Source organism: Rutilus rutilus (assembly GCF_951802725.1).
Source record: "Rutilus rutilus genome assembly, chromosome: 14".
Taxonomy (NCBI): Eukaryota; Metazoa; Chordata; class Actinopteri; order Cypriniformes; family Leuciscidae; genus Rutilus; species Rutilus rutilus.
Genome location: NC_140219.1, coordinates 23,880,859 through 23,952,947, shown reverse-complemented (window position 1 = coordinate 23,952,947; position 72,089 = coordinate 23,880,859). Strand labels below are relative to the sequence as shown.

At 38.9% G+C, this 72,089-nt stretch overlaps 4 protein-coding genes across 5 annotated transcripts in view; 3 read left to right on the top strand and 1 right to left on the bottom strand.

Moving 5' to 3' along the window:
• The first annotated feature begins 25,414 nt into the window (after nt 1–25,414).
• On the top strand, nt 25,415–33,355 carry stc2a (stanniocalcin 2a). Its single transcript, XM_084431169.1, has 4 exons — nt 25,415–26,042; nt 28,241–28,383; nt 29,683–29,894; nt 31,564–33,355. The coding sequence occupies exons 1-4, from the start codon at nt 25,904–25,906 to the stop codon at nt 31,919–31,921; spliced, it is 852 nt and encodes a 283-aa protein (XP_084287295.1). The 5' UTR covers nt 25,415–25,903; the 3' UTR covers nt 31,922–33,355.
• An 8,740-nt stretch (nt 33,356–42,095) lies between these two features.
• Nucleotides 42,096–44,560, top strand: nkx2.5 (NK2 homeobox 5). The gene is made up of 2 exons (XM_084431294.1): nt 42,096–42,577; nt 43,395–44,560. Exons 1-2 carry the CDS (start codon nt 42,244–42,246, stop codon nt 43,994–43,996), a joined length of 936 nt encoding a protein of 311 aa, XP_084287420.1. The 5' UTR covers nt 42,096–42,243; the 3' UTR covers nt 43,997–44,560.
• Nucleotides 44,561–66,338: 21,778 nt separating this feature from the next.
• Nucleotides 66,339–70,644, top strand: chrm1a (cholinergic receptor, muscarinic 1a). Its single transcript, XM_084429740.1, has 2 exons — nt 66,339–66,980; nt 69,881–70,644. The coding sequence occupies exons 1-2, from the start codon at nt 66,345–66,347 to the stop codon at nt 70,577–70,579; spliced, it is 1,335 nt and encodes a 444-aa protein (XP_084285866.1). The 5' UTR covers nt 66,339–66,344; the 3' UTR covers nt 70,580–70,644.
• Nucleotides 70,645–71,135: 491 nt separating this feature from the next.
• The window catches only part of dpf2l (D4, zinc and double PHD fingers family 2, like), a 7,822-nt gene continuing 6,868 nt past the window's right edge, over nt 71,136–72,089 (bottom strand). For both annotated transcript variants that reach the window (XM_084431276.1, XM_084431277.1), the window contains one exon: nt 71,136–72,089. This exon is cut by the window's right edge and continues 42 nt beyond it. In XM_084431276.1, coding sequence (XP_084287402.1) covers nt 72,049–72,089 — 41 coding nt within the window. In that variant the 3' untranslated portion in view covers nt 71,136–72,048.

The window sequence follows — 72,089 nt, the reverse complement described above, 5'->3', positions numbered from 1 at the left end:
TTCTTGCCTGTTCCTTGGATTACTCTTTTGCCTCTGACCCCTGCCTGTTTTGTTTGTTTGTTTGTTTGTTTGTTTGTTTGTTTGTTTGTTTGTTTGGACGGCCTACCTGCAGTTTTGACCTATTGCCTGTATATTGGATTACGTGTCTGGATTGCCCCTTAATTAAAGCTGCATTTGGATCTCAACCTTCGTGTCTCGGAGCAGTTTGTAACAGAAATCTTTGCCACACCAAGATCCAGCAGCGATGACCACCATGAATCCAGCAGCACAGATCATGCGTCTCCGTCAGGGAGACCAATCAATTGAGGAATACATCATGGATTTTATTGAGCTGGCACATTTGGCATCTTTCGACGAAGTATGCCTAATGATATTTTTCCGTGGAGGACTATCCGAGCCGTTCTGCTCCCTTATGCCACTTCGTCACCCTGGCTGGACCCTGGCCCAATATATAAATCTGGCTCTTCGGTTGTGTGGATCTCCCTTCACAGTGGGTGAAGTGGAGGAGGATTCACCCTTAACTTTTTTTTGGGTGGGGGGCTATACAGCCGAAGTGGTCCAAGCTGGCCGATCCGCCACTGACATCTGCCCGAGCAGCCGATATCCCGAGATTTTCACTGGTCTCAGCGCTCTCAATTCCCCATGCCATAATCTCGTTCCGCCAAGACCACCGAGCCAGAGACTGTTCACATCACGTCCGCCGATCCAGAGACTGTTCACGTCACGTTCGCCGATCCAGAGACTGTTCACATCACGTCCGCCGATCCAGAGACTGTTCACGTCACGTCCGCCGATCCAGAGACTGTTCACGTCACGTCACGTCACGTCCGCTGATCCAGAGACTGGTCACGTCACGTCACGTCCGCCGAGCCGGAGACTGGTCACGTCACGTCCGCCGAGCCAGAGACTGGTCACGTCACGTCCGCCGAGCCAGTGTCTCCGGACAGGATGGCCGCCGCCGAGCCAGTGTCTCCGGACAGGATGGCCGCCGCCAAGCCAGTGTCTCCGGACAAGATGATCACTGCTGAGCCAGTGTCTCCGGACAAGATGGCCGCCGCCACGTCGCCTAAGCCCTCAGCAGAGATGGCCGCCGCCACGCCTGAACCTGAGCCCTCAGCAGAGATGGCCGCCGACACGCCTGAACCTGAGCCTTCAGCAGAGATGGCTGCTGCCACGCTGTCTGTTCCTGTCCCTGAGCCGGATCCTGAGCCGGTGTCTGTTCCTGCCCATAACCCCATAGCCGCCCCCAAGGATATTTTTTTGGGGGGGGCAGGAGGTCCCTTGATAGGACCATGGAGGCCACGCCGCCATGGTCTCCTGAACTGTCTGGTCCGCCCTGTAGCCCTGAACCGTCAGGTCCGCCTGGTCCCCCTGAACCGCCTGCTCCGCCCTGGTCGCCTGCACTGCCTGCTCCGCCCTGGTCTCCCGTCTTGCTGCAATCTCCAGGTCCTCTTCCGCTCCACGGGCCTGGCCCTCCATCCCGCCCCCAGGTCCGCCTCCACTCCACCTCCCTCCTGGACAATTTTAGAGCGTCTGGAAGCCGCTCCTTTGAGGGGGGGCTATGTAACGGTCACCAGCTGGAGTGCCCTTGAGAGCCACCAGAGGGCACTCCACACCAGACTATTATCACTCCCTCACAAACTACACTTCCCATAACTCACTGCCCGGACTCATCATCACTGATTGCATTCACCTGTGTATCATCACCCTGTTAGTCTCAGCCTATTTATACCATGTTCACTCATTCACTCACTGCGAAGTTTTGTATGTTGTTGCACTGCATTTCCGAGTGTTTTCCCTGGTTTCATGTCTCTTGGTTTTTGGATTTCTTGCCTGTTTCTTGGATTACTCTTTTGCCTCTGACCCCTGCCTGTTTTGTTTGTTTGTTTGGACGGCCTACCTGTGTTTTGACCTATTGCCTGTATATTGGATTACGTGTCTGGATTGCCCCTTTATTAAAGCTGCATTTGGATCTCAACCTTCGTGTCTTGGAGCAGTTCGTAACAGTATGCACATTTCAATGCCTTTTTTGAGTGTACGCAATGTTTATACATCAGGCTCCTGGTCCTCTCTCGTCGTCACTCCCCTTTTCATCATTCCGGAGCTCCTCCGTGGGACTCGAGACTGGTGTGGCGCACACTAACACTCGTGCTACTGGCTTTGCTCCATTTCCACAGCTCTAGGCCCCTTGCCTCGTCACCCGAGAGTCAATTCGCCAGATTCTTGCATGGTCAGAATAAAATTCCAATGGATGGTAGTGGCTTGTCATTCTCAATTTGCTTCTGATTTAAAAAATGCAATACCTTCACTTAAACATCTAAACAGAACTCTGCATTGTCAAAACATTGTAATTTCAATTTGCTGGTCTAAATCATTACACAAAATGCAGGTATTTTAGGTAAACTGTTTTATTATTTTTAACATACTAATTGCAAGGCAAATTCCCTTAATTGTAACCCCAGACTCTGAAATAAACAATGCCGAAAAATGTAACCCACAATTATGGTTTTCAAAGTCCTGATGTGGTATTTGTGAAGCTTCTGCCAAGTCTGTTTTCATGTTCTTCTCAAGTTACTGCCTAACATAGCTTCCCTGAATCACTCATCAGCACACAGCCCTTAATGAATATAAGTTTAAAACACTCAGCCAGTTCAGAGATATATGCATTGAATTTGGACTCCACAATTCATTCCTGCTTTAATAAAATGTTCCAAATTTAACAATGTCCTTAATAAATCAACCACTGATGAATTATCCCTAAAATGAACTGGCCCATGCTATCAGAATTCATTCACTTCCAAGCAATACGATGCAAGTGCTTTATTTTCTTCATCAAGTTATCTCAGGACACATGCTGAAATCCCAATATACATTTCCCTGGAATATCCCAAACAACACAGAGCTATCAGAGCCAGCAATGCTGACACACAACACCAATGGCAGTCACCCTGGCAGAGCTGCTGGTCAACGTACTGTATGCGGTGCGCAATGGGACCAGTAGTTACTTCTCTCAAGAAAGTTTCCTTAGTCCAAGTGTGGCAAAGGACACTGGGAGAAAGGTGTGCTTTGAATATGCATACAGTATAAATGCACACACACTAAGTAAAACATTGTGTTGGCACTTTGCATTAAATATAATACTAGCTGGCTGATAAAAATATCAACCACAAGAGACTGAAGAAAACAGGCCCCAGCCTAATTGCATGCAAAATAAACATGAAATTAGAGGCATTTTTCCAAGGCTGTCACGACATTGGCGCTAGTTCAGTGGCATACTTGTAGTCTGCTTCATTTAGTGTCAACACTGACATTAGCTTCTAAAACCAATATCATACACATACATCATAAGTCACAAGTCACAGATTGCAAAGTTTTGATGATAAGGTTTCAATTTATTACATGCAGCTCAAATAGCATCAACTACACTTAGTAAATAACCTAAAAAAAAAAAAAAAAACCAACAAAGCAGGTCAGGTCTGACCTTGTATTATAGGAATAGTTCACACAAATTTCTTGCAGGTCATGTGGCTTAATGTTATGATGTTTTTTCATGTCGCCATATTGGATTTGGGCTCTTTATACACTGAATGATGAATTCAAGGGTGATTATTCAACCCAAGTATTGCTTAAGAAGACTTGATTTCTTTTATGTGACTTTTTATGCTCCTTTATGGAGCTTGAAACATTTGGACTGCATTGACTTTCAATGTAAGGACAAAAACAGCTGCAAACATATTTTGTGTTCTGCAGAAGAAAATATATTCGGAACAACATCATAAGGGTGAGTAAATGATGACAGATTATTCATTTTTGGGACAACTATCCCTTTAAGTCAGACATGTATTGTCAAAAGGTCACAAACACAAACTATTTCTGTGCTTTTTTCAATCTTGATAAATCGATTTTACAAATACGTCACAAGATGTCTTACTCTCTTGGTTCCTGCTAAAATTTCAGCAAACGGTTGCGTATAATACTGTCTGTGTGATTGGTTTACAGCGCCCGTGGGTTTGAAGTACCTGCAACCTTTCCCAGTGTACCCACAGGGCCAGGTTCCTTCACGATCGCCAAGGCTGCTCTGGATGTGTGTCAGCACAGCAAACGGGGTGGGCACGCCGCCAGTGTTGTGTTTGGCCAGATGCATTGAATGCTCTTGGGTTAGCAGAACACCCACTTTTTTGAAGAGTGCTGGCAAGCATCTGCCAGGGTTGTCACACAGAGGGGTAATGATTTAGAGGCCCAAATTAACTTTACACTGTACTTCATTTGTTCCTCCATGTTTATAGATCATTTGCAACCACCATTCCCACTTCTGCAGGGTCTCCGCACCCCCCTAACCAGCCAACGACCAACGACCTTCCCAGTCCAAACCATCACGTTCTCTCCGGACCAGCGCAGAAACAGAACAGCGCTGTAGATTACCATACACAGGCCATTTGTGGGAGGTACATGATAAAATGAACAGCATTTAGGGACCCAAAAGTTTCAATTCTGTCATCATTTACTCACCCTCATGTCGTTCCAAACCTGTATGGCTGTTGTACAGTTATAAGATATTTTGAAGAATGGTTTAGTATTGGAAATCAAGACTGAATAAGAATACTGAATAAGAAAATATTTTTTTTGCAGTGCAGTGGTTTTGTGTTCATGCAGTGAGGATACAGTGTTGACTGAGTGTAAATGTAAAAAGGAAATGTAAAAAGGCTGATTTTAATTCTGGATCAAATGAAAGAAAGCATACCAAACACATCCTCTCTCCGTAATTATTAATCCAACGCTTATTATACCTAACATAAAATACATTTGGGAGTAATATTCAGTAGTAGTACAATATGTGCTTTTAAATGAACAAATATTTAATTCCAGACTTTTGTGCAATTTTCACCAACGTGAAAGTGAGGGATCCATTTCCTAATCTCTGGCGCTACCTCAGGTAACCCCTTTCCTCTCACCCTCCCCTATTCAAATGCTATACTGGAGACTGACATAAAAGTCAGACTCAGATTTCCTAGAGTTCATTTTAGGAGAGATATTTTAATGAGTTCGCACTGATCTGCATAAGCCAGCGGGATCGGGCTCTCTGCAGGGTTCCTGAGTTCAAGCGACTGTTTCTCAATCTCCACTTGAGGCGAATCATTAGATATTAAACGAATCCTCTGTGCTCCCAGCTCTTTTAAATTTCTAATGAAAATGAAACTTTGTAGCGCAGTGCACTTGCTGTGTTGGTTGCGTAATATGAGATAAGGAGATTGTTGTGGCATGGGAATGCACAGTGAGAACACTATTAGACCCAATGCGCATAACACTTGACATTGAAAAGTTAGTAATAATAACTTCAGTAATAGATTAAGTGTTAGATGTTGTTGGCAGCAGGTGTGTTATATCTCTCAGTGCTATTTTCATACATTATCATCTCTACACTCTAGTTTGTACAGTATATTTAAAAGGATAGTTCACCCAAAAATGTTTTTCCAAACCTGTGTGAGTTTCTTTCCTCTGCTGAACACAAAAGAAGATATTTTGAATAATGCTGGTAATCAAACAGTTGACGTTAACCATTGACTTCAAAATACTATGGAATTCAATGAGGTACCGCCAAGGTTACCAATATTTTTTCAAAATATCTCCTTTAGTGTTCAACAGAAGAAAGAAACTCATAGAGGAACAACATGTAAGTATGTAAGTACATGATGACAGAATTATCATTTTTGGGTGAACTATCCCTTTAACACAGTTTCACGGAATGTAATCAAAGGCATTGAAGGCAGTAGTATTAAAGGTTGCAATGGTTGGAGAGTAATTCTAGAAGTTGTTATAGTTCTAACACAGGACAAGAAAAACTAGCACTATTGAAAATAAACATAGAGGCTTTAGTAATAGTATTAGTAATGGTAGTAGAAGTAGAAGGAGTAGTATCAAAAGTAGTAGTTGTAGCAGTATAAATAGCAGCAGTGGTTGTTGTGGTTGTGCTGTTGTTAGTGGTCACAGGGCTATGGCCACTGGTACCAGACCAATGTGGTGAGCTGAAACACAGTACAAGAATTTGAGGCTTAAATGTGGGCGAGACGCTGCAAAAACGAAAACTTTTAAGTATTTTGAAGCTGTTCTTGGCAACCATATGCCGACGAGCACCTTTATGGCCACTGACGAATTATTGTTTCTTCTGTGACAGCCAGGTTTACCAGACATTAGCAACCCAGGAGCTTTGAGTTACATCACATAAAACTGAGTCACTGGATAAGTTTAGTGCTGGAACGACGTTTCTGCTCTCTGGTTACAAACATCTTTATTTTAACTGCGAATTCTCCATAATCTCAGTAATTCCTTCATTTTAGTTTCACGCTCTCCTTACCTCTGATCCTTTGATTTGGGGTATTTCGTATAATGAATGCTACCCAGAAAATGCCTGCTTTGTCCTCCACTTATCCACTCATTCAAACGCTTACATCTTGGCCTGGATTTGCAGACAGTATGCGGAGTTGAGCTCCTCTTTGCCACTATCTTCTGGCACTTATTCCCTCGTGAATGAACGTGAGCCATCGAAGCCTCTATATTTGCTGCACATAAGCTGATTTCTGGAGCCTTGGGCCAGTCCTGCGGTTGGCAAAAGTAAGCCATTAATATCAACTTTGGTCTCAACGTAAAGTGAAAAATGTAGCCTGTCTATGTATGCAAAAACATGATGGAATGAAAAGACTCACCACGAAAGGATTACACTTGGCCTAACATCCTTAAATGCCATTCATGCAAAAACATTTTGACAGCAAAAACCAAATTCCACAAGGATTTGGTTTCTACTCCTCTCCATTGTCACTCCCAGGTTTTTAAACACTCTTTCACTGCCCTGTAGTCGAGCCTCTGGAGAGCGGTAGAAGTGGCGGTTGACAGCAAAACTAGAGCAAAGAAGTGTTTCAACGAATTAACTTAATCATATTCTGATATATTATGTGCAGCCTGGACGGGAAGTATCTTGTCCTTTTTACTTTTCTAAACCAATTGGTTCCACCACAATATCATATTTTTTACAGTTATTGTTATTAATGTAAACTAGGCCTACAATAATATGAAATCTTTCATTTTAAAGAGCAGCTCCTTTTCTAAACAATGGAGATAATACAATTAGTGCAGTTCCAAACCATATAGCGTCGGCTTGCTGTCTTACTGCCTACAGCGACTATAGAGCTGCATGGTTAATCATTAAAAGATCGCAATCTCGATTCAAACAACCACGCGATCTCATTTCTAAATAACAACGATTAAATCTTTGACAAAATCACAGTGAAACATTCAAATCTGCATTTGCAGATATAGCAGTTATCATCATGTAGGCTATAGGTCAATGAAACAGCTTCTCTTTTCAACCACACAGTAGGCTTATCACTATTATTTTGTTACAAATATTCATATAATCACAGAAGTACTGGAATAAAAGTTCAAAGAAATCAAATAATAGAGTAAATCATCTTTTGAAAGTGCTTCAAATAACGATTGTGTCAATTACATCGTTTACACCAGGTGGCGACAAGTGACTGTTAAAAAAATTGATTTGTCATTGATTCATTTATTTAAGAGACTCGTTAAAAAAACGCTGATTAATGAAACAAGTGAAGTGCTAAATTCCCAATTCTAGCACACTATCACTGTTTTTTTCCCATAGAAATATATGAGTATGCGAAAAAGAGTATGCTAGAATGTGGTTCCGAATTCCGAGTCAGTCATTGAATCATTCATTCAGAAGGTTTTTTTTTTTTTTTTTTTTTTAATTCAGATTAATTAAACATTTTAAATAGACTGCAGAAATTAACATTTTGTCAGAACCTGTTGTTTTTGTTTAGTTGTCTGTTGAGAACTGTGGGAGAATCTCTTGTTGAAACTCTAACAGCTCCCTTCTAAGGAAGCATTTTAACCATCATTTAACCTCATAAGTTAGTGATTTGGACACTCTACAAGCAGCAACTCATGCAAATTGATTACAATAGACCAGTTTATATTTCGATCACATCATTCAGCATCTTGGATTTCTCTTCACTGAGCACATCACATTGCATTATGGGATTGCTTTTATCATGAAGGATACGTGTGATGCAACATTGTTTAGATGGAAAAATAGTTTTTGTCACGGAAATGAGAAAGTTTTGGAGAAGAGCTACTGTGTTTATGGAAATAAATGTGATTTATCACTGGTTTGACAGGTTATGGTAGAACACCCAGAATTTATGTGATCAGCCATGTGTCTCCTCAGTCACCTGGACTAACATCAAAGCTATAAATACTTGATCCAATGTGCAGAAATACACGTATTTGGTAAAGAGACAGAGAGATGAGACCGTTAAAGGGTTAGTTCACCCAAAAATGAAAATTCTGTCAGTGATTACTCACCCTCATGTTGTTCCAACCCTGTAAGACTTTCGTTCATCTTCGGAACACAAATTATTAAGATATTTTTAATTAAATCTGAGAGCTGTCTCACTCCTCCATAGTGCTCCATTTTTTTTTTTAGCACAAAAAGTATTCTCGTCGCTTGATAAACTTATGGTTGAGCCACTGTAGTCACTTGGACTATTTAAACATTGTCTTTCCTAACTTTCTGGGCCGGCAAGTTTCCATCCCATAGAAGCCTATGAAGGAGTGAGGCAGCTCTCAGATTTCATCAAAAATATCTTAATTTGTGTTCCGAAGATGAACGAAAGTCTTACTGGGTTGGAACAACATGAGGGTGAGTAATTACTGACAGAATTATCATTTTTGGGTGAACTAACCCTTTAAATCAAGATTTATTGACCATTTGGCTGTTTTGTAGAGTTTATTTTTATTTGTGTTTTCATTTTGCCAATTTCAATAAAATCCAGACTTTTCTTCTCAATAATAAGTTAAATCCTAACTCAACACTCAAAAGGTGATTATGTGATTATATTATGTGTGGTTATATTATATGTGATTATGGCTTAGTGGTGAAGAGCAGGAGTGCCTCAAACTATGGTTGGAGCAGGACATGGCATCGGCAAGAAGATGCAGGGTGTCACAAGAGACTGGAGACCAACAATCAGCAGCTGTGACACGCACAAAACTTCAATGACCCGGAGATGTAAGCGTGACTAAAAATACCGAGAGGAAAATGGAACTATTTATAACTTAGCCGTGAGAGAAAGGAGTGAATTACTGCAACAATGAGCCACTAGACACAGACACATGCACTTGGACCTTGAAGCGACTAGGGTACAAAAATTGGTACCAGCTGTCTAGCCTGCAAATATGTTGCTGTGGAAAGGCAAAAGTGTCCAAATGTGAGGAATTAATCATTTACTCATAAAATCTGGCCACTTAAGAAACCTCAGGCACTCCATGTATTTGCTTCCATTTATGTGTGGTGGTTCTGGCTCTTCTCTTTCTGCATCCACTTTGCAGTCCAGTTTTGCATGGGAATGCTGAGCAGAGGTGGAGACGTGAGAGCTGTACCACTTACATTCCAGGTGGTTTAGCAGCAAGTGACACGAGCTGCAACCAGAGGATGGCGTCTTTTGTACAATTGAGTTCACTTAACAAAATCTTGTATTGTAGGATGTTCTGGTCAGTTATTAAAAGTTAGTTCACCCAAAAATGTAAATTCTGTCTTTAATTAATTACTCACCCTCACGACACACAAAAACTGCCCGACGGCCGACCGTCGGCTTGGTGTGTCCCGGGCTTAAGACTTTCGTTCATCTTTCGAGCACAAATGAAGATCTTTTTAATGACATCTGAGAGTTTTCTGTCCCTCAATTGACAGTTACGCAACTACCACTTTCAAGCCCCAGAAAGGTAGTAAAGACATCATTAAAATAATCCATGTGACTCCAGTGGTTTAACCTCAATTTTATGAAGCAACGAGAGTGCTTTGTTTGGGCAAAAAACATTTACTCAAACATTTACAAACTTTTAATTTCTGATGTGCACTCAAGCAACAAGGTCTGCTCCCGCGTTAACACAACACGCATGCTTCGTGGTGAACATGCATTCGAGATCGTAATTAAAATGGAAAATTGTGTGTTTTAGTTTTTTTTGGCCAAACAAAGCACTCGTGCAGCTTCATAAAACTGAAGTTAAACCACTGGAGTCACATGGATTATTTTAATAATGTCTTTACTACCATCCTGGGGCTTGAAAGTGGCAGTTGCGTAGCTGTCAATGAAGGGACAGAAATCTCTATTAGATTTCATTAAAAAGATCTTCATTTGTGTTCCGAAGATGAACGAAAGTTTTACAGGTTTGGAACGAGTAATTAATGACAGAATTTCCATTTATGGGTGAACTATCCCTTTAAATTGCATGCTAATGAGCTTTTAATCCCACTAAATAATGGTGATGATTAATAATCATGGAAAAATTAGCAAGAAAGTATGGTTTATACTACATGTACTAAAACTATATTTCAGAAAAAGTATGGTTAACATTGTTCATTTCTGTTAAGGCCCAGGCATATGGATGAGAGGTCTGTAAAAACATACGGATGACCTAAAAAATACAATGTGCACATTTTCCAGTGTCATTCTGTTCAATTACAGTAAAACTAATTAAAACCTAAGTTTGAATTCAAAGAAAACGTTTAAAGTGTCACGAAGTTCAGTATTCGACTGAATGCCTTTCTTTATAGTCTGAATAAAGACTCACAGTGACTCAATGGATTCCTGTCCCAAGAGTCAAACTCTACAAAACAGTCAGAAATGATAAAATGAGAGATTTTCTCCTGTGTCATATGCAAGGTTGACCAGTGCCTTTCATTTCACAGCCTCTGGCTTGGCTGACTTTTCATATCAAAATACTTCACTCATTGAGATGGCATGAATAAGTGCTAAAGGCTAATTTTACATGAATGACGATACAGTATATCATAAGTCATTCTGAGTTGGCCTATTTGGACCAGAGATGAGAAGCTATGTTTGGTGAACTGATGCCTCGGTATGTAAGAACCTGGCAGCCAGTGCACTTAAATCAAGTGACTTACTCCCAAACATTCCTGGAAAAGCAGGCCTGCCTTCAAAGAAGAACGTGTCACACGTCTCTATTTAACACGGTGAAGGGTGACATGATCTCAACGCTAACTCTGGTGACTCAGTGCTTTCACTCTCTCATATACGCACACATACTAACACAACATAGCATCTGTGCGCCTTTGGTTTATGGGTCTAGAGCCTCTCTGCAGCCTGAGAGGACTCTGTTGACATGACTGTTTCATAAGTCAATAAAATATCATTCAGAATCACTGGGCTCTTGTATAACTTGAAAAGCCACATCTGTGGACCGTTGATCTCTCATATGAGACCGTGGGGAATAGGTTCAAATACTACAGGCTGCACAGACACCCATAACTTACATCTGAGAAATCTGCCCTTTCTAATTAAACCATCTGTTACTCAAACACAGCTGAGGTTTGAAAGCAGCCCTGCAAAAAATTCAACGTCTGGGTCTAGTGTTCGGAGAAGGAAAATGACACACAACACCAGTATGTCGTTGCAGTACTATTGTAAATAGCCACTGATGTTGATCATTTTCAACTGCACTGATTTGAGCCACAAAAACGTCTATTTAGGCAATATCAATAAAATTGCATATATTACCGTTCAAAGGTTTGGTGTAGAAAGAAGTCTCTTGCACTCACTAAAGACTTCATGACTTCTATACTTTTATCAGCATCAGTACTCCAGTCTTCAGATTCACATGATGCTTGTTTGCTGCTCAAGAAACATTTCTTATTATTATTAATGTTGAAAACAGTTGCGCTTAATATTTTGGTGGAAACTGATTCATTTTTTCCAGAATTCTTTGGTGAATAGAAAGTACAAAAGAACAGCATTTATTTGAAATATAAATCAATGTAAAAGTCTTTGCTGTCACTTTGATCAACTTAATGCATCTTCAGCTTTCCAGGAATCACACTTTTTTGGCTACATTAGTTATGTAAATATTATGGTTGAAATCTGGTGTCTTATAAATCTTGTTTTACTGCTTTCCAGCAAAACACAAAAGTAATTAGTTAGTTCCTAGAACCGCCCTGATAAGCATTACTTTACACTCAACAGCACTCAACAACATAGCAGCTAGATAAAAAAAAAAGAAAAAAAAAGAGCTCAATCTGTGCTCAATCTGAACTTTAAAGGCGTTCGTTAAGCTTTCAATTTCTTCCAGAATCAGTCTGCATGGATACTGTGTCACTCACCATAAGCTTTTGATAGTCAAGTCACATTGTTTGGACTAAATGCCACCAAGACTCACTTGAGTGTTGCGTGCTGATTTTGAAGGTATCCTCTCATTCATGTTGTGAGGAGATCATTTGTTGCAGCTCTTGTGTGTGAATGAAACAATGGAAAATCATCCAAGCTACAAAGGGAAGAGAGGAAAAACACTGACAGTAAAATGAGAAGCAAGTCAGAAGACAATCTTGGTCAAAGCTGAGGTCTGTTCACTATCACACTCAACGCCATCACAGCCCCCTCATTTTACACACCACCAGCGTCGGTCAGATGCTTTTGCCCACACCACCGTTCTCCAGCCAACTTGAACCCCAACAACTGTCTTCTCTCAGCCAGTTTACAGCACCAAGAATGTAGGAGCAGCAAATAGCTGGAGGGGAAGAGATGACAGATGGCCATCCTGAAGATAATAATTACCACATATTTCTCACTGCTATGTCTCTGACATGTCCTCTTCCACAGCACAATGGACACCCACAGCGAATGAGAAAATAGAGAGAGATAGATGGATGTACACAGGAAGAGACAACAAAACAAGAAACATAATAAGGTTGTTTTTTTACAAAGGGATTTACTTGAGTTAAGGATGATAACTATAATGATAATGACAAATATTTATTGAAAATAGCAGCATCCACACCACAGCTATAATGACAGAAAAAATATTGTTGGAATCACTTTCAGAACTATTTTTTTCCGGCTGGTGAACAAAAAAACAACAAGCAAGTGAGAGCTCCTGCTTTAAAGAGCTTGAGCATTTATAGTTAATAATATACGTAGCTAATATAGTTATCGTTATAGTTATCTTTATGGTTATTGTTCTTGGTGTGAACGGGCCTTTAGTGTTACCTAGTAGTCTAGTCAGGTTGAATCACTAATAATTTTGACTCAAATAAAACTAGGTAATTTAGATGCTACAACATGAAACCCATTTAAGTTACATGGCAAAACATTTTGAAGCGTAAAATAGGTTTGGGAAACCATTTTTTTTAAATTACAACAGACAACAACAGTGCGAGTAAACAGTAAATTGCGCAAATTGAAATTGCGAATTGAAAATACGCTCAATGGAAACGCGATCAATTTCACAAAAACTCCCATTTATCGCAAAAAAGTTTTTGCGCTCGCATGAGGTGGTTTTTCAGGCAATTCGAAAAAGGAATATTTGGCAAAACTGCAATGGAAACGCATTTACAGGTCAGCTGACGTAGATGACGCGGTGTGTTTGGACAGAATGCGAGACAGAGTTCTTTATTACATTCATATAAGACAAATGAATTACAGGAATAATAGATTCTAAACCTAAAAGAAATGCCACAATCAAGACCTCGAAGCAGATATGAGTGAGAAAAACCCAGAAACACCTCATATAAGGTATAAGCTCACAGGTATAAGGTTCTTTCCTTGCCATTAATGCTTGGATAACACGCCTACGTTTACTTCCATTAATAATAATAACGTCTAGTGCGGTAATGTGTGATATATTATATATATAAACTTACCAACGTCCGTTGCCATGATTTTTGGAATGACTGATCGCGAAAGAAATAAATGACGTTTTTGTCGCATAACATCGGTTAATGGAAACGCCGTCATTTCGCAAGTTTTTTGTCGATATTTAGAAAAAATCGCTAAAGTTTTGCGCAAATCTTTAATGGAAACGCGCCTAGTGTAGCTCGAAAACAGAACAAATTACTCAAATGAGCCGGTTCTTTTTAGTGAATCAAACTCATTCAGCTTACAAAAATCTGTGATTTAAGGATAGGCAATTGCGTAGAAGAGGCTAGCAGCAATAGCCATTTAAGTTTGAAAGAGCGTCTCCAAAGCTCAGGAGGTTCTATAAAAAGTGGCTGCTGTTTGTTTTTGGCACTCTGTGACTGTCTGTAACTCTGCATATCCTCGTGAAACGCATTGAAAAGGTGTGATGTCTGCACAAGCAGGGTAGGCAGAGGTATGAAAATACATGCACTGATAGGCAGGTAGGACATCGTATAGGACCGAATGCAATGATTGGATGAAAATGTTTTTGTCCCGAGATTTCCACAGAAGATATACAGTATGTACATGTTTTAATATTTAGGCTACTTCTATTATTGATTGCTATCAAGATGTGAAGAGAGAATCAACCAGTATAACAAAAAGTGTTTATAAAAGAAATTTCTTACCATACCTTTAAATCAATGTACTGAACTGTTTCAAATAACGTGTTGTAAGTACTGTTGTTTAGTAGTTCTTTATTGATATTATTGAAAATCTCATATTCATTGTATAAAAGTACAAAAAGAATCAATTAATTGTTTACAACCAAAAATATTAAGAGCAATTGGAAGCATTAAATGCTTTGCAATGTCCATTGCTAAATGAATCCTGACATAGCTTGAATAAGCGTTTCACAAGGCCATGTCGTTGTGAGAATGAATGTGTAGTCCAGTGATCCGCTCATGGCAGGTTTAGACCTCCAATGTAAGCTTTCCTCAGGAAGCGATGATAGATGGTGAACTTTCACCTCTAGGTCAGGAAGCTAAGTGACTCTGGCATGTCAGTACTTGCTCTGCTTGGTTCATGTGGCATCTGATATCAGAGTTGTCCTTCATCATGACTTCTCTTTTAGAAAGATGTGTCATGTTCATGGTAGTGGGACAATTGTTAGTAACTACTGTGAAAGAGGAGTCTGTCTTGATTTGTCATTATAACTACTATGAATAAACCACATAGAAGATTCCACACATGGACAACTTTTGCTCCTACTGGCATATTCTGTGATCAGTGAAGACTGGACATGGCTGTACGATGAGGGGGGAAAAGGAAGAAGACAGAAGTGTCAGAAGCATCTTGGATGCCATAATTATGAGGTAGCTTTTGGAATTCCTCTGGAGGTTCGCCTCTCTGGGATCTTTATACCTGTCACAAAGTCCAAGCTTTCTGCCTTCGGAACAATTCAAAATGTGCCAACAGACAATGGGAGAAAAGAAAAGGGAGATCAAGATTATAGAGTCAGTTTCCTCAAGCCACTGTAAACAGTATCACCACCACTGAAGTGAAGATGCCATAGTTTTATAGAGCTGTTATATTATTAGGGTGTCTTGCGATGCATTTCTGAATCAGGTTGGAAATGAATGACCTATCATTATAGAACCAGTCTGAACCCTTATCAGGACATTTAATCCGTCACAAATTGGCACATTTGATACATTCCCATCCATTATGAAATTGCAAGTCTGTGTGGAAAACATTTTTGAAAACCTTCGAGTCTGAAAGCTGATGTGAAATGTAAGGATTGTGCCAGCATACAATAGGAGAGAAGCAGGACAAGTAATATGCACTTTTCACACAGTTTTTTTTTTTTTTTTTACTTTTGTATAATAATATGACTTCATTAAATCTAAAAGTGTTAAATATGTGATCAATTTCATTGGAAACGTCAGTGGGATTGGCTTAAAATAAGTCATGATTTACGATTTCACAGAATTTATTGCTAAACTTCAATAGGCAATGTTTCAGTAGTTTTCTTTGGTCACAGGCCTGCTTTTACACAGTATTCAAATGATAAAGCCAGGCAAATGAAAAACTTTTTTTTTTTTACAAGGAGGCATACAAGGGTATGTTTGTTCTGAAAGTGAAGAAAAAAATCTTGAAGTCAAGTTTTGAATTTATGGGCTGGAATTACGAAATGTTATTTCACAGAGACAAAAATAGACCTAAACAGATACAGATACTGTATATCACTTACCGTGATTAGAATGAAATTATAAGATAAGTATTTTCGGTCCCACTTTATATTAAGTGGCTTTAAGTATTATGCACTTAAGTATTATGTACTATGTACTTATTGTGTTCATGTTGTATTGTAAAACACTTGCTGCTATTGAGGTGGGATGCGGGTAAGGTTAGGGACAGGTTTGGTGGTATGGGTAGGTTTAAAGGTGGGTTAAGGTGTAAGGGAAGGGTCAAAACCGTGTAATTACAAATGTAATTCATACATTAATTACAGCTGTAATTACATGCAGGTATTTTTAAAATATAAGTACAATGTAAAAACATGTATGTACACAATAAGTCCATTGTATCAAATTATTAATTTCAATGTAAGTACATACTTAAATCCACTTAATATAAAGTGGGACTGTATTTTCATCTTTAATTGTCTGTCTGTATGGTCAAAGTATGCAACTGACAATGTACTTTCACACTTCCTATTGTCTTTTGCTACTTACAGTTAAAGGGACAGTTCTTGCAAAAATGAAAATTATGTTATAATTTACTCACCCTCATACTGTTCCAAACTTGTATGACTTTCTTTCTTCTTTGGAAGATAAAAAAAAAAAAAAAGATATTTTGAACAATATTCATATACAATTTTGGTTGCCATTAATCTCTCTTGTATGTACAAAAAACACTCAGATAATATTTCTTAGCTCTTTTCCCACCATTGACAAGTTTTTCCCGCATGTTTTCACTGTTAAATGGTAGGGGGTGCTGTTACTGAAATAGTTCAGAATCTCCGGATCCAAAAACAAGCGAAGAAGAAGATCTGCATAAACCAGAAGGCGTGAATAAAAGTTGCTTATGCACAAGTAAAGCTTACGTGATCACCAAACATTCAACAGCATGTAAATCAAAACTGTATAATGTTACAGAGAAAAATGTTGAACCCACAAAGAGGTATATGAATGTGCAAGCTTTGGCGGTCTTGATGGACTCGATTTACTAAATCTATGTTTTGATCTGCGAAATCTTTGTCAAAAACATTCTTTTCTCAGCTTGAAAATATCTTCTTTTGTGTTCCACAGAAGAAAGAAAGTCATACAGATTTGGAACAACATGAGGGTGAGTAAATGATGACAGAATTTTAATTTCTGGGAGAACTATACCTTTAATTTCGCAAAAAAGAATTATAAAGAGAAAGGACACATTTATCCTTCTATTGTTAACATTTTCCTATCTTCATCTAACAGAAAACTACCTGCTGGTGAGGTACAACTAAGCCATGTTTACTCAAAGTGTGCTATTAGATTGACATAAACCCTCCGAACAGAGATGGCAGATCAATCATTGATGTTTACAGAAGAATTGTGAGCGGGGGAAGGTATGGGTGAGAGCGCTGCTGCTCAACAAAAGGCCTGTAAGCTGATTGAGACCCCCGTTAAGCCTCCACCCCAAGGATCCAGGCGGGAAGTCAAGTAAAGTGGGTGTCCGCTGCTGCCCTTCCTCTGCCTCAGGCAGGGTCAGAAAACCCCCCTCCTTCAGGCTTCATGCGATCGCATGCTCCCTGTCACATAGGCAATGGCTGCAGATGAGGCATTCATGTGTCTGCTTGCTTACACACACTCAAATGAGTAAATGTATGACCTACACCATTGCCACTAGTCAAGGAAATTGTAGGGTGCAATTATATCTTCAAACCACCTCTGGAATGATCTTTTTATAGCTGTTTTGTGAAACTGCAAATCAATCATAACATCTCTCGAAAATTGTTCTAACATGTTAATATGACAATGTTAATGTATTTGGTATTGACAGACTAATCTGTTATACACGCTGCTGCAGAGCAATATGGACTTTCTACCACCAACAGACACGCTTCTGTGAGCATTTATGCTGCTGCATGCATAGGCATACATAAATCCCGTAGCAGATCTAGGCAGGTGGAGGAGGTGGAGGGTTTCAGACGAACTTTGAATGCACTGAACCAGGCTATTTAAATGTTGAGCAAGCAATCTCATTGGCTGTAGGATCTGCAGAGGCCAATCAGCTTGTGCTGTGTAGTAAATGATGTGATGACTGAACTAGATATTTGTATCTTTGTTATCCACCTTATTTTTAACATAAGAGTGGACACAGCCATAACTTGAATGTGCGAGGCTTCCTGTTGCTGCTGCTAGAGAAAGAGAAACAGGTGGTGCTGGGGAGGTGGAGGGATAGAAAGAGAACTTGCATTGTGCACAGAGATAGTGCATTCGTTTGATGTGTGTAGGTTATGTAGAGACATGATAATAAATACTTGAAATCAGTTGGCTGTGAACATTACGTTTGATAAACCAATCCGAACGTGAATAGAGTTTCATGGCTGAACTATTCGTTTATGTACCTATTCATTAAAAAAAATTGGTGTAGAAACAATTTTCACTCAAGTCAAGTCAAGTCAAGTCAAGTCACCTTTATTTATATAGCACTTTTTACAATGCAGATTGTATCAAAGCAGCTTCACAGTGATAACATGAAAATAATACAACAAAATTTGTCTCTAGAAGAACATTGCATCATCGTCCACCCTAAGTAAGGCAGATCAATAATATTGTTGAATATTAAATTAAATGTCCCCAACTAAGCAAGCCAAAAGCCAAGGCAACAGTGGTAAGGAACCAAAACTCATCAGGTGACAGAATGGAGAAAAAAAACCTTGGGAGAAACCAGGCTCAGTCGGGGGCCAGTTCTCCTCTGGCCAACGAGCGAACAGTGTATAATTATGATTCAGGCAGCATTACAGGTCAGAAGTCAGATTGAATCAGAATATTCAGAATATTTATCCAGTTCCATCAGAGTCATCACACCGGTATGGTTTGTTGAGTTTGTTGAGGATTAGTGCCGATGGCTGTCGTGTCGATGAGGCCTTCACAAGGCTGATGAGGCTGGCACTTCAGGGATGCGTTGTGGATGGGTCCAGGCGCAGGTCCACCACCTAATCTGGATACGGCCCAGATCCGGCTGACTTCAGTAAACCTTGGAATAAACAGAAAGACTAACATTAGCATAGATGCCATTGTTCTTATGATGCAATGAGTACATCAGGTGTTATAGGAAGTGTCCCCGGTTCCGGCTGACCTAATCTATGCAGCCTAATAATCATTTAACTGATTTGAATAATAGAAATGTATAATGTTCTATATGAATGCCAGGTAAACGAGATGCGTTTTTAGTCTAGATTTAAACTGACAGAGTATGTCTGCTTCCCGGACAATGTTAGGAAGACTGTTCCAAAGTTTAGGTGCTAAATAGGAGAAGGATCTACCGCCAGCAGTTGATTTTGATATTCTAGTATTATCAACTGGCCAGAATTTTGAGATTGCAATAGATGTGAAGGACTATAATGCGTTAAGAGCTCGCTCAAGTACTGGGGAGCTAAACCATTTAGTGCTTTGTAAGTAGTCAGCAATATTTTAAAATGTATACGATGTTTAATAGGGAGCCAATGCAGTGTTGACAGAACGGGGCTAATATGGTCATACTTTCTGGTTCTAGTGAGAACTCTAGCTGCTGCATTTTGGACCAACTGGACTTTGTTTATTAAGCGTGCAGGGAAACCACCCAGTAGAGCATTACAATAATCTAGCCTTGAGGTCATGAACGCATTAACTAACTGTTCCGCATTTTTCATTGAAAGCATATGTCGTAATTTAGATATATTTTTAAGATGGAAGAATGTGGTTTTACAGATGCTAGAAACGTGGCTTTCAAATGAAAGATTGGAATCAAAGAGCAATGAAAATCGCCCAACTCGAGGGGCGGTACCAAGCATGTATTTGAAAATCTCACTGCACGCAATTGGATAACACTACGACCAATCACAACAAGCTCCATACGCTTAGCTACCAGCGGAGCTAACTGGTAGATTAGACTCTTGGCGTATCCGGTCGGCAAAACAGCAAAAATGCCCATCTTGCAAAGGAACGATTCGAGTGCCGTCTTCTGTTCCTCTTTTAGATAAAAAGCCAAGTCTAACTCGTTCATTGTAGCGGCCAAAGCCATTTCAAACAACTGGTGTTCATCCATAGCCATCTTGCAATGTTTACTAATGACTTCGACTCCACAGCGCTGTCGTCATCTGTTTAGCTCGCCTCTGGCATCTATATCAGATAACCCGATGTGATTGGTGCAGCTCGGATACAAGGGCATATTTAATGAGCATCATTACTCAACGCCAGAGTAAACTCGCTGAGCAAATTCAACTTGTGCTCTCGTGAGAACTCTGGATTTCCAGGGTAGCGTTTTGTCGGGGCGCGAAGAAATATAGAGCTGAGTATCATCAGCATAACAGTGAAAACTAATGCCATGCTTCCTAATGATATCTCCCAAGGGTAGCATGTACAGGGTGAACAGCAACGGCCCTAGTACTGAGCCTTGTGATTTGAAACATGCTAGTGCAATTCCACTAATGCCAACATAATTTTCTATCAATAGAGTCTATTCAAAAGAATGTTGTGGTCGATAGTATCAAATGCAGCACTAAGATCGAGTAACACTAATAGCGAGATACAACCCCGATCGGATGATAAGAGCAAATCCTTTGTAACTCTAATGAGAGCAGTCTCAGTACTATGGTTTGGTTTAAATCCTGACTGGAAATCCTCGCAGATACCATTTCTTTCTAAAAAAGGAACATAGTTGTGAGGATACTGCCTTTTCTATTAATTTTGACAGAAAAGGTAGATTCTAGATCGGCCTGTAACTGACTAATTTCTGTAGCAACATCAAGTTCTTCTAAGCTATCTGGGATGCTGACGAGATGAAACTGATCAGGAATATTATTTATAAAGCAATCTTTAGTGGCAGAAGTGATAATTCTACCATATTTATAAGAGTCGGCTTTACAACCTTGGCTAAATTAAGTATACATGAGATTAAATAATGATCTGAGATGTCATCGCTCTGCTCTGCGAATATGATTACGACAATGAGTAGGTCCTGACACTTGTTGTCTAACTCCAATAGAGTTTAGAATGTCTGTAAATGCAGCTAAGACACAGTCTCTATGTGTTGATATCTATATCTCATCTCTCACTCAGAAAATGAATGCTTTCTAATCCTAGTAAAAGACACAGAGTACATTGTACATTGAATTAAACAAGAAATTCTGAAGTAGAATAACTGAAATAGTTTTTTTTTTGTAAAACGTTTTTATCTACAACTTTGAAAAAAATCATTGTTTACAGTGAAGCGGTTAATCGGAATCGGAAGTCTCGAGCACTCACAGAAAGTAGCTTACTTTCGTGTCCAAAAATAAGGTGGATAAGAAGGCTGTAGTGATTTGTAAACCATGTTTACTTTTAGCATATGTTAACCTGTCAAGTATTCAAACATTCATTCCTATTGGGATTCATATCTGCAGGCAAATGTGAACAAAGCTGGTCTCAAAGACAAAGAGATAGAGTGAGAAACTCTTCAGTCTTACATGCTCTTTCCTGAGCATTGTCAATTATTTCCCCATCCGATGGCTCTACACAGCAGCGAATGTGGGTCACGAGGCATACAATCTTCTCTTGATTGACAACTAGTAAATACAGCATTGAGGAAAGGTTTTAATGATCCTCCGAGATCTCAGACCAACCACAATGTGCTATTCATCTCTAATGAGGAGTAAGTGTGTCACAGTGCGTTGGCTTGTTGTCTTTGGACCTCCACGACGATATATTTAGCATCCTTTAGGGGCAGTGTTGTGGGATCAAATCTACAAAACCCACTGAAATCCAAGTCTTGCCTTACATAACAATAGCCTTTCCGTAATTCATGACACTGACCCGAATCGCCCCATCTCATTTTCCAGGTTCCCATTGTTTCCGGCCGCATCGTTGTCCCGCCTCCCACACCGAGAGTGTGTCCGTCCTGGAGCGTTCCAAAAGCGGATGACATCAACCCCTCTCCTGATCGACAGTGCAAGCAAGGTAAAGGGTCACATGGCAGCATCACTGAGTCTATTGTGCTTCAGTGGGAATGCCACACGGACTGTAATGAGCTGGAGGGCTTGGCTGTAATCTGCCAACACTGCTGCAATATAAATCACAGCATAAAAAACACTCTATAATAGCACATTGTTCGAGGCCAGTAAAAGCTGGGGTCCAAGGCACTATTTTCACGTTTGGAATGAAAGTGCATTTTTGGCGTATTGTACTGCGCTTGTAAAAAGGCTCTTTTCACGAGTCAGGTGAGTTTACGCAGCAGAGTACGCTTTCATGTTGCAAAGACATAGTGAGTCTTTCCAGCATAGTAGGGAGAGCTTTATGACCTGCTGATGCACACATATCTTTTTCTCCACCATCACGGTTCCTGGAAGAAGCCCGGACATTCCTGGTCTCCTTCGCACCGAGCACCCTTCTCTGCTTCCAACTCACCAGGCATCCTGGGCCCTCTCCATTTCACCTGGGATCACTCTGAGCCCCCTGGAATGTGGGATTAATGGCCCTCTACGTTTAAAATATCCAAGATAACACATTCTCCTATCATTAACACCCAATCATCATGATGTGAGTGGTCAGAAGCACATTAGGAAGTAGATTGTAGAAATCGCTTATTAAAAAAGCCACCACCGAATTAGAAGATGGAGCCTTTCATTTTGTAGATGTAGCACTAGTCCAAAATGATGATGGACTGATGGGATTAGCAAGCTAAGCAAAACAGAAATTGATGCAATTCAATATGATAGCTCACATTTTAACAGACCGTCACTGCCAAGAGGGAATTAATAAGCACTCTTGCTGACAGCCTCATGCAATCTGTGAGCAAGGCTGGCATTTTCCAGCAACACAGTGAGCGAACGCAAGACATAAATTACAGCATGATTAAAGACCCTCCTGAGAGATGTTTATGTATTTTATGCATGGTTATGGTCAGCTTCATCCCCGTTTATGCGGATGTGATTGCCTTTAATTATTGAGAGCCATCTGATAATGCCAGATGACTGCACCTCTTTTAAATTATGATGTAGACGTCACGTTGAAACGGCATTAAAATAAATATAGGTTATCTTTTAGTTCGGTAATAGCACATTTCAGGCTGCCGCGGTGCGCTCGCTCTCTCTATGAGACACGCTTTTCGGCATCTCAAAAGTACAAAATATACGGGTAAACCTTTTCGGCGCTCCAGTCGTCTGTGGTGACACGCGTCATTACGGGGTTGCGGTCTGTGCGCGCGCGCTGATTGGTGGACACTGAGGGTGTGCGCGCATCATGGGCTGGCTTTCTTACAGTCCCTGAATCCCTGATTCAGTCCATGCTGCGAGGTAGGCATAAGCTAAACTACCGCACCAAACAGGTAAAGCACACCGAGTCTCCCCTAAATGCCATACATCCCCCATATAGCGGAGTATGGGCATGTTGTGCAACTCTTGAAGCCACAAAATCATTCGCTCTTTCATTTCCTAGAGAACTGAAATACCAGATTCTAATTTACAGGCGTTCTGTTGTGAATAATCTTGCCAACAGTATTTGAAGTGCTTAATAGGCTATAAAAACTTCGACAGTCTAACCATGTTTTATTCTCCTCTCAGCTCGAGAGTATGTTGACCAAATATTTGTCTGCAGCTTCATTGCTGTTCATCTATTTTTCGCCTACGAGTGGCCGCACAAGAAACAGTTTCAATTCTCAGTATGGCAAACCGTTGAAACATTTAATGCTTAAAACTAACGAATATCGGTTTTATATTATTACTTATTTATTGTTTAAATGAATTCCTTTGATATGCTATAGTCACTAGGGACCTGTAATTATTGTATCTATTTGGAAACTGTGTATTGCACTTGTTGGCCTGAGATCTTTAATCATAATATTTCATTTGAATTGAAATAGGCCTATAAAGTACCCATTCTAACTAGTCATATATGAGAAGTGAAATGCAATTGTAACTTGAAAGAAGAAATAGTAACGTGTGTCTCATAATGATTTGCTTTTTTATTATTGCTTGTATATATAGGCCTATATATAAATTTAAGGCAGCAACTTCTTTATACAGTGTATTTATACAATATATATATATATAGGTCTATTGTATAAATACACTGTATAAATAAGTTGCTGACTTAAATTTTTAAGTACAATCAACTTGGATGTTTAAGTCATTTCAACTTAAATTACATTAAACTGACTAAAAAATTAGTTGAATCTTGTATAACTTGTAAAAAAGTTTAAAGTTGCTTAACTTATTTTGATGAGTTATAGCAATGTAAAAACGTCTTAACTTGTTTGATCATATATACGTTTTTTTACAGTGTATATATATATATATATATATACACACATATACATATATAAACAATCACAACACACCAACATTACATAAATATGAAAAAAAGGAAACTAGCATGACATAAAAAGCATCTTAAATGGTAGGTATCTAGTTAATAGTGACATTTAATAGGCTAGATACTATTGGATTAAAACATAAGTATTAGTAACATAAAATTGCCATATTCACAGTTTCTTAGTAGTCCCACATCTATGAGGATGGCCTGCATCTGATTTGAGACATCATTTGCAATAAATGTGCATGACTTGTAGTGGATCCCATAATATTGCCATAGTCCATAGTCCAATAGTCACTAAAGAGTAAATCAAGATAGATGTGTTCTGTCTTAATTCTCAACATTTTATAATGAGAAGAGTAGGTGATTTATTGCTACATGAACATCATTGCAATCATTATAAAATGAGGCTCAATTACAACTAAGCCTTGATTCAATTGTGTGTCTACATGCTGTGTATGTTTGTGTCAGAGTCTGATATGCACACATGTCTATATGCCTTATGTGTTGCTTTGTCTAAGTATGGCAGCTGCCTAGAGGGGGTGGTTTGAATGATGCAATCCCTGCCATCCATTAGCAAATTTGTCCCATTTTCTGCACTGTGTGGAGTTGGCACATTGTGACAGCGGGACTATATAATTAGCTCTGTCGACTGAGTTTTCAAAAACTGCAATGTAAAAAGTCACATTATCATTATGTCTTTTTTTCATGTTCATCTGCTGGGTCACCAATATACCAGCAGTAAGAACAGAATGTGCCATTCCCTGTGTCAATGCCCCGGGTTTTGGGAATCCTGATATCTTACTCCTTTATACATCTCCTTGATGTGTATTAAGATCACTGAGCATTTTCTGCACATTGTCATATAATGCTTACTTAATCCAAATGTTTGAATTTATTGTAACACACTGTGTATGTTTTAGTTTATTCCATGAATGTGTTCTATTATAATACCTGATACTCTATCCAAATAATTTATAAAGAATCGATCACAATTATAGTTGCAATAATGCTCATATGTGGCATGGAAGTAACCTCCAAACTCTTAAGCTTAAATATGAAATATGAAATTGCAATCATCTATAGCCAAAGCAATGATAAACACTATTTTTATTTCACTTTTATCATATTTATTTCATGGTAACGAATAGTATTAGTGTGCATAGAAATACCATTTTATATCATGTCCTATCATAGACACGGTACACTTTATGACTTGATTTATTTGAAATTCATGGATTGTAAATGCAACATTTACATTTTCTTGTCGATAAATTGCAGTATTAATATACCTATAATGATTGTCTGAAGACTCGCATGTTCTTGTCCTTACAACAGTCTGATGCCTCATAAGCACTTGTAGAGTAAATACCAACCCACTCTTACACATTTTACAAGCTTGGTTTATGGCAAGTAGAGACAACTTTCGCCAGACACACCCCTAAAACTTGGACGTGGTGGTCTGCGTCTCTGATTGGTCGGGAAGCACGACTGACAACACCTGCTTAACTCCTTCATCCAAATTGGCACCCGGACTCTAGGAAATATATCCAGCATCCATCCCGTTTCCACTCTCACACGCTCTCTCTGTCACCTCGACCAGTATCCACACCAGATCCCAGGCTGGCAGCCTGTCGTTATTTATCGAGAAAACTGAGCGTAGAAATGTTGATCAAATTTACACTAGCCTTGCTCCTTGTCTCCGTCTTGGGGGAAGTGGTAGGAACGGATAATGTTGATGTTCACGAGAGTCACCCCGAGAAACCGGCCAGTCAGAAGGGACGTCTCTCCTTACAAAATACAGGTAAGAGAATGCAAGTGTTGTGGAGCTGTGATCACAGCCCGAAGTGAGTCTTGTGTGTGCGGGCACGTGCGAGCTGCGCGCGGTCAGAGCGCGATTTAAGCGCAAAACCGGCCAATGCACATCTTATCACGCGCTGCGCTACGTTTTCAGATTTCGCAGAAAGACGAGATCTCGTAAATCCGTAGCACACGTAGAGAAATCCAATATCTTCGTAAACTATTAATAGCATGGCACAAGGTATGCTAAGATATTCGGTGACATTACTGTCAGGTTCGCGTGGCGTGTGTGTCTTATTTTCGAGCGCAGAGTGGATTAGTGTTTGCTTACGACATCCTCTGCTTGTATTATTATTAAGTGGCGATTCAAAGTGATCTCTATATAGACAGAGCATCAAATAGCCTATAGACGTGCGCAACTTTTGTTGCATTGCGCGGACAAGCAAGTTAAACCTGTAATGTGGATCTGAGTGATGCAATGGCTTTACATGTTGCACTATAGGTGGGTCACACTTAACCTTTCCCACGGCAGCAGGGCGATTCAATCCCATCCATACACGACAATGAAATAAAGGCTGTCAAATCAGGGATCAGAGGTTGACAACTTTCGCATAGGACTGACTGATTCAGAGTAGCTTCGTGTAATTCCCAACACAAGCAAACACTGCAGACAACAGCTTAATTTACCTGTGCACCTCCATAAAAGCAGATCCATTGCAATACATTATGCAAAAGCAAAGCAGGCAATATTGGATAGTATTCATATACAAGACTCTCATATACTGTTTTGTCCAACTATACTTTAGGAATACTGAACATGAATCTTTAGGTGAAATATTTAGAAATACTATTTCAGTCAGAATATATAAGAATACTCTGTGATTTTGAATCTTTCTCTGAAAATAATGCCCACTCATATATGGAACGTTAACAAAATAGTAGGCCTATGTTAGTACTCATGAAGAGGAGATCAGAAAATCAGACTGATGTTTCACTTAATGTGTTTGGCAGTCAAAATAATGTGATGTTAGAGAAAGACAAACAATCAGTCTGTATTTAAATTTTATCACCAAAGTAAAGGTTGAAGTAGCAATTGTGAGATCCTTAGAAATAACATTTTATTGTAATGTGATTGCTGCAGAGCTTTTTTTACTTTTCATGAACCGTTTTGCCTTAAGCTTCGGCTTTATACTGACACAATGGGGTTTCAGTTTTACAAGTTAACTATTTTCCTTGCATTAGAGTAAATGATTTTGTTTCTTATTACAGCACGGTATTTCTTCATTTTAAATTAAAAGTCCTTAAATTGCCAATATACATAATGTTTGTATTTACCCTCTGGTTGCTGTTGTACAACTAAAATGTTTAATGAATGTAGTTCATTGCAGGACAAACAGGCAGCCTTTCTCTTACTGCTGTTCTGTAATAGGACACGACTATAATTTTATAAAAACTGCTGATCTGATCATAAAGTCATGAAAATACTACTGAATGTCTGTCTTTGTGAGTTGATCTAATGTATCAAATACATAGCATTCGCACTCTCTAAATCAGCAAGTAAAGTGTTGTGCCTCAGTTTAGCGAAAACACTTTCCTTAATATTAGCACAGTTATTGGTGAATCAGAACTGCCTTTATCAGCTCTGATTAAAAGTCAAAAAAACGCTTAATGCTGCCCTTTAAATGTGCGTTGCAGATATAAGTGGAATCGGTGAGAGAGTGACTAATTCATTTTCATATTTCCATGTGCTATTTGCTAGTCTCTATTTTGCTAAAACTCAGTAGTCGTTTTTTAATCTCCACAGCAAGGTAAAAGCAATATCGTCCTGCCCTATATACGGTTAACCTTGCTTTCCCACATCTCAGGCAGTTACTGCAAAATGCCTCCCAGTTTGATGGACTTTAATAGCATACCTTAATTACCACAGCGCTCTCTCTGCTAAATCTGTCCCCTAAATACAGTTCTTCAATTTTCACAGCAGAAACAAAGCCCGAAAATAGGCCTCAGCGTTCATGTGTGTGCATGATGTAAAAGGTTGTCAAGTATATTTCTAAAGGAATGATTATTTGTTATATAAATGTAGACCTGTTGTAGAGATTGCTTTGGAATGTGATGACCAAAATCGAGCTATAATCTGCATCGCACTTATATAAATTCTGATTTAGCTTTAAATGACGTGCTCTCTCTTTCTAATCTCTACAGCTGAGATCCAGCACTGTCTTGTGAGCGCAGGAGACGTTGGCTGCGGTGTGTTCGAGTGTTTCGAGAACAACTCCTGTGAAATTCGGGGCCTCCAGGAAATCTGCATGACCTTCCTGCACAATGCTGGAAAGTTCGACTCGCAGGTAATGTCCCTCAGGGAGTTCATGTCCCTCAGACTAGAGGTCTTCTCGGGTCCTAAAATCTGTACCCGACACAAATCACTTTTAATTAAATTAATTTTAAGAAAAACCTCGAGTCCATTGCGCGTAGAAGAGTGGATTCAGAGAAAACTTCAAAAAACTGAGATGATACTATTGTCACGGGCCCTTCTAACACCTGGTATTAAGATGCGTCTTGGCCGATCGGATCACAGTAGACGAGGGAGACACATTCCTGTTTACGCCTTGTGTCTCTTTTGTCCGCTTTCAACCACTTCTGTCCTGATTTCTTCAAGGGGAGGGTCTATGGGCGACGTATGCTGGCAAAGTATGAAACCCGTCTGGCTAGCTTAATACCAGGTGTGAACAGGGCCTTAGAATTGTTTTAAAGTCCCCCTGTGGTGAAAATCAAGTGTTTAATGTTGTTTATATGTCTATGTTGGTGTTTTTAATATGCTTTAAGACAAACCATGTGCAAATTCATAAGTCAACACCATTGGTGAGTGTTTTCTCCTTAAAACTGCGGTGATTCAAAGACAGTCTTAAAAACGCGGTTTGAAATCGCTGATGTTTCTGACGTCACAAACTACCTTGTTTCCAATAACGTCAACGTGCCGGCGGGCTTTAGCGTATCATTAACAGCGAACTAGCAGGGGAGTCTCGAGAGATGCCAGGTTATCCCGGTATATTTTTGTTGATATGAACAATATAGCGGGTGTATGATGTATATTACGATGTTATGATGAACTATATGCCTTTCTCCACTGACGTTCTTAGTTGTTCAAAGCCTTTCTGATGATTGTTATTGTAATTATTGACTACAGCGGGACTTTGAATAATACAATTTAGTTAAATTCCCGAGATAGTTTAAAAGAATTCAAGTCTTCTCGGTTCCATTCGGAAAAAGCACATTTATTCGAAATTTACCCGAGGCCACTAATACCAAACCAATGACCTATGTCTGAGGCACTCATCGAAGTTTTGGACCCAAAACCGCTCTGGTCTCGGGTCGCACCTCGGGTTTTTCGGATCCAAGTGGACCCTTGATGACCTCTACCTCAGACGCATCCAGACGATGACCCTGCGGCCGGCCCGGCCAGCTGGCACTGCCTTTTAATATGGCTTGTGTTTCACAAGGTGCAGGTGGATTTGAAGCAGAGGGTTTCAAGCTTGTAATACGGTCTCAAGATGTGTGTCTGTACAGAGACTTGCCCTATTAGAACAAAGAAAGATAGGCTGTTTATGACTGCAGATCTGATAAGACTTTGTCTTAAATGCTCACAGGGCAAGTCCTTCATCAAGGATGCTTTAAGGTGCATGGCTCACGGTTTAAGGCACAAGTTCAGCTGCATCAGCCGAAAATGCCTGGCCATAAAGGAGATGGTCTTCCAGCTTCAACGGGAATGCTACATGAAACACAACCTCTGCTCAGCTGCTAAAGACAATGTCAATGTCATGGTGGAGATGATACATTTCCAAGATCTATTTCCCAAAGGGTAGGTATCACGCTCAGCTTATCAGTTTTCCGTATCTCCCTGCTCTTGTTTGCATATACTATATGCTTTTCTGTTTGTGTGCTTCGGTATTGTTTGAGGTTTTGCAACTCTGTCACGATTAACTATTTTGTTCTATTTTGTTCATGTCATTTATAGTGTAATCCTAATGCATTATTTAATATATTTTTGTAATATAAGAAATAATGTTTTGTTATATAATACAATAATTCACATATATATATATATATATATATATATATATATATATATATATATATATATATATATATATATATATATATATATATATATATATATTTATATATATATTTATATATATATATATATATATTTATATTTTTCCCTACTTCCCAGGAAAAGCAGATGCCATATCACTTTTGATGGCATTTCATTCCAAAACTGTTTGATTTACTTTCTTTTGTGCGACACAAAAAGAAAGGATTTTAAAGAATGTTTTGGTTCACATTGGTTATGGAAGTCATTATGAAACTCAATAGCCACTTTCACACAGTAATCCCAGTAAATTACAGTGAAATTACCAGTATGAGTTTACCGATAAATACACAAATATGCTGTTCACACAAGCAATGGCGTTCTGGCTTTTTAACAGTAAGATACCATTCACACATCAGCACCATATAAAATACCTGTAAATTATGTGATGCCAGTCATTGGAAATGATCTTTAAACGCTGCGCCGTTGTCTTCATTCGTCTGCATGAGGAGAAGAGCTTTAGTTTCACTATCTGTTCAATTACAGTATCCAACTGCAGAGCCGCAGCGCTGATGAATGAAAAAGAAGGCTGGGTCTCGAGCGAGACGCGGCCCAACGGTCCAAGATGTCCATCTAGCGCATATTTACATTGAAAAAGGGCGGATAACTTAAATAGAAAATAGTGCGTCTAAGTAATTGCGTCTTCTCCATGAGAAATGTATGATTGGCCCAAAGCAGGCTTCTTACGTCAGCGTGTTCAGACCTCATATGTGCTCATACCGGTAATCTTCATTCTTCATCATATGTGTAATTTACTTCCCATACTAGTAAATTGCCTGAACCGATTTACCGGTATTTTTGAAAAGGTCCTGTTCACACATGATCTCTTAATGGTAATTTACGGCTAATTTACCAGTAAAGGCTGTATGTGTGAAAGTGGCCGAAACCGGTTGGTTACCAGCATTCTTCGAAATTTGGATGGAAAAATGTGAGCGTTTATATTGTTACAGTTCATCTTTATCTCAAGTATTTGTGATTAGGTAGAATAACCACGATCAGACACTTAATCAATAATCGCGAGTCAGGGAGCTTGTTTATTAAATAAATGCCGTTTGATGAGATCAAATTCAAGTGTGTTATTTTCGGTTAGCGGCGTGTTTCAAGGCAATTCCATTTAAAGTTCGTTTATTTATTCGGCCTCGAGGAGCAGCTGTTAAACGTCTTTGAACATTCTCGTGAAAAGTCGGTGTGTCCTCTGAATGGTGACATGACCTGTCATTGCGGTGTCTTGCACCTTTTTTCCAGCACTGGCCTATAATGAACACAACAGGGAACGGCGTTAAAAAACTCGACCTTTCCGTCAGCTTTTTTTAAAGTGGAGGCTAGTCACTTTTTTTTTTTACCATGACTGACCGCTATCATCCTGCTTTCTTAGGCCGTACGTTGAGCTGGTGAACATCTTGCTCAGCTGTGGAGAGGAGGTGAAGGAGGCCATTACCCGGAGCGTGCGTCTGCAGTGCGAGCAGAACTGGGGCGCTCTGTGCGACAGCCTGAGCTTCTGTTCGTCTATCACCGCCGCTCCAGCGCCGGGAGTCCTTGAGCGACGTCCCGCGGTTTCCTCTCATTCAGAGGGGGAGCACCACAAGGGCGCTCGACAAGGAGACCGGGACAAACCTGGCAAGGTCGGGTTCAGTTCCCACACGAGAAGTCGGAGCCAAGGCCCACGGCGCGCCAGTTTAGATGCCGGCGTTGCCGAGCAGGAAGACTCTAAAATCAGTGACATTCGGAGGTGAAATAGCAGGATCACCTAAATTGACCATGACACCCCAATCCCCAACTTAACAGACTCAGCAGACCTCCTAATTCAACCCATTCACACTCACGTCTCCACAGTCATTCCAGCACTCCCAAACTGTACATTTTGCAAGGGTAAATGTGGTGCAGCTTTTTTGATACTTCAGATTATATTGCAGATTGTTCATTTTGTAGAACTCAGTGCTTTTATTTTAGTTCTAATGCAGCATCTCTATTTCGCAAATCGTATCCTCCTTAAGATTCAATCACTTTGATTTATTTATTTCATGCTTTATGCAGTGTTTGAATATAAACCATGTACATATAAATCTATGTATATCTATATTTATATAAACATGTCTAAATATAGCCTCCATATTCAGTAATGATATACTATATGTAATATAGCGCAAAGAATGCTTGCTGTTGTATTAGTTACATTATTGCACCAATTACGCATCTGACTGTAGATATGTAAGATATGTTTGTTTGTTTCAGAAATGTATGTGTAATTGTTATTTGAGATACTTGATTAAATACGAGCTGTACAGGATTGAAGTCCAGGTCTAGCACATACAACGCTCTGTGCTTTTTAGAAGGAAAAGTCATTTTATTGTGCCTTGAGATTATTACCCCAAAATAAACTGTGGAACCCAAGCAGATGCATTACAGTGAAATGCCCTAATGCCCCTTATATAGTTGTATTTAGCATTGCATTCAGATTTGTGCTTAGAAATATAAACACGAGCTGTCTCAAAGAAGCGCCCTGATCCTATCACTTAAGTCTAATATGTGTTCTGCATTTCTAGGCTTTGCCCAAACAGATTAGTTCAACACAGAACAACTTCAGCGTACAGTGTCTCATGGAAAGCAGGCCTGTCTGTGTCCTGGCCAAATCCACAGCCAGCCACTGGTGTTTCCAAGTAAAAAATAGCAATTTTCTCCCAGAGCCACTGAGAAGAGCCAGAAGCTGGAACTCTATTCGGCTGGCCTTAGACCCAGGAACTAGGTTAAGTCTACACAAGAAGCTCAGGGTATTACTGACAATAATATTGAAAGGGGTGGATTATTGTTTACTATAGCAGCGAAAGAATTGTTTTGGGCCCTTGCCACGTGATTGGTTAATACAACGTTTGGAGCTGATTGTTGGTTTAAGAATAAGCAAAGGCTTGTATAGAACTGCTATTCATCATGCAGCCTAAAGATTACAATAGTTACTTTGACCAATCATATTTTTAATTCGCTCAGGTATTTCAGTGAACATGAGGGCAAAATGTGATCAACTTTGGGTTTAACCCTGGAAAACATTTTCAAATTGTTATAATGAAAACAATCTATGTACAACAGTTACATGGAATGGTGGATTCCGTATCACTACAGATAGCATGTGTTTTAATTGTTTTAGAAAAATAAATACTAAAGCTCATTTCTTACTCGGATGTGTCCTGGATTATTATTATTTTTCACTTACAGCATTATTTTATTTGTTTCTATTGTAAGAGGTCATGAATGGGAAATGCATTTATATTATTTTAGGCTTTCTATTAGCATTAAATTAGATAATTGTGGCTAATGTTATATGTTTAAAAGAATAATGTGTCTTATATGAATTACAGTATATATATATATATGTTAGCTATGTATATAATTATTGTATATATATATATATATATATATATATATATTCATATGGATGCATAATAATGTATGTATCTGTTAGCCATGTATATGATGTGTATAACATGCATTAATCATACATAGCTAACATGGATGCATAAATTATTATTCATTATTATACAAATACAATTATATGTAATGCTATTACAATATAAGTTATATAAAATATTACATCATATATATTAATAATATTTTGTGGTTATTATTAATTCTGCATGTTATATGCATCATGCATGACGGATGGATGGATTCATTTGACAGCTTTGTGCACCATTCAATTAATTAAGCTATATTTTCCATAATGAAATATATAGTTTTATGTATAGATAAATAGTTGTATGCATATTTCAGCTGTAACAAACAAGAAACGGTCAACAAATTGTCTCGTCAAGCACAATCTGTCTGACTTCCACAGTCCACGCAGACACAGTAAAACTCAACCCAAACAGCCCTGAGTTTCTAAGAATCTGGTTTCTGTAAGGGGAAAAGGCGCATTGATGTTGGTCAAGCCCATGTTGTCTGAAGCCAGCCCGGATCTGAAGAGCGTTCCTCTTGACTGGCACATAAAGCTGTCAGGGCGTGTGGCACAGGGTTGGCGCCAGGCTGAGCTGCAGCTGTAGCGGGCACCTCCACCAGCCTCCTGCAGAAGCACTCAGCTCATCGCAGCAGAACGCTGGAATGAGACCAGACCACCGCACCGTAAACAAGCTCTCCTACACTCTGGTTCGGGCTCTACTGTCATAGGGCTGAAGATCTATAAACAGGCTTTATGAGGCTCTGGTGGCTGTGGCCTAGCAGCAGGCAAACTGGTTCTCAGGCTGGGGCGCTGCAGCTAATACATGACAGGCCAACACCACAACAAAGTGGCCATTCTGAACGCTGATGAATTTACTGAGCTGAAGGTGCGGGTGATCTGGTCAAGCGGTCAAAGACGTGTAGTCAGACTCCCAAAGATCCCTGGAGCCCAGTTTTCAGAGATGATGCAGTGTAAATCTCATGCATCATATTACCAACGGACTCGGTATGAGGGAGACATCATAAAGTCATGTCAGAAATTGTGTTTCTTTTTTTTTTAAAACACCAGGCCTTGGTTAAGCATAGCCACACATCAAGATTTGCTCTAGGCTATTGTTTAAAAAAAAATGTTTTCCAAGATATAGATTGTATATTTCATTTATTGTGTATTATCTGCTAATCGATCAAAACTACATTGCAATCATGATGCCTCAAACTTGCACTGCAGCAAGGAGGCAGAGATAGAGTAGTAGACTACAGACATTACATTAGACACCATATTTGTACATATAAACAACTGGGACTAAAAAGCAAGACAAATAAATGTATTTTAAGAATTTGATTAGAATTCTATTCTGTGTGTCTTTGCATCAATGTGACAAATCACTGTCAGTTCTTCTCTTGGATGGCCGCTGCCCGCTGTCCTCGATGTAAAGCACTGCGTTTCTGCCCTCTAGCGGTCATTTGTATACAATGCCTGTGGAATGCCAAGGTTATAAATTGAAGATGGTTCAAATTTGTTAGGGTAATGCAGTGTGAGAAAAAATAGGATTTTGGGAGCGTTAAAAAATAAAAAATAAAATAAAAACATGATTCATATTTGCTAATGAGTACACCTAACCCCCTTCTTTTGTTTTCTTTTCTTTTTTTTTACTTTAATTCCCCTTCTAATATTTACAATTAAAGAATTGGTTAAATGTGTTAGTTTTTCAGGTAGCATATCAGTTTCACACTTTCAGGTGGCATTTAAGCTTTAAATACGATTATATTTAGTGTAAAATTGCTTTTTAGTATTGACCTCATAGTCAGTCACTTTGCCTGAACACTGTAACAACATTTTTTTTAGGAAAATCACATTTGCCTGCCTTTAGTTTCCCTACTGAACACATTCGTAGCAATATATGGCGGGATATAACCTCATTTAGCTACACTGTAAAAAAGATCAATAACAAAAAAAAAATCCTTAAAATAACAGAAAAAGTACCGGACATTATCCAGTTTATTTTACGATCAGCTTTACATTAACCCTATAACACACCGCAATGGAGTTCAAAATACAGGTAAAACGGAAAACTCCGTTAAATTAATACAGTAGCCTACATTGTGCCCTATTTTCACGGATTTTTTTTTAGAGTGTAGGTCTGTGGTAGGTACCTTCCCAGTTAACACAGAACGTTCCCCTAATGTTTTTTTTTGGTTATTTTCTTGGGAACCAAATACTTACGTTAGGGGAACGTTCTTTTTTGGTTTTATTTTTAATGTACAATAAAATAACGTTCCCAGAACGTTGCTGGGTGGTTACCATAAAAAATAACGTTCTGGGAACCATAAACTAACATTCTGAGAATGTTCTGGGTACCAAAAACTAACGTTATGGGAACCAAAAATTGTTAGCTGGGTTAAAGTCGCCTTGAAGACAATTATAATTTTTTATGGAATAATGCAGTATTTTTTTTCTTTTTTATAAATTGTTTATATGTGCACATCACACTTTTTTTTTTAAATGTAATTGCCATATTAATCTTTAATCAAAGTAACTTCCCCTCACGATCTGTTTATGGTGCGAGGGCGGGACAACCTGTCAATCATGAGATCACAGCAGGGGCGTCTCCTCCGAGGGGGCAAGAGAGGAAGAGAGCCTCTTCCAAAAAAGTGGATGAGAAAATAATCCATATTACAAAAATAAGACAATGCAAGTACTACAAAATGTGAAATTAAAAAGTGTATAAATTCCGTGTTTTTCTAAAGTAACACTGTCCAGCAGCGACACCTGCAGGTAAAGTTACAGCTGGAGTCCGCGCCTCCCCTGAACCCATTGACTTTTAACAGACCCCCTAAAGCATGCTGAATGAATGGGGTAAAGTCAATTGAAAGAAGGCAATTCCTCCATCGTGCTATGTAATTGGATATGATTCGTTGTGATTGGATATGATTGGTACGTGCGAAAAATCCCGACTTTTGTTTTGCCGTTAATGGGAAGACTAATTAAAAAGTAACTCACCCACTAGGGGGCATTTACACGACACTGCGTTTTGGAGCCTGAAAACACAAACTTTTGAAAACGGGATTCAAAGTGTAAGTTTTTGTAAACGTATTGTTAAGGTGACGTCATGCGCATGTGTATTACGTGCTCAGTCTGTATGCGCCTAATGTTTCTTTACAAAATGACATCGCCACCTACTGGCCTGGCATGAATAATACAGCATTTTTTTATTTTAACTTTTTTTTAACTTTTTTTTCGTCGTTTTTGCGGTCCGTATGAATGGTGATCGTTTTGACAATGTTGTCATCTATACACGAAAAACAAAATGGAAAAACGTTTCTGTTTTTAGTACATCGTTGTTACGTCGTCACATTAAATTGGGTGGGGTGGGGGGTTGTTACTGAGAAAATCAGCTTGGTGAAATTAAAATTAGGCCTACGTCTTCGTGTTTGTGGCCAGTGTTAGCTTGATGACTGATGATACGAAAATAAGTTGACTATTAAAAAGAACAGTTGAACATCAGTTCACACATAAAATAGGGTAGGTTGAGGTAAGATGCATCTGGGGCAATGTCATCTCAGCACTTTTGATTTATCTGAATATCAACATTTGTGAGATTTAGTCAGTCGAAACAGTTTTGAGGTTAATTGATCTAATTTTCTGTCTCTGGTAAATAGTGATTTTACATCTTACCCCCTTAGTTGCTAGACCAACTAAATTAGCAAATGTTTATATTTGTATCATATAATAACACATTTGATGATGTATCAATTCAAAAATAAATCCGGGCATCTTCCCCCATTTAAATTTTTTTTTTTTTTTTTTGTCTCCTCATTTCAGGACACCACTGCACGCCACTCGATAACAGACAACAATCCAATCAATTGCCCAATTGACAAAATCAAGTCTCGCTGTACTTTTTCTTTTCTTGTTGGAGAAGCCGTTCCATTCGGATATCGGCCAAACCATATGACACAAATAGGGAAGAAAAGTCTAGCAACTTCCGTTTCATGCAGACTTTAAACTTCTCCCTGAGTTGTATTGCCTAGTATGTGATCTTTGATAAAAAATATTTGCTAAATCCTAAACTGCAAAATGGACGTTTGTTTAAATATGTTAGAGAAGCGTTTTGACTGTTGACTGCGAGTAAACCTGCGTGAATGAAACATTGCTATGTTAAAATCTGCCACCAGGAGGCGGATTAAGCAAAACTACAGGACAGAAAAGTGTCTAGATTAGCAAATGAGGTATAGCCTACAATGTAGGCCAAGTTTAATTTCACAGGCAACATATTTTTTTAATAATATATAACAAATTATATTGTAAAATAAAATGTTATAGATAAATAATATAAATAATATGTGTATTTGGTCTCCATCTACAGGGAATTTTGCCTGGAAGTCACTTGTCCAGTGGCATTCCATGATCTCAGCAGCCGGATGGTCTGTGAAATCATACGGGAGGAACCAGCTGCAAAAGCCCCTTTTAATTATGATTAATATAGTTACAAAGCCTTTTTGAAATGTGAGCATATGAACATGTTTCAGTGTGACTGTGAGCGAGTAGTCAAAACTATTCTGAGCCATCCAAAGCAGAGCAGGTCATCTGACTCCCTGAGGGAGCAATCATGTTACTGTCTGCCCCGACTAATCCACTGCCAAAGCCCTGAACATGAGTTCATAAAGAAAACTGTTATTGCCCTAGAAATGGAAGACAAATGATGTGATGACAAAACGCGCTGCTTTAAAATAACCGTAATGATTTTCTTCTTCTCTTCTTCATTCAACATATTTCATATTCTAAATCTAAACTCATAAGTACCGGTCAAAAGTTTGAAAACATTAGGCCTAATGTTTTTTTAATCTCTTAATCTCACCAAGGCTGCATTAATTTGATCTAAATACAGTTAAATTTACATTTTACTGTAATACTGTAATACATACAGTAATACTATGTTATTACAATTTAAATTAACTAGTTTCTATTGTAATATATTGTAAAATGTAATTTATTTTTGTGATGCAAAGCTGAATTTTCAGCATTATTACTCCAGACTTTAGTGATTTTAGTGTCACGTGATCCTTCAGAAATCATTCAAATGATGATCTTTATAGAAAAGGTGATTTTTTTTCAGGATTCTTTGATGAATACAGTTCAAAAGAGCAAAAATGATTTGAAATATAACTTTTTGAAACCTTTATTAATTTCATAAATGTGTCATAAATTGATTTTTTTTTTAATCAATTTAATGTGCCTTTGCTGAATAACAAACTGGGCAGTATATCATGACTTCCACAAAAAAAGCAGCAAAAACTGTTTTTTAAGTTTGATAATAATAAAGAAATTTCTGACGGATCATGTGACTGAAGACTGGAGTAATGATGCTGAAAATTCAGCTTTGACATCACAAGAATAAATTACATTTTAAAATGTATTTAAACTGAAACCAGTTTATTTAAATTGTAATAATATTTCACAGTACTGTTTTACTGAAGTTTTGATAAAATAAATGCAGCCTTGATTAAGACACTTCTTTCAAAAACATTGAAAACCTTAATGTTTTGTTTTGCAATTTACAACTTTGCATCATTTCAATTTATTTTAATACTGGACTGAATTATAAATGTGCACATGATTTTTAGGGGTCAAATACAAAATGCATGACAATAAAATATAATTTTCAGCAATCTCCACAAATGCAAAGACATCCAATTAAATTTTCTTTCATTCATGTTAAAACTCTGTCCACGCCTATTAATAATTTAACTGACACGTGATCCATATGATGACGCAAAACTGCTGGATAAACTCACGAACAAACAAAGGAAACAACTGGGGAAAAGTGAAGCACTTGAAATAGTTAAAATATAAGATATAAAACATGTAGCACGGAAAAAAAGTATATGCTATTAAAATAAAAACGTGTTTTTTGATAAAACCAAAGATAAACAATTTAATAAATACATTATGAAATGTTATATATAATTGTATACATAACGAAATGTTAAATGTAACATAATAAAAAAAATTATTTAACACAATAAGGCAATCACATGTAAAGGAAACCTTTGTGGATGTTTAATTATTTTAATAACAAAAAAATCTTGACTCTCTTGATTTTCTTATAGTGTGAAGAACATTTTAATCATCTAAAGGGCTTTTTCCATTATGAAGAACATTTTGTGCATTTGAAAGGTTCTATGGATTTTAAAGGTTATCCACGCCAATAAAAAAATAATAACGTGATTTGCAGGTCAAATAGCCTATATAGTTGAAGAACGCAACTGCCTCTTCGTCAACATGTGCTGAATAAAGAGTATTTAAAAATCCCCAGAGGTCTTATGGCATGAGCTTCCTTCAGGAGGTGTTAAATTTGGAAGTGATTGACAGGGATGAAGAGGTCTGTGGTTTCATCACTGCAGCAGACTCATTTAGATAACACCCATCTCACCCCTCTGCCCCATCATTTCCTAAACAGGTCGGCCTACAGGAAGTTTTCAAGGACGTTATCCAACTCTTTATCTGCTCCAAATGCGCTGTTGAAAGACAAACCTTCAGCTGCAGTTGCTTTGTGGGAGTTTGTGCCTCTTCTTCTCTTGACCGTGTAGTCTGTCATAATATTTAACAGAAATGCATCAAACAAGACGAATAATTCAAGCAACCCCTGTCTCAGAAAAAAACTTTCGCAAACATCTGCAAGTTTTCAGCTCCATCCGTCATGAGGACTGTCACTAACTGCAGCAGAGGAGATGCCAAATAAATCATCGTGATGTAAAGCAGTTTCCATAAGCTGCGGAGTCAGTTTACTTTATTTCACCAATTATTGCAGGGATGGATAAGGGAGTGTTGATTCGCTCATAGAGAAAAGTGCTTGCGTCCATTTATCAGAAACGCCTGTCTGAGACTCAGACAAAGATTTTCTGCAAAACTATAAACATGAAGCTCTATAGTGCAGACACGGGCACCATTTAACCGTTCGAGATCAAATAAACGATAATACTGTCTGTCTCCTCTGCACACAAGCACAACTCATGGCTAATATCCAGAGGAACGGCATAGTCCTTCCTTTCTGATGTTGCAAAAAACCTGGATTAGTGTTCGTTTCGCAGCGCAATTATATTTAATGCCTATTAGTATAGAGGATCTTGTAATTTTTGTTGTGTGAAGAATTACACAAACTCATAGGCTATTACAGAAACACGTGATAGGATAGTGAAACGTGTTACGATGTCCAAAATAAAAAAAGTACAAGACATATAGCTACATTAAAAGGTTACACTTTATTTTAAGGTGTCATTGTTAAAGTGTAGCCTATAATTATATATTTAAGTGCTAAGTTATATTAATTAACAACATGTACTTGGGTGGGATTAGGATTTGGTTGAGGGTTAGTTGCATGTAATTATGCAGAACTAAAGCGTTACCCATTAAAATAAAAGGTAACATAATAACAAGTTACTACATGTGTTTACTAGTAATAACTATAAATGATGCATAATTACATACAACTAAACATAAACCAAACCCCAATTCAAACTCTATAGGCCTATGTAATTATTATTACACAAATGCATAATTACGCAGTAACACGGACACCTTAAAATAAAGTGTAACCTGTTTTTGGTATCTAGGCCTACGTAAAATGAATATTACATAATTACTAATTAATGAATCCCAATTAATTCATTAATTTAACTAAATACATTCAATTCATTTTAATCAGTTAGGATGTGCAAACCAGTAGTGTAAAATGCACGGTGTAAAGTGTTAGCACACTATCAATCACAGATGTCCAAAAGGTCTGCTTTGGACCAATTTCATACCAATTTCCGCCACACATCAGGTCTATATTTTCTATGAATGGACATGTGTTGCTCTTCTGCTGCATGCGGCTGTTCGGCGTGGGTGGGTTTCTGGTTTGTTGTCATCTGTTATCACGTCTTGATAACAAACCCAGTGGCACCAGAATCTTTCAGTGGTAGACAGTTGGGTTTGTCATTGCAGGTTTCAGGTTCCAGCAATGGCAGTGTGTGATCCCTTGGAGAAAACTCCTCTCTGGCCTGTTGTTTCCTCTGGATCAAGCAATTAAGAAGAAAACAAACAAACCGAGAGCGCAATCTTGCGTTCCTGGCAAACGGTCTATTTGCCACCTCATATGTAGCCTATAATTAAAACGGATGACTTAAATTCATCTTTAGAACTGACAGACTCCACTTTGCCACCATGAAAAAGCATCGACGTGAATTGTGTAGCTAATAAAAACAGGCTACACAAGTGATCTAACAAAACTAAATTAGACAACAGCAATGCAATTTGTTTGTGTTAGTAAAGTTGTTAAAATGGATGGAAATTGTTTCTTATGCACATACTTGTATGGAGGTCTTACAAGTCATTTTAATATTATGCGTCATCGACCAATAAAAAGCTGTGAAATGCCGTACGCGCAGCTGACCCCGCCCTCTGTCTCACTACAGTTGCCTACGCCGTCATTTAGACTTACCTTACACCCCGAAAGTGTGTTATGAGGGGTCTATTAGAAAGATGAACGTGCTAAGACCTCTAAACACAGCAGCTTAACCCTATTCATTAAACGACTAGGCACCCCTGATAAATGCCAACCGGACTGCCCAAGAGGACCATCACTCCATGGCAATGTTTTCCAGCCAAATGACTTCCACTCCTTTCTCAGTGCGGGACATATTGAACCTGGAGCAGAATCAGGAGGACATGGTCTCTCTGGACATGTCTCAGCGGCTGGACAGTGCCCTCATTCCGACATCATCCTGCATGCTGTCCACTTTCAAACAAGAGCAGTTCATGGAAATGCCATCCGGAGCCTCTCTCTTCAGCGAAGACCTGCAGGACGACAAAGGCAACAAGAACTTCGGCACTGCTGCCTTTTATGGGAAGAATTTCTTAGAAATGGACTATGTTAAAGACGCAAAGACGGATGACACGTTTGAAGACAAAGAGAAAAAAGGTGAGTAGTCGGACATTTATTGGAAACTATGCGTTTCCTGTTTATTTAAAATCTCAAATGGAAAAACAAATAAAAAAACAATTTATAGCCTAATACTGAATTGATTAAACATTTGAGTGTTTCCCAAAGAGTTTCCACGTGCCTCAATCAATTATAACCCAATAGGCTAATTCATTACTAAGCCATAAATCATTATTTTTTATTGTGATTTTTAATTATTTTTATTCAGCTTTCGATTAAATTTACTACGCCTACTGTTAAATAAATAAAAGTATAGGCCTGCCATGAAGTGCACACAATTTAACTCACTATACAATTGAAAATGTATAAGTTTTAAAGTAAGTTTTATTTGTTTTGTTTTTTTTAATCCAAGAGGTTCAGCCAGAAGTGAAAAGGTCACTGCACTTTTTAGACGTCAATGTTAATAATAATAATAATAATAATAATAATAATAATAAAACAAGTAGCCAATACATTATTATTATTATTTATTTATTTTTTTAAGTTGCTGCCTTACATTTTTAAGTGCAACCAACTTGGATGCTTACGTCTTCAACTTAAATTAGCCTACATTAAACTGACTTTAAAAATTAGTTGAATCTTGTATAACTTTAAAAAAAAGTTGAAAATTGCTTAACTTATTTTGATGAGTTAAAGCAATGTAATAATATATGTTGTCATAACTTATTGATCATATCATTTTTCACAGCGTGGAAAGAAAGATGTTATATATATATAGGCTTATGATACATTTACAGTGTGTCCCACTAAATTCTATCAGTTAAATAAACTCTGATTAATTATCGACTATTTTCAGACATCAGCTGCTCCCAGGAAGATCCGAGTGAAGATCTGAAGCTGGATGATGCGGATCGACCCAAACAGAGGAAGAGGAGGAAGCCTCGTGTTCTCTTCTCTCAAGCGCAGGTGTACGAGCTGGAGCGACGCTTCAAACAGCAGAAATACCTCTCTGCACCTGAGAGAGATCATCTAGCCAGCGTGCTCAAGCTCACCTCCACACAGGTGAAGATCTGGTTCCAGAACAGACGCTATAAGTGCAAGAGGCAGCGTCAGGATCAGACCCTGGAGATGGTGGGCATCGCCCCGCCGAGACGCATCTCGGTGCCGGTGCTGGTTCGGGATGGGAAACCGTGCCTGGGAGACACGTCCACGTATAACACCTCGTATAATGTGGGGATCAATCATTTCACCTATAACACCTACCCTGCGTTTAGTAATTTCCCGAGTCCAGGCAACACGAACTACTCATGTAACTATCCATCGAGCATGTCCAGCATCCCGCCCTCGCAGTCAAACAGCAGCTACATGAACTTTGGAGTTGGGGATCTGAATAACGTCCAGGCTTCTTTTCAGTCCAGCAGCGGGGTTCCCTCACTACACGGCATCCGAGCGTGGTGAAAAACAAACAAAACAAACGACATTACCTGCATGTCATTTCTAATGGACATTTACACTCAAACGACATTTTCATAATTGAAGATTATTTGAATATAGACAGAATCCTGGCCGAGATGGTTTTGCTCTGTCAGATACAAGAAACGTTTATTGGCTTTAATATTTCCCGTATTAAAAACTGTCTGAATAATTTGCTTGCACTTGAGTTAAATGATGAGTTTATACGCACGTGGAATATATAGTCTAATTTATAATTTTCACCAGATTGTAGCCTATTATGAGGCCTGTAAAGCCTATAAAGCTCGTGCGAAGTTACCAAGCTTTCTTTCTTTCTTTCTTTCTTTACTTTTTTTATAAAAATTTGACGTGGATAGATCAATGGTAGACTGCAACCAATTTATAAAAGGACATCAAGGAACAACCTATTATTATTAGCATTTTTTAGAAAAGAAAGTAGCCTACCGCACGAATACGACTCGAATTAAGGTTTTGTTATTATTGTCTGTGTAAGTTTGATATGTAACCTTTTCGAAAGAACATAATAAAGGCTTTTCAATATGCAATTATTATTTGGTTTGTGTCAATTAAAATATTAACACAACAACAATACTAATAATAATTAACATTTGTTGTAATTAATAAATTCGTGTTTACGAATTACGTTCAAGCACTTTAGTGTTATTATTATGCGAATTAGCCTATTATTATTTATATTATAGATTTTAAAAAAATACACAGCTTTTTTTCCTCAATTATGTGACGTTTTTATCATTTAAAATTTGGTAAACAAAATTAAGTTTATATACTTTAAAATAAATTTTCACTTTAACCGTTTTAACTTTCTTTTAAAAAAAATCTTTACTATAACTTATCAATATAAATCAAAATATAGTGGATTCAGGTTGATTGGGACACTTTTTCCATTGAGATGACTGGAGAAAAGTGTCCATATATCAACCTGAATTCGCCCCTAAATATATTTAAATAATAATAATAATAATATTTAAGGACCAATGTTTCTCATGTGTTTCAGTGAGGACACGAACCAGTATACTTTGCGCTGTAAACGTCAAGAAATGATCCCAAGTTGCAAATGCTTTAGAGGACATTCTTCTGTTTGTCACGTGATTTGATTTGACAGGACTTCAGAGTAAAACGCTTTGACCCGATTAGAAGTTGGTGGTCATTGCGATGATCAATCCAGTTCGACACCAGCTGAGATTAATGTTAAAACTATATCACTCTTATACAAAAATGTACATAACTTTTATCAGTAACACTTTACAATGTTCATTGGTAAACATTGGTTAACATGAATAATGAACAATACTTATACAGCATTTATTAATCTTAGTTAATATTAATTTCAACATACAGAACCTTAAAAGTTCTGGCAAGCGCCATTTACAACCTTTTAGTGGTTCCCATAATGTGATTATTTTTTAAAGTAGTCTTAATTAATGATATTTGTTTTAATTAATTGATTATTTTGATTAATTTGAATGAATTAAACAGCTGGCAAACATATTATCACAAGAATGTAGCAATCATTTAAAACATTTCTCCTTTTATAGAAGCTTTTTGGCATAAATTTATTTGAGTCAAGAACCCTGACCTAAACTCTAGCCTATAATACATCCATGCACCCACAAAATGGTTTTGTTATGGCAACACATACACCCTAAAAAATCTATAGAATCAATAAGTTATGACAACATGTGTAACATTGCTTTAACTCATCAAAATAAGTTGAGCAATTTTCAATTAAAATTAGATTCACATTTATTTATATATAGCGCTTTTCACAATACACATAGTTTCAAAGCAGCTTTACAGAAAATGCATAAAAGTGAACAGTTGGGTCAACACCTAAAGAAATTAAGTTTTCTCAACTTAAATGATCACGTTTTTCACGAAAAAACGTGATAATTTAAGTTGAGAAAACGTCATTTCTTGAGGTGTTACCAACTGAAGTAATTTTTTAAAGTTGATCCAACTGTTCACTTTTTACAGTGACATTACAGTTTAGAGTGATCTGTTATCAGAGGTAACTGTCTAAGTGATGTATTTCAGAAATGTACATATAACCTACAAATCACACAGTTAGCTAAAATTGTATTCATTTAAACGATGTAATAATTTAAGGCAAAAACAAGTTTTTAAGTCAGTTTATTGTAATTTAAGTTGAAATGACTTAAACAACCAAGTTGATTGTACTTAAAAATTTAAGGCAGACTTTTTTTTTTTTTTTTACATTGTACCCAAACCTATCATTTAGTTTTTTATTTTGTTTCTGTGGGTGTGTACTATTTTTGTAAAGGCTGGTGTCACCCATGATTGACAACACAAAAGTGCTCTGCTTAGTGTGCAGAATGGCACAATTTGCTTGACATAGAGAGGTAAGGGTGCATGTGTGCATGCAAAGACTTGGGAGATCCACATTTGCTGCCACTTCAAATGATTAATAGATTGTCCTTGGGCATCTCTCTGGCCTCTCCACACATATAAGTAAACACAATTCCCCCTCTCGACCACATCCACCTGAGCCAGCATTTACAGATGAAATATAATAGAATGCATATACGTGATGACTGTCAATTCAAGTCAAATATGGGGCCACTGAGAGGTAAAGAGAAAGGTCACACAGTTACAATAGTGGCCCACTCTTCAGAGGCGTTGAAAAGAACAAGTCAGATAACATGGACGCACATCTCTAAAAATAACAGACCTTGTCCTCCGGCCACAATGGAAGGAGAATGACAGAGAGAGGGAGAGAGAGCATGCGAGAAAGAGACCAGGGATAGAATAATCAGCTTTTCCGGGTCTTATCGGAGGAAAGACAGGGTTGCATGCCTCTTTATCAGCGGAGCTCTGATTATGGCCATAGCTTTTCTGAGCTTTTCCCCCCCTGCGATACACCAGTTCTGTCCTGTCCAGCATAACAGCTGCTGGTTCATCGCTGCCCAGGATGTGAGTTTAACTCAACTAAATTACCTGTCATACCGTAGGTGTCCATGTGACAGCCTCCAGCGTCTAGCATGGGTTCAGATGGAGGCATGAAACTAAGAAACTGAGTGGCAACACCAATGGTTAGACCCTAAATGAAGCCTTATTTAAAAACAAATGAAACATGTTATTAAAAAAAAACAATCATGTGACATCGAAGACTGGAGCAATGATGCTGAAAATTCAGCTTTGCATCACAGGAATAAATTGCATTTTAATTTTCAAAAATAAATGTTGACAATATTAATATTATTTTTTTAGTATCTTTGATCAAATAAATGAGTGAGCATAATAGACTTCTTTCTCCAAACTTTTGAAAGGTAGTGTAGATAGAAAATTAGTTACAAAATTGATGGATATTCAACTCATAAACCATTTTGAATATGAATTCACGAGTTCACATCTACATATAATTAATACAATAAGTTTATGCGTATTTGGCGTGCTGTCCGGGGGGAGGGCTCCGAGCTCGGAGTTAGGCCCGAACCCAAAGTACTCCCCCCAGTTGGTAAGTGTAGATGGAACTGGAAGTGTAGATGGAACTGGAAGTGAGGAGATGGGGTGGAGGAGGGATGCTGACAAACTTTCAATGAACAGAGATAGGTCTGCTGTGAATTTATACTCTGTCATTGAGTTGATTACTGATTAATCTCCAGCTGTGCATAATTTGGTTAATTATCTGAACCTGCTCCTCCCGAACTTTGTTAAATAAAACCTCATTTATTATAACGGTTATGTTTGGTTTTATTGTCATTGTGTTTGGTTTTCCCTGTCTGCATGCCCGTCTGTGTTCCTAGTTAGTCTCCTTGGTTGTTAATTAGATCTACACCTGTTCTGTTTTACATTGATTACCCTGTCTGTGTATTTAAACCCTTAGTTCTGTCTGTTCATTTTTCCTTGTCATTTGTGTTTAACATTGTGTGTATTATAGATTTCCTGTTGAATTTATGAATTAAAGACTGTTTTTTGTTGAGCCGTGCCATTACTGCTGCAACCTGCTTGCTTACAAATATTTTTTACTTTCAGGCTTTCTATTCTATTGACAATTTTTGTGTAGAAGCTATCATGTTGGAGATACTCGTTTTCAAAATTAAAAAACTCATTAATTTCAGAGATCTTTGTAAGAGATTTTATTGATAATTGTCACTTCTGTCTAGATTTTGGTTCTTGTTTCATGTTTTCAATTCATGTTTATTTTCTTCTTCTTTTGAATTTAATAGAGGATTTGGTGCATTTCCGCCACATATTGGAGGATGGAGCATTGACGAGAGGGGAAAAAACTAAATTCCTCTAATCAAACTTTCTTTAGGTATTCTAATAATTCTTTAATACTAACCTTTTTATACAACCTCTTTTATGAGCTGAGATCTTTCTTTATTATAACCAACACATTTTAGAAAAACATGTTCAACTGTTTCTGGTTATTCACTTTTACTGCACAATTCTGTAATACGTTGAAAGTGATTGATTCAAAGCTGTGTGTCCAATATGTAGTCGAGAAATTATTGTGTCATCCCTTCTTTTGCCTCAAACTTCTCTCACAATACCTACTTCTTTAAGTCGTATACATGTCTTGTAAGTGTCCCTCTGGGGAAAGCCGAAATGAAGGAGTTAATCAAAAAGCTATAATTAAGAATAGATGGCAAGAGATGTGGACACAGAAAGGAAAGGGAATACATTAATATGATGTAAAGAAGTGTATTATTAAACACTTTAAAGCATTTTCTACAGCTATTTTGTTTTCCATAATCTCCACATGAGCAGGAATTCCCAAAAAGTAGACTTTAATTCCTAGATGTTGAATTCTGAACAGGATCTGAAGGGTTTCTATGAAAATATCCTGTCTTGAGTCAGATTTTCCATTGTTAAGCTTATGAGGCTTGATAAAGAAAAAGCACCAATCACCACTTTAATGAACCTTTTCCACCCATTGAAGGGCCAATTGAATTGCTATCAATTCTGATGAGTAAACAGATAAATGATTAGATATTATTTTACCTATATAGTGCAGCTGCTGCAGCTGTATTGAGTACAATAATTATAACTCTTGATCTAAATATTGTTCCACCAACAAATATTTTGAGATCCTCCTCTGATGATCATTTATTTCTCTCAGCAAGTGCAAATCGACCAATGGCATTGAGAATAACCATGGAAGTAAAGCTGATACTGCCACTGTCGGTTTCATAATAAAAAAAAAAATCATTATTTGTGCCTCATTATTAGCATGCATCCAAAACTGGCTAATTGTGAATATTGCAACACTATCTCGCGACCAATTTGTACGATTTGTCTAAACCCACGTGATGGGTAGGTTTAGGGGCGGGGTCAGAATTTTGCAAAAATCGTACTAATTCGTACGAGTGAGGTCGTATGAATTCGTACGAATTAGCCACCTCGTAGAATTTGTACGTTTTCCCGTGAGATCAGGTTGAATATTCATATTCTCAGCAGTTCTTAAGAACATTTTTTATAGGGTGACTGTTCTTGCATCCTTTCACTAATATCCAATAAACCAATTTCAGTTGTTGCCATGTGATTACCAAAGGCATTTCTCCCACCTGTAACACTTTTGATTGCTGCCACATTGGTCACGCCCTCTGAGACTTTTACATTTTTAACTTTTTATTCCTCTTTCCTGGCAACCACTATACCAAGCACTATTTATGGGCCCCTCCACATCTGCAACACATCAGATTCACTCTGTTTCTACATTTTCTGTAATTATATTCACCTATGCATTTTGCACATCTTTGTTTAAAGGGACACTTCACCCATGGGAACATTGATCTTTATTGAAAGTGGGTCATATATGTAGTCGAAATGTAAAATTAATTTTGAATTTTGTGCCTTCTTGGCCGAGGAAAGAAAGAAAGTAACTTCAGGACGCATTTGTATGAAAGACACCAACTCCCACAATGCACCACATTGCACAGCTGCGCAAGCCACTCCCACTAATCCAGAAAGCGCATATCTGCCTAAGAGAAATAACTCTTCCGTCTACAAGGCTAGCTACCACCAGAGCTTGAAATTAATTTCACACAAAATGTCTAGTTATTTGGCGAACTCATTAGTGAATTACTCTTCATTTGTATTTCTTTCGAAGTGGTGAATTATTGCATTGTAACGTTACCTGGATGTTCAGTCAGATGCGGTGCGAAACTAGGATAGTTCACAACACAAACGTCCGTGTCCTCGTCTGATTCACAACACAAACGTCCGTGTCCTCGTCTGATTCAGAGATTTCATCCAGGAGAAGTTGTCATTGTTGAAATTATTTGCCACAGTCGGACTCTATCTCTGTGTTCGTAGCGGTTCGTAGTTGCATAGTGAGATCACCGGCGCCACCAGTCCGCCCTAACCCGAGCCAGTCCGGGCTCCTCGTCCGCGGCAGGCAGGTCTTCTGCCTCGGCTGCTCTTCGCTATAATGCGGCTTGTAAAGGTAGCCACAAACACCTGATTCAAGCATCAGACTTCTGAAATCCTCTTCCTCTATATCATATTGAGCACTCTCCTCCGCTATTGTCATAACTTTACATCTGTCTCCACAGCGCCTGTTAGCTTAGCTTCCAAACAAGATGGAGGATATTGCTTTTAGTTTTCAGAAAGTCAAGTCCCACCCACTGATCTGTAATAGGCCTGTAGCGTGAGCGGTTCCCGCCCCCTGGGAAAGATGAGGAACGAGTGTCTGTAGTCTCTACACTTTTCAATGAAATGTGACTTCCTGCTTATTATGACGCAAAATGATGATTTTTACGTCATAATAAGCAGGAAGTAAAACACTTAAATCCTTATTTCTCCCATCTCAGGGAAAAATGGATGAAAAATCCACATTTATTATAATATATGACTGGGTTTCTAACAATACAAAGCTTAATGCAAATGGGTGAAGTGTCCCTTCTTTACAAACCGCAGCTACAGGCCCAAAACAGGAAGGACGTACAGATGGACAATGAAACTAACAAACCTAAATACTGTATTAGGGGGTTTGCTTGTCCTCATTAAACTGTGTCATCATTGAAAGACTATCCACTTTCTTGAGACATATTTCAGCTGTTAACATTCATTAATGATTCCCCCAGACATATTTCTCTCTATATCCTCAACTGATACATCCGTTGGAACTCCTGTAATGACTGCCACTCTTTTTTGGTGTTATTGTCTTTACAGAATATCCCATCTTGGACAACCTTAGTGCTTTCTATTTTAACTACGGCTTCCTTCAGTGCTACTTAGTTGTTACTTTGATTGGGTAGACGCGGTCGCCTAGCGGCCAGGAAGTGCGGCCTTCTGCGGCCTACACTAAGCTTGTGGACATGCTAACTCACGCTCCTGAGAAGCTCAACATTGAGAGGCCTGTCGAGCCTCACGATTCTCCTCCTCTCCAAGCAATTTTGAGTGACTAATCTAATTCGCTCCCCATTAGAAGGAAGCTGCCATTTTTAAGCAATCTTCATTATGAGATCTAAGACCCTGGAAGCAGCCTTTTTCTGTTTGTCTGACTAATGCGGTGGCCTCTGACTTCACCAACCTAGTTGGTTCTGTGGAGCAGGGCTATACTAGCATTCCAGAGGACATGCTGGCCACTCACCTTTCACCTTCTTCTGCTCTTCTTTCCTTCTTCTTCTCCTGAACACTTCTCCCTTCTAAGCCCCGTAGGATCACTTTCGCCCCTTGTGGGCAAATCCTACATGGAGGCTTCATGGCGCTTCATACCATGGCCATTCTTCAGGCCTACTTAGCAGACGTCCTTAAGGAAATGGACAAGGCCGGGGCCTGACACCGGAAACGGTCAAGGAGCTCCGCAGGCAGGTTTGGTGGCTGTTGGAAACTCACTGAGATTCGTGAAAAGGAGAAAGTCTTCCGACTGGACGCCCCTTTCTCCCAGTCAGGTTTGTTTGGAGAATTGGTCAGTTCAATGTTCGATAAATTCTGTACTGCTAAGACACAATCTGCTTCCCTCTCAAGATGCTCTTCGAATCAAAATCTGTTATACCCGCTGCCATGCACGCTTTGGGATACAGAGTTAGGTTACCAACACCATCCTCCAGTATTGAAGGATGGAGACGCTTCAAGCTATCTCCCCTCAACAACTCTTCTCACTGCAGCTGCTTCACCCGCGACGGGAGACGCATCTGGCTTTCTCCCTGCATCCGATGCTGCAGCCTTTATGCCAGACCCCAGTGTGAGAGAAACCTCCTCAGTAGCCCAGAGCTAATCTTCACTATCAGAGGATGCCTCTGGCCCTTCTCCAGCAACTTTAGCGCTGTGCCAACCGCCTCTTGCAGGCAGCCGCACAAAGCTCCAGAGGTCAGAGGCCGGTCATTCCACGGTACAGGGGGTTCCTCAGGTTCACCTTTGGGGGAAATGTGTGCCAATATTTGGTCCTTCCATTTGGTCTGGCTTTGGCTCCGCGGACATTCTCCAAGTGCATGGAATGAGCTCTGGCCCCTTTGAGGCTCCAGGGCATCCGTGTGCTAAATTACCTAGGGAACTGGCTCATTCTGGCTCAATCCAGAGAGTTAGTCCTTATACATCCTTCTCCACCACTTCCAGTCTCTTGGTCTCAGGCTGAATGGTCGGAAGAGCATCTAAAAACCTTCTCAGCGGACCATTTTCTTGGTTGTCCAGCTCAATTATCTCTCAATGCAGGCCCGCTTGGCCCCTGGTCGAGTTAACAGTCTCTGTGCGTGCTTGGCCCATTTCAGGCTCGTCCATCAGGGTGAGCCAGCACGTCCATCACGCGCAGTGGGCACGTGTCACAGACTTCAGAGGCTCATGGCAGCAGCCTCTCCTGTGCTGTTTTGGGTCTGCTTCATATGAGGCCATTCCTGTGGTGGGCGAAGCTCAGAGGTATTCACCCTTCTTGGTCAGTCTTCCGTCTGCTGAGAGTATTGCACAGTGGCTTTCTTGCTCTCTGGAGGTGGAAAGACCCTCCCTTTTTGTTACAAGGGGTCAAGATGGGCATGGTTTGCCGCTGTCAGGTTATGACGATGGACGTTTCCCTGACTGGTTGTGGTGTGGTCTTCGAGGGCAGACCGGCTTGCGGTGTTTGGATGGGCAAGCTTATTTTTTGGCACATAAACTGCCTAGAGTTGCGAGCCGTCTCTCTGGCTCTGGATCACTTCCTTCAGGCTCTGATGGGTTGTCATGTTATTTTCAGGATGGACAACATGGCAGTGGTGTCCCACATAAATCGCCAGGGAGGTTCGCGGTCGCGCACCCTGAAGAGAGAAGTTCACGTTCCAGGAGCCTTGAACCTCAGCGGACTTCCTGTCGACACAGAAACTCAGGTCGGGGGAATGGATGCTGAACCTCCAAACGGTGGCTCTTTGAGTCGCAAAACTCAACTCAGTGCCCCCTGTGGTTCTCCCTGTCTCATCCGAAGCCTCTGGGGATAGATGCCTTTGCTCCTCCATGGACGGATTTGAGACTATATGCATTCCCTCCGGTCAAGTTGATCCCTGCAGTCCTTTGTAGGGTGAGGGAGTGCAGAATTCGCATCCTATTGGTAGCCCTGTTCTGGCCATCTCAGCCGTGGTTTTCGGAGCTGAGCTCCCTTTTGGAGGGGTCCCTGTAGGAAACTCCAATCAGCAGAGATCTGTTGACTCAGCTCCAGGACAGGATTTGGCATCCTCCACCCGAGATATGAAGACTTTGGTTGTGGCCGATCAGGGGTGGTTGCTAATGGCTTCTTATCTGTCCGCTAATGTCCGGGAGACCATTGTGAGCCTTCTTCTAGATGGTCTTTGAGTCTTGGTGTACAACTCGTGCAGTGGACCCAGTCAGCTGCCTGGTTGGTTCAGTGCTGGAATTCCTGCAGGATAAGTTTGTGGCAGGAGCAGCTGAGACTACTTTGAGGGTTTAAAGTCAGAAAAGGTCCCCTTAGGTAGACACCATCTGGTCTCTTCATTTATACACGGAGTTAAACGCTTGAGGCCTGCACGTCCTGTTAGTGTGCTCAACTGGGTGTTATCGGTTGTTTATTATTATTGGAGCCTTCTTTTGAACCTTTGGAGTCAGCTCCTGACCAGATTCTGACTTTCAAGCATGTTGGGGATCTGCAGGCTCTCTCTGTCAATGAGCCTCGCATTGAGTTTTCCCCAGGTCTTGTAAAGGTGTTTCTGCAACCCAGGCCTCGTTATGTCCCCAAAGTTTTTTCCACGTCCTTTCGCTCTCAAGTGTTAGTGCTTCATTCTTTCTGTCCTCCTCCTTTTTCCTCCGCGGAGGAGGAGAAACTCCATTTGCTTTGCCCGGTTCGGCTTTAAAGGTGTATGTGGACCGCTCTGGCCAGTGGCGCAAGTGGTCTCAGTTGTTTGTATGCTTTGGGGTGGCCGTAGAGGGCTCGCAGCCTCTAAGCACAGGATCTCTCATTGGATGAGAGACGTAATTTCTTTGACTTATGAGGTGCGGAAGCTTCCTTCACCTACAGGCGTTAGAGCTCACTCTACTAGGAGTATTGTGTCTTCCCAGGCTCTTTTTAGAGGAGTTCCTTTGGAGGATATTTGTGTGGCAGCAGGTTGGTCCTCTCTGCACAGTTATATCAAGTTTTATAACCTGGATTTTGATTATTTTATAACCGGGTTATTTACGCATGAACTGGTCCCTTTTTTCCTTGTTGAATTTGGTCTGGCTCAAAAAAACAAAACAAAAAAGAGAGAGAGAGAGAGAGAGAGAGAGAGAGAGAGAGAGAGAGAGAGAGAGGAAAGTTCTTGGGCGAGATCTGGCAGCGCTTAGCTTGGTGTATATGATATTTCGCTCCTATTGCGTCATCGCTACACAGCGTTGAGTGAACCTATGAAAGAGAACATCTCTGGTTACCTGTGTTCTCTGAATAGGGAACGAGATGCTGCATTCACTGCCAAGCTCTTCACACTGCGGAGGGGGGCTTCTTCGGCGGAAAATCTGAGGAGCAGATGGCGCATTCACTGTATTAAGAGTGAGTGACGTAGCTCTGCTGGGGAAGCGCCCGCACCATCAGCCAATGAATTGGCGTGATTCTATATGGGTTCAGACAATCAGCAGCGCCCAAGGGCGTTTCCCATTGAGTCGCCACGCAGCGTCTCGTTCCTTATTCAGAGAACATGGGTTACACAGTCAACCCAAGACATTTTTGCCACAACTCTGCATAGCCTCATGAAATGTGCTGATGACGAGTGATGCGCAAACAGAGTGTGTAGAGGTATGGAAATACACATGTTGACATTCAGCTGGGACATCGTATCATTGCATTCAGACCAGATGCAATGTTTGGAAGAATATTTTTTTGGTCCTGAGACTTCCACATAAGATAGGCTATGTGTAAATTTATTGACATTTAGACTACTTAGTACTTTTACTATTGATTTCTACCAGGATATGAACAGAGTTTAAACCAGAATAATAAAAAGTGTTTATGAAAAAATTGCCAACCCAAGATAAAATCAAATAAAAACACAAAATAAACCAAACCAAACAATGACTTAAGGAATTGAGTCAGTGTTTGGTTTGGTTTATTTTGTGTTTTACAATAAAACTGCACGTGGTTTCATTCAATTTGCCTTCAGTGGACTTTACGTGACAGAAAGCTTGAACAAAATCTAGACACTAACTTTACTAAATATTTTTGTTGAATAACTACTCCAGCAACAGTTATACATTTCAATTCTTAATATATTAATTATAATGTTTCCCTTTATTATTATACTCTTAATAATGTTATCATTAATATATGATATGTTATAGTTAATGGCAAAAAGTGTTATGGTTAACATTATTTATTATAATTTTGCTCAGTCAACAGTAACACACACCATATGCGTTTGTGGAAGTCCATGTTGACTTGAACTCGTTTCATGAAAATATAAAACCGGTTTTATGGTTTGTAAGTGCATTTCCCTTCTTTTTAGAACAATGTTTACATTTATCCATTATTTTCATTTTTTCTTCAAAATACAGGTTACAAGAAGAGAACGAGAGTGAGGAAAAAACAGCTTATATGTAAATTCCCGTGAATTTGGTGGCCCTCCTGCCCAAGCAATGTGCACAACACTTGCATCCTCCAGGGCTCTCAGCAGCAAGCTGAAACACACCTCTTGCTCCATCCTGAGTTCCAGAAGGGCCTGATGCTTAGTCTGATGTAGGCCTTAGCAACTGCATAGCAACACCCTGGTAACCACCTAGCAAAACTTAAACAAACACCCAGGACAACAGTCAGATTGCAACTACAAAAGTTGACTCAAAACTGCTTCAAACTTTTTTTTAACTACTTTCTCAAGCCAACATAAAGTTTGTCTTGACAAACCTTTAATCTAGTTTGTATCTTCTGAGGACAAAATAGATAAGGATGTTAACCTAAAACACACAGTTTGCACTTTCAATGATTTCTTTCTTTTTTTTTTTTTTTTTTTTACTGTGATGCATGTAGATGTGTGACAACCAATGATCTACAATATGCATAAAATAGTACCGTCAGATATGCAGGAGATTTTTTTTTCGAGTTACAGCTTGAATTTTCTAAGCAAAAAATAAAATAAAATTACCCACAGAAAAGTAGGCTAATATTGAATTTGTTTTTTCTTCTTCTTCACATATCATGTCTGAACTTTCATCGCAAGCATTGCAAGCAAGCAATTTCCAAGTAAGCTGACCTTCGTAAAAATCAAACAAACAAACAAAACAGGGGAGTATTCCAGAAAGCAAGATTAATTTACTGTCACACATAGCCTACCCTGAACTCTCTCTGATTGTTTACTCGGAACAAACAAACAAACAAACAAACAAAACAAAAAGCAGTTGTGTTGTCTAGTCAGTACAATAACAGTTTTTTTTTTCCCTGTTGATAAAAGATTAGGCAAGAATCAGTGAACTGAAATATAGACTACCCAACGTGACCAGACGGCATTTCTTGTTATTTAGTGCCCCCTGCTGTTGGCAATTGAGCAAAGAACAAAATGTAGAATGTAGAAACAAATGTTATGGGACAGTAAAGTGGCTCCATCAATTTTAATTCTCAGGACGATTAACGGAACAATATGTGAGGTTCGCATGACAAAAAATAAATAAAACCATGAGTGTGTTAAATCCGACTAAAGGGATTAATAGAGCATAGCCTATATTGATCAAGTGGAAAATGAAATATTGGCACAATTTACTGTACCGATATTTTTTAATTTACCGTTTTTTAATTGTGTTAAAGTGGACATATGTACATTATAGTAAAGCTACTCCTTTAATTAAATCCAATAATAAATAAGGCGTGAGAGAATCATAAATAAAATATGTTGTAGTATAACCATCAGGACAGTAGGGATGTGTGAACTGAATTTGGCAACAATGCAGTGAATTACAGTTAAGTCATTGAATATTTTTCATAAATAAAAATAACAATTATACAAACATATTTTATTCCCAATATACGTGGTGTAGTAGCCTAGCCTATAGGTGAGATGTTTGAACAAATTAAGTTCACACATCACTGTTGTCCTGATGTTAGGCCTATAGGCTATAACATCAGGACAACAGTGATGTGTGAACTTAATTTGGCAATAATACAGTGTATTACAGTGAAGTTGTTGAATATTTTTGATTCCAAAATAAGTGGATTTCTGTCCATTTCGCGGCGCTGTTTCTCAGCCGCCTCAGAGGGTACGTTAAAGTGGACATACGCTCTTTATAGTAGAACTGCTTCTCTAATTGAATCCAAATGTTAAGCAGTTTTTACTTTGGAATTATTTTTTTATTAAGCTTTGAACTTGGCACATTACACAATGCACAAAGAGCCGTCTATCTATGGCATTTTTTGCCCAATTCGCGGTGCTGTTTCTCAGCCGCCTCAGAGGTGTTTAAGTGGACATGAGCCCATTATAGCCTAGTAGAGCTACTACTATAACAAAATCCAAATTTTAAGCAGTTTTTACTGTATTTTTTTTTTTTTTTTTTTTTTTTTTTTATGAAGCTTTGAACTTGACATTACACAATACACAAATAACTGTTGATTGCGCCTTCAGCAGAGGGTGCGTTAAAGTGGACATAAGCCCATTATAGTAATGCTGCTCCTCTAGTTAAATTCAAATTTTAAGCAGTTTTTACTTTTGAATTATTCTTTCATGAAGCTTTGAACTTGACAATACAGAATGCAAAATGATCCGCCTGGCATTTTTTGACCAATTCATGGTGCTGTTTCTCAGCCGCCTCAGAGAGTGCGTTTAAGTGGACATGAGCCCATTATAGTACAACTACTCCTTTAATTAAATCCTTATTTTAAGCAGTTTTTACTGTGGAGTTATTTTTTATGAAGCTTTGAACTTGACACATTACACAATGCACAAAAAGCCGCCTATGGCATTTTTTGCCCAATTCGAGGTGCTGTTTCTCAGCCGCCTCAGAGGGTGATTAATGCATGCACTTGAGCGCAGAATAGGCTATATTCCTCCATGCACCCAGTATTTAAACAGAAAATAATATAAACGTGCGATTAGTCGACCAGAAAAATCTTTAGTCTATGGCAACTCTATCAATACATTTACTAGCCTATAGTTGACATTATTTAATTAGTAATAAGTATCCAGCTCTTTACGTTAAATTTGTTGAGTTAACAATTAGGCCTAGTTAAAACTAATAAAATAATAAAACAAAGATTAAATTAAGATGCTAACTATGGCCTATATTTCTATTTAGCATTGCTTGTTCCACCACGCAAATGATTGTTTTTAAGGTGATATATTAACAAAAAATCGTATATTATATATAAAACATTTATAAAATACATATATATAAAATAAGGGCCTCATTGATTAATTTTGCCTGGGGCCCCCACTCAGTGTTGGTTCGTCTCTGCACACAGGGTGTGAAGCGTCGTGTCATTTAAAGGGAAGGTCCACGCGTCAGTAAGCAACACACGAATAAGTAGGCTAACTGGATTCAGCCTCCTCAGCAGATGTCCAGCTTCAGAGTTTGTCTGATTGTTCAACTCAGTGGATATTTCTGTGCTGGAGAGTTCAGAGCAAGAGACACATAGAGAACAACAGATAGGAGATGATTCAACATCTCTACTGCAGGTGAGCTTTATGGATTTTAATGTATATTAATAGGCTACATTACAGAAACGTGTTATATAAAAACCCCTGAAATTTAGAAATAACTTGCCATATTTTGTTTTAGATCAAAAGATGCATTTTTACAAGTTGAAAATACAAAGTCTTATAAGTCTTTGTAGGCATTGTATGTTTTTTTTAGTTACTCGAAATGACATGAATTTGACTTTTTGACTGTGTGTGTAGGCTACATTTATTTAATTATAATTAATAATTTATGTTAAGGTTAATCACATGTTCTTGAACAAACATTTTTTTCAGCGAAATTTCAACAGTAAAACAATTATGAAACAATTATGAAGAAAAAATTTGAAAGTTAATGTTTCCCCAACTTGACATCTTTGAAAAATACTCTATAGAGAACACATCTCGATCTTTCAGTTAAAATTTAACCTTGTCTGAATTTATGTCAGTGTGGTTTTACTGTGTTCACCGGCCGCTACAGCAAAACATATATTAATATTGGATTTTCAGTTCACAGGGGAAAAAAATATTCAAATCATTTAAAATGGACCTAGTTTAAAACATGAAAAACCACTGTTAAACAAACATATGAGTTTTGCCTCAAAACCTTTATGTAGGCTAATGAGATACGTCAGTTCTGGCAGGTCACGTTAGTCAAGCTCACATCAGCTGACTCTCAGCTGATCCACGTCTACCTAGGAATACGGGGCCTATCACAGCATCCATATACCCTCCTCCATCCCCAGCTCCTCCTCTCGTCCAGTCAGAATTTGGCATTCTGATTCCCCTTTGAATCAGACTACATTAAAATACATTAAAATATTGAATTAATGATATCTGCAATACATTCATGTTCGTTCTGTTCTGTTTACCCTAAGGGTTATCACTGCTCTTATCCATGCTAGGCTGCATGGATGCCCAGAACAGAACCATACCGCCAATCCAAACTGTATGCTAATTGGCAATCGTATTTGACGATAGTGGTCCTGACAGAACTTTTGTCACGTTACCAGGAAAGTAAGGCATTACTTTTGTTACAACAAAATATCTCTTTTTCAAATTATAATTCAAGTTACTTTTTCCCATTTACTGTCCCATTACTAAGTGCAAAGGCGTTGTGTGCGCTGTGTAAACATGATGGTTATTGTAGTTCTAAATGTGAGCATACATTTATTCATCTCACTTGCACAAAAACAGATTCAGTATTCCTCAAAATGAATAAAAACAGTTAAATGCAAACACAAATCTACAAAAATTAAATATGTGAAATAATACAAATATTGGCTACTATGTATTCATAATGACAATACTAATAAGCAAAAATTACTTTAGATTAACATTACATGATGTTTATTTTTTGTTGTTGATTTAATGCTGAAGTAAGAGTGTTACTTTCTTGTCCTGCGCCTTATTCTTCTGCAATCCCGTAAGACAGCACATCTGAAAGCACTACTGCAGTGGTTCCCAACCCTGGTCCTGGGGTGCGTCTCAATCACTCAGCCAGGATGTCTCAATCGCAAAATCCTTCCAGTGAACTGGAATGTTCGCTCCCTAAAAAATCCCACAATACACTGCAAAAACCAGGGAGAATTAATGCCTACTACGCTCCCTTACTGGAAATTAGTAAGGGAGAAATTTCATTTCTGAAGCACAAAACATAAAACACATGAGCCATCTCAATAAATACAATGATATGAGATAGAAGATAGATAGAGATATATTTTATTATTATGTCAGCATAAATACACATCGCTAGTGTAACCAGTCCTACTCGACCCCTTCAGAGTGGGATTCGACCTCTGGCGTGGGAGGCTAAAGACCGCGGACGCTATAGCGCGCTTCTTGAGGCCAGGAGAGTGAGGTTTACATGCATTCACCCCCCTAAACCTCACTCCCATCCGGGTCACGGCACCACATGTAACCGGTTCTACTTGACCCGCTCCGAGCAAGATTAGAACTTGGGTTTCTGGCATAGGAGGTTGGCGCTAATGACTGCTGTTGCTAGCATCAGCGTGCCTCTTGAGGCCAGAGGAGTGAGGTTTACACACACAGCTCTTACTGGCCTACGTCTGTTACACTAGACAGGTTGTTAACACATCTAGTAATCATTTATAATTAATATAGGGCTGTAATGTTGTAATGATATGTAACAGAACAATACGTTTAACATTGAGTAATCACTGCCCCAATGTGTTGTGAACCAGGGTCCTTACCAGTGCCTGGACTCATGTACACGATATAATGATTCACAAGCTCGGGAGATAGGGAGTTGAATTAGAGATACCCCAGAAATTTACCATGATAATCTCACAGTGTCTTTGCTGCTACTACTTCTACTGCATATGGGACCGATAAAAAGCCATGAGCATGTTAGTTACCAATAAGCCTGGCGATGGCTTTGGGAAACATGTGGATTAAGAAGAGACTAGAATGACTAGCTATCTTATTACAATTACACAATTTTGGAATAAATGTGGAAGTTCATTTTAGTAAAAATAATTGTAATTGATGAAAACAAGACATAGTGGTCTACGCTGACCCATTTTCCACACTTGTTTGATTGATCTCTATGTTCTTCATTGCTGAGGGTGGAGTGAGCATCACATTTTGTGAGTGATGATTTTTCATTCAGAGGAACCTGTCCAACGGGGTTAACTACTGCATTCAGAAGAAGGATCTGCATCCGTGGACTAGAAAGTGATGTTTGTCAAGGACTTAAAGTCTTTTTTTTTTGTATTGCAAGTGACAGTAACTATATTAATGGTGTTCTACAGTAACCCCAGAAGCCATTGCTTTGACATTCATTCAGTTCACTGCTAACTTCACTTAACTTGGTCCTGTAAAAACATTTAAGGTTAACCCTTGTGCATATGGACGGTTTTGTCTTTTTCAGTTTTGTTTTTTCACTTTGCCTGTGTTAATGCTAACTGCATAAAATTTGGCACAGGTGTGTATTTTTATTGGAATTTTACTATTTCACCCCCATTTGCTTTAAAAACATCTATTTTGCACCCAAAGGTACCCAAAATACTTCCTCTCAGCGCCTTTTGGACAAAAACATCCCCATTGAAACCCATTAAAACTGCAATTTTTAATCCCTGGGCCATTTATAAAATGATGCAATTTTTGTTAAGAGGCTTTCATTCTGTTGGCAAGGCTTCAAAGATTTAATTTGTAAAAAAAAATTTACCAGATGGAGCCATTTTTTCAAGTTTGGCCTATAAAGCAAATACTCACTTTATTCCTGTTTTCTGCTTCTTCATATTATAGAGCCAATTGGATAAATTATGCAACGATAGTTGTGTGGGTGTGTTGGTATATTGGTATGTGTGTTATAAATAAAATATGTGTGTGTGTGTGCATGTGTGTGTTTGTACTGTAATATTGAGAGAGAAAAACTCACTGCAAATAACAAATCCAATCACTGTGTGCACCAGAGTTTTGCTGGCATCCAATGGGGAAAATCTGTTATTGTGCCCAAGCAAAATCTTACCGAAAGCTCCTTTTTTTAACCTCAGATTTGGAACACAACTTATTTAGATTTATGGCTTTGATTTTTTTAGCCGGTTTAGAGTTCAACTTGTTTCATAAAATATATATTTTATATAAAATAATGTTAATAAATAATTTTCAAACCTATATAACGTTTCTTTTTTTTATTTACTTATTATTATTCTTTTACTTAAGCAATAATCTGCCAATGGTCTTAAGTCTGTGCTCCCAAGCTTAACATTTTTGACATGGACCTTTTTGTCCACTAAGTACCTATGTGTAACTTTTTTTAATTGATGGGTTAAATAACAAAAGAGTTTAGTCTCATTTAGCAGATGCTTATATACAGTGACTTACAGTACACTGTGTGTTTGCAGTATACAGCTACATACTGTGTTATGCTTTCTGTTGCTACAGCACACGTAAATTAAATACACATGGAGGGTTGATTTCAGGATGATGATATTGACTTTGCAGGGCTGACTGGCATGTGTTTCAGGCCGACCATCAATAAACAGGCTAACATGAACAAATACTCCTTTGCTTTTGTAACTAATCAGAGTTTACCATTCTTATTAACGGTCATGGTGGATGTTTTTTTGTGTGTGTATGTGTATTTTATTGTTGCAGTCATAATGACCAATCAAACTTGGTTGATGAGCATGTTTTTAAGTTCTGTATTAAAATTCATTTTGATATTTTTTGGGGGGACTGAAATGTGTGCGGACCCAGTATCTCTCCTGGATGGACTCCTATGGGAGATTCCGGTCCAGAGGGATCACCTATCTCAAGCACAAGGGATTTCACAGTGGGGATGGCTCTGGCCACTATCTCTACTAACCACTCACCTTTTGATGGAGCCTCGGTAGGGAGACATCCTTTGGTGTCTCAGTGCTTGAGCTGTGTCAGACCACTGAGGCCTATCTGCCGGTCGTGAGTTCCCTTCTGGGACTTGCCATTGGTCCTAGGAGCCCTGACAGAGGCACCATTTGAGCCCTTAGAGTCGGTTCCAGAAAAGTAGCTGTATTACTAGCCTTGAAGACACTTAAAAGGGAATCAGGCCTTGTCAGTTGCCTTATCCTGCTTGGATTTTGCTCAGGGTGATGTTAGAGCCATATTGCACCAAAAGTTCCTTCTGCAACTGGTCAGCCAGTTTGTTTTGCAGGCTTTCTTGAGACGCCGGAGCAGGAAAGCTTGCATTTGTTATGTCCGGTTTTGCCTTGAGGATCTATGTCCACCGCTTAGGCCAGTGGCGTAAATCCTCTCACCTGTTCATTTGCTTTGGTCTTGTAAAACAGAGGTAATGTGGTCACCAAGCAACAAATTTCACACTGGATTACGGATGCTATCACCCTTTCCTATGAGGCGCATGGTATTGCCTCACCTATAGGGGTCAGGGCTCACTTCACTAGGAGTATGGCATCTTCCAAAGCTCTTGCTAGGGGTGTATCATTGCATGATGTGTGTGCTGAGGCAGGCTGGTCCTCTCTGCACACATTCATCAGGTTTTACAGTTTAGATGCAGATTCATCCGCAGAATATCATGTACTTCAGGGCTGATCCAAGTTGAGTTGCGCTCAATAGTGTTCTGACTGTGCTTATACACAGCCATGACATAGTGACAGAGTTGAGGTAAAAAAAACCTGTAGATATTCACATTTATTCTAAGTCTTACTGCAAAACATTTCATTATGGCTGAATACCATGAGCAAAAATCAACAGGCTAAAGAACACAGACACAAGGAACCTTTGCCTATGGTTTAAAAATACCATAGCAAAAACAACTAGCCTAATATAAATTTCAAGCAAAATTAAAGACAAGTACACTCAGTAATTAAAAAAGAACAAACAAATTAGCAATCGCACAAATAAATACACCTGAACAAAGATATGATTTAAATAAACTGTTTTAAGATTTTCAGGTATTCAGGTAAAGAAACTGTAATCAAATGTAAAATATGCTGCACTTTATGCATAAAATATAGGCTATTACAAATATAGTTACAAAAGTTATTCAGTCTAGAACAGCAAGTGATTTTTCTTCGTTTTGTCTTTTGTTGTTTGATTTACAACAAATTTTAGGGAATATTGTGCTGCTGTAACTTTAAGAGCTGCACGAACCCAATATACTGTTACACATGCGTTTTCTTTGTCAACTGTTTACGTTCACTTAAGACCAGTAAAAGAAATGGACACAGCGACCCCATAGACTTCAACGGAGACAAGTGAAGTCAATTAGAAGCACTCACTTCCTGATGGCTGAGCGTACTACGCGGCCTCAAACTGAGCTTGACGACATAGATGTGACGTGAGCAACCTGTCTGACAGTTGTAAGTCTTCTTGTAGCTGTGCCAAGAAAAATCTGAATCATTCCCTTCCGAATCTTGCAGAGAAGGAGAGCGTGAGTAGGAGCTTTCCATGAGCTAGGAGCAGGAGCAACTTTCTGACTCTCTATGGGCTTCTCCCTTGACTTTATCGGACTTTATGCCTCCACGTCCCCCCGATTGCCTGCGAGCTTCTCCTCCTGTCTATACGGTAATTTCTCTCCTGTGCGACAGAGAGTCGCGTGGTTATGATGTAATCGTTAGCCTATTTTTACAAAAACGGCTTCTACGTTGCGGCCATAGTGTAAGATACAAGGTAATGGAGCCTTTTATACATTGTCGTGTTTCTTTAGAAATAAACAATGGACAAATGGAGTCTTTAAACGCCTCAGATGTAAAGTTATTCGCTGTCAAAGTGACGCCAAAATGAATGCGAGTCAATGGAATGCTAACAGCAGGTGATGGTTTGTTAGCCAATGGATGCCCCCATAGAAGGTACGCTTTCCGGGTGCTGGATTACCCCCTTGCTTAAGACATAACCGACTGTGTTTACGAGAATATGTTGACATATTTTTGAGTGTATTTGTCCGTTCAAGTGCAAAAAGATGCAGAAGAGAACTCAGTTCAGTATCGAGCAACACTATTCAGTATGAGAGGTGGCTTTCTGTGCGCATGTTTTGGATGTGTGCGCAGCACAGAAAACAGCGCACGAGTCATCTTTGCGCTTAAATGGTTTAAATTAAAATCACTTTTCTGTGCGGACGTTTTGGATGTGTGCAGAGCACAGAAAACAGATTGCGAGTCTTCTTGCACTTGAATGGTTTAAAATCACATTAAACTGCGCACAAGGGAACCGATAAGTGGAATCGAAATGCGCATTTCTTATCGAATCACCGGTTCTTGGAAATTTGGAGCTGGTTTCTAAAATGTAACCGGTTCTAGATACCCATCCCTAGTTACGTATGATGATGATTCAGGCGTCTATTAATGAACTCGGTCACGCACTATGTCAAGTCATGACATCCATAAAGCTTGGCCAATTGACTCGTTTTGACACATGCTTCAGACACCGGCTCATGTGAAAGCGTTCCCATAGGGTCAATGCCATGACGCAGCATCTCGTTCCCTTCTCAGGGAACCGGGTTACATATGTAAGCTGAGAAGTTTTCCTCTTTGATGTACACTTTCAACAAATTTTTTAATTCAGAGTTTGTATGAATTAAACGTATTATAATACATATATGCCTTCATTCAATATTAACTATTTAGAGTTTGAAATGTCCTATTTGTCTTCACAGAGTAATCAAACTTCAGGAATCCCCAAAAGGTGCAATACAAAGCACGCATCAGACTTTTAAAGGACAAAGATAATCTCATCTTTCCAGCCATCTTCAGTTCATGATGAACGTGACCACATTCGCTCTGAATCTCTCCAGTTTACTCAATAAGACAGACGCATCGGTCTCTGGTCCTGTCAACTGGAGGACAGCAATGATCACTCTCATAACCATTCCACTCTCCCTCATCACCATCATAGGCAACGTCCTGGTCATGATCTCTTTTCGGGTCAACCCACTCCTGAGGACAGTGAGCAACTACTTCCTTTTAAGCTTGGCCGTTGCTGACTTCATTTTGGGCGCCATCTCGATGAACCTCTACACTACCTACATCCTGATTGGCCAGTGGACTTTAGGAAACCTAGCCTGTGATGTGTGGTTGGCTGTGGATTATGTGGCAAGCAATGCCTCTGTTATGAACCTGCTGGCCATTAGTGTCGACCGCTACCTCTCTGTCATGCGACCTCTGACCTATCGAGCCACTAGAACACCCAGAAGAGCTGCAGTGCTGATCACTCTAGCATGGACCGTCTCCTTTGTGCTTTGGGCTCCAGCCATTTTGTTCTGGCAGTATATAGTGGGTGAACGGACCGTTCCAGAATTCCAGTGCTCAATCCAGTTCCTGTCTCAGCCTGTGATCACATTTGGAACAGCCATTGCTGCATTTTACCTGCCAGTAAGTGTTATGGTTGCGTTGTACTGGCGGGTGTATCGTGAGACAGAGAAACGCTCTCAGCAGCTAGCTGGACTGATAGCATCACAGGGAGGACGCACTGGAAACGCATCTCAGGTGAGTTTTACATTAAAAGGGTTGTCCATTATTTAAAATTTGAGTGGGTATGAAGCCCTGAACATGACATGCGGAAGTAAAAACAGATATCGTAGCTACTAATTAAAAAAATCTTTACGACAAATTATTAATTTGTGGTCACATTTTATTCATTTGTTCCTTTCAGTGTACTATTTGATTTAACTAAAATGAGGGAATGATTTATTACAACATGGTCGTGATTTACCTAAAACAAGGAAACAAATTAATAAGTCATTATCATTGTGACCTACCAGCGTTTTTCGCCTATAGTAAGGAAGGATTCAGATGCAGCCTTACTAATGTTTGTGCTGTTGTTTTTCTACCTAAAATAACATCACTTCCTGGAGGATGATGTAAGGAACAGGCTTTTGTTAGTTATAGAGATTATACAAAAGACTTGTACAAAAGAATGGGAAAACCAATACAATTATGACCAATTCAAGCAATAATACAGAGAAAAATTCTGATTATGAAAGAAATAAGGTACAAGTTTTAGGGCAACTTAAAAGACATGCCAACCAATCATGATGTACTACATGCTATTGCTAGTCAGAGCCAGTGTTATTTTAGTAATATTTATGTAGTTGGCTATTATAGTATTTATTAATATTTTGAGTTTATTTTTTTCATTTTTTTTTTTCAGTTTTAGTCATTTTGTTATGCGCTTTTGTCATTTTTATTCAGTTATATATATATATATATATATATATATATATATATATATATATATATATATATATATACAGTGGGTACGGAAAGTATTCAGACCCCCTTAAATTTTTCACTCTTTGTTATATTGCAGCCATTTGCTAAAATCATTTAAGTAAAAAATTTTCCCTCATTATTGTACACACAGCACCCCATATTGACAGAAAGACACAGAATTGTTGACATTTTTGCACATTTATTAAAAAAGAAAAACTGAAATATCACATGGTCCTAAGTATTCAGGCCCTTTGCTCAGTATTTAGTAGAAGCACCCTTTTGATCTAATACAGCCATGAGTCTTTTTGAGAAAGATGCAACAAGTTTTTCACACCTGGATTTGGGTATCCTCTTCCATTCCTCCTTGCAGATCCTCTCCAGTTCTGTCAGGTTGGATGGTAAACGTTGGTGGACAGCCATTTTCAGGTCTCTCCAGAGATGCTCAATTGGGTTTAAGTCAGGGCTCTGGCTGGGCCATTCAAGAACAGTCACGGAGTTGTTGTGAAGCCACTCCTTCGTTATTTTAGCTGTGTGCTTAGGGTCATTGTCTTGTTGGAAGGTGAACCTTCGGCCCAGTCTGAGGTCCAGAGCACTCTGGAGAAGGTTTTCGTCCAGGATATCTCTGTACTTGGCCGCATTCATCTTTCCCTCGATTGCAACCGGTCGTCCTGTCCCTGCAGCTGAAAAACACCCCCACAGCATGATGCTGCCACCACCATGCTTCACTGTTGAGACTGTATTGGACAGGTGATGAGCAGTGCCTGGTTTTCTCCACACATACTGCTTAGAATTAAGGCCAAAAAGTTCTATATTGGTCTCATCAGACCAGAGAATCTTATTTATCACCATCTTGGAGTCCTTCAGGTGTGCTTTCATGTGTCTTACACTGAGGAGAGGCTTCCGTCGGGCCACTCTGCCATAAAGCCCCGACTGGTGGATGGCTGCAGTGATGGTTGACTTACTTCAACTTTCTCCCATCTCCCGACTGCATCTCTGGAGCTCAGCCACAGTGATCTTTGGGTTCTTCTTTACCTCTCTCACCAAGGCTCTTCTCCCCCGATAGCTCTGTTTGGCCGAACGGCCAGCTCTAGGAAGGGTTCTGGTCGTCCCAAACGTCTTCCATTTAAGGATTATGGAGGCCACTGTGCTCTTAGGAACCTTAAGTGCAGCAGAATTTTTTTTGTAACCTTGGCCAGATCTGTGCCTTGCCACAATTCTGTCTCTGAGCTCTTCAGGCAGTTCCTTTGACCTCATGATTCTCATTTGCTCTGACATGCACTGTGAGCTGTAAGGTCTTATATAGACAGGTGTGTGGCTTTCCTCAATTCAAGTCCAATCAGTATAATCAAACACAGCTGGACTCAAATGAAGGTGTAGAACCATCTCAAGGATGATCAGAAGAAATGGACAGCACCTGAGTTAAATATATGAGTGTCACAGCAAAGGGTCTGAATACTTAGGACCATGTGATATTTCAGTTTTTCTTTTTTAATAAATGTGCAAAAATGTCAACAATTCTGTGTTTTTCTGTCAATATGGGGTGCTTTGTGTACAATAATGAGAAAAAAAATTAACTTAAATGATTTTAGCAAATGGCTGCAATATAACAAAGAGTGAAACATGTAAGGGGGTCTGAATACTTTCACTGTATATATATATATATATATATTTTTTTTTTTTGCTTTAATTTATTTACATTTACATTTTTATTTCAGTTTTAGTTTGAGTAATTTTAGTAAACTTCAACCTCCTAGGGCAACATATATATTTTTTGTTTAAGTTTTTTAAGTTTAAGTATTTCATCAAATATTGATTCCCCCCGAAAAGTTTTTTAGATTTATCATTCTAGAGAGCTTTCACTGGACAAAAAAATGACTGAAACCTATGTGTATAAAATAATCCTTTTGGTCCATTTTCCTTTGAAAAAAAAAAGGTTATAAATTTCATATTTTTATTTCTGATAAATGTGTAATTTGTCCGTTTTTTGGAGCACATTAGCATACAGATCGACTTGAAGTCGACTTGAAGACACAAAAATACTCATTTGGATTTCATTGGGTTTTAAATAAACTTTGTTAAAATCATTCCAATTTAAGTGAACTAATAAATGACATTTATATAGATGAAAGAGCAAAGATGTTAATTTTTATTTGTCAATATTTTTTGTCTCCCAGAGATCTTGTCAAAGCAATTCTCGCAGTGTTGAGGATGTGAGACCACAAACAGACCAGAAGCAGCCCAGGAAGGGACAAAGGACCATCTGTCCCACCATCACCCATCAAACAGCAGCGTGGTGGAAGAAACGAAGGGAGAGGGACGAGACGTCCAACTCATATACCACATACAGCCATCCACAGATGGACACAGACCACATTTCTCCAAGAACAGACGACAGTAACAAATACATTCCACTTGTTCGAATGGATAAGACTGCGGTCAATAATCAATCCATGCGGAGCTGTCAGTCAGGCAGTCAGAATTCACTTAATTCGCCTATGAGTCCTATAACCACAAGTGCTGCTCAACCTTCTGCTCTATCACTGACCACAGGCCAGCAGGGCCGGAAAGCCCGGACCTCGTGTCTGATCAGGGAGAAGAAAGCGGCCCGGACCCTTAGTGCCATTCTCCTGGCTTTCATTGTGACATGGACACCCTATAACATCATGGTTCTAGTGTCCACTTTCTGTGACGACTGTGTTCCTGAGGGGCTGTGGCAGCTGGGATACTGGCTCTGCTACGTCAACAGCACAGTCAACCCTCTCTGCTACGCGCTCTGTAACAAGCACTTCCGGGTCACGTTCAAGGCACTGCTGCTCTGTAGGTGGAAGGAGCATAAGAAGGGGATCAGGTGGACCCCAACAGGAAATGGCTGATTTCATCATGACATTTATTAAGAGTTGGATTTTCTATTCATGATATTGGTGATTCAGCACTGGTTGACCAGTCATGAGTTCAGGGACAAATACTGATCGATATTAGGATGCCAGAGAGCATGTGGGCTTGAAAAGATCCCAGAGATCAAGGTTGTGCATCAAATATACGAGGGTCAGATTCTCTGTTTGTGTAATCACGTTTTGGCAGGGCATGTAGCAGTTTTCAGGGTTGAATTGCCTATCTTTGACGCATTTAAAATACAAATGTAGCATCTGAGTATGTGTTTATCAAGCATAAACTCTTTAACGTACAAATTTGCACTAGACCTGTAGACATTATATTAGTAGTGTGACATGCAAAACTTTTTTTCTAATTCTGTGAAAAAATTTGTCATGAGATATAAGATCTTAAATTATTATAAAATGTCTTATCTAAAATCTTGCAGTTAAAAACAAAAGCTATTTTAAAAATATATTCTTATATCTCATGCATATTATTTCACATGTGGATGTTTTACTGGGTGTTTGTGGATCTGAGAGCTGTAGGACTCTATACACTGATACATCGTAGTCTTTATTTACTGTGCTAGTAGTGGTCATAAAAAATACTCAATTAAGATTATTTCTCTGTTACATGTATGTTTATTATGGAAAGGCCAATATGAAAAATGTAAATAAAAAAGACAGAAAAATACAGCATTTACATTCAATACCAAATACAAACTGACATGATATACCAAAAAAAAAAAAAAAAAAAAACTAATACAAAACGATACAGTACTCACGATAATTCAATATGGTTAGTCAACTATAATAGATATTGGTTATATCACATACAAAATTCTACTACGAAAGATAACCCGCCTTTATGAGAGTGTTTTGTGGGAATAAAATGGATCAATATGTGAATGTAGCAAAACATGATGATATGATAATAAAAATTAAAAATGCAGCACCATCTTCTGGTTTTTGAATCTGGACCTTGGCACAAATACTTCCTGAAAGAATAACTTGCAAGAAAATAATTATATACGACAAAGATAAACAGGGATGCACTACTTATACAAATGAATATTTAAATCCATAACATCCTTAAAAGGATTAAGCCATATGTTTGCTCTATGTAAACAAATGTATCTTGAATGAGCAATAAAGAAAAAATAATAATATTTGGCAATGCATAAACAGGTGCTTAATCATCTGAACCATTGGCCCCAACATGAAGGAATGTGGAAATACTGCACATAATGCATGAAGTGTATATAATCTATTTCAAATGCGCCCTCTGTAATTTCAAACACTGCTCATGATGTGAGTAACAGTCATAGCAAAATAAAAACCAAAAACAAAGGCTATGTTAGGGGCAATGATTTCTCTTTCAGCCTCTCCATCACTCTGGAAAGTCTCACAACAGTTTAAGTGTGTTTCTGGCGTGTTCTTCAAGGTAGACTGTTGTCGCGGTTGCTTCGTCACTCCATTGCGGTGTTCTGGCTCTGATAAATGGAGGCCT

What these genes read in the sequence shown, in the direction of transcription:
- stc2a (XM_084431169.1), top strand. Translation starts at nt 25,904, where the DNA reads ATGTTGATCAAATTTACACTAGCCTTGCTCCTTGTCTCCGTCTTGGGG. An exon ending in TCTCTCCTTACAAAATACAG is followed by an intron (nt 26,043 to 28,240) that starts GTAAGAGAATGC and finishes TAATCTCTACAG; the next exon opens with CTGAGATCCAGCACTGTCTT. An exon ending in CTGGAAAGTTCGACTCGCAG is followed by an intron (nt 28,384 to 29,682) that starts GTAATGTCCCTC and finishes AAATGCTCACAG; the next exon opens with GGCAAGTCCTTCATCAAGGA.
- nkx2.5 (XM_084431294.1), top strand. Translation starts at nt 42,244, where the DNA reads ATGGCAATGTTTTCCAGCCAAATGACTTCCACTCCTTTCTCAGTGCGG. An exon ending in TGAAGACAAAGAGAAAAAAG is followed by an intron (nt 42,578 to 43,394) that starts GTGAGTAGTCGG and finishes GACTATTTTCAG; the next exon opens with ACATCAGCTGCTCCCAGGAA.
- chrm1a (XM_084429740.1), top strand. Translation starts at nt 66,345, where the DNA reads ATGATCACTCTCATAACCATTCCACTCTCCCTCATCACCATCATAGGC. An exon ending in GCACTGGAAACGCATCTCAG is followed by an intron (nt 66,981 to 69,880) that starts GTGAGTTTTACA and finishes TTTGTCTCCCAG; the next exon opens with AGATCTTGTCAAAGCAATTC.